The sequence below is a fragment of the Onychostoma macrolepis genome, chromosome 15 (genome assembly GCF_012432095.1).
Source record: "Onychostoma macrolepis isolate SWU-2019 chromosome 15, ASM1243209v1, whole genome shotgun sequence".
NCBI classification, from domain to species: domain Eukaryota; kingdom Metazoa; phylum Chordata; class Actinopteri; order Cypriniformes; family Cyprinidae; genus Onychostoma; species Onychostoma macrolepis.
Window position 1 is genome coordinate 11,656,180 of NC_081169.1, and position 60,948 is coordinate 11,717,127.

General features: G+C 35.7%; 2 protein-coding genes across 6 annotated transcripts; both read left to right on the forward strand.

Annotated features, from left to right (window-relative positions):
• The first annotated feature begins 6,313 nt into the window (after window positions 1-6,313).
• Window positions 6,314-18,762, forward strand: LOC131554024 (uncharacterized). 5 transcript variants are annotated; one of them, XM_058799036.1, is made up of 11 exons: window positions 6,314-6,654; window positions 8,161-8,285; window positions 8,926-8,978; window positions 9,134-9,253; window positions 9,385-13,613; window positions 14,144-14,167; window positions 14,250-14,362; window positions 14,483-14,514; window positions 17,111-17,173; window positions 17,685-17,795; window positions 17,905-18,762. In XM_058799036.1, exons 5-11 carry the CDS (start codon window positions 13,533-13,535, stop codon window positions 18,096-18,098), a joined length of 618 nt encoding a protein of 205 aa, XP_058655019.1. In that variant the 5' UTR covers window positions 6,314-6,654; window positions 8,161-8,285; window positions 8,926-8,978; window positions 9,134-9,253; window positions 9,385-13,532; the 3' UTR covers window positions 18,099-18,762. The 5 variants fall into 5 exon arrangements, 4 of the variants coding, with proteins under 4 accessions (XP_058655019.1, XP_058655017.1, XP_058655020.1 ...); XM_058799034.1 differs by having other exon boundaries at window positions 9,385-9,775; XR_009274312.1 differs by having other exon boundaries at window positions 9,385-14,167; window positions 17,124-17,173.
• A 16,157-nt stretch (window positions 18,763-34,919) lies between these two features.
• Window positions 34,920-58,458, forward strand: tada2a (transcriptional adaptor 2A). Its single transcript, XM_058744791.1, has 15 exons — window positions 34,920-35,156; window positions 36,163-36,269; window positions 36,372-36,431; window positions 36,710-36,801; window positions 42,483-42,646; window positions 43,175-43,263; window positions 43,359-43,431; window positions 45,174-45,237; window positions 47,552-47,595; window positions 53,263-53,373; window positions 53,674-53,745; window positions 54,143-54,275; window positions 55,435-55,478; window positions 57,704-57,777; window positions 57,884-58,458. Exons 1-15 carry the CDS (start codon window positions 35,132-35,134, stop codon window positions 58,067-58,069), a joined length of 1,338 nt encoding a protein of 445 aa, XP_058600774.1. The 5' UTR covers window positions 34,920-35,131; the 3' UTR covers window positions 58,070-58,458.
• Window positions 58,459-60,948: the final 2,490 nt, after the last annotated feature.

A 60,948-nucleotide genomic window follows, 5' to 3' on the forward strand; every position in this document is an offset into this window, starting at 1 on the left:
AAAGTAGTAAGGAAGAAACAGTAAGAAATACTTGTGCAGCATGCTGTGCCTTGTCAATGTCCTTGCTTGGTGGACTTCCACAGGAGGACTTACAGGCCTTACCTGAGCTGGTCTTCACACAAAGAAGGTTTCAGACAAGGACATTTAATATAAATGCATAATAGGCATTTAATGTAAATTTAATCTACAATACATTTTCATTTAATTGCAAATAACATCCAATTAAGTGTCCCAGAAACAACACATTCAGTTAATATTTAAGTATATTCTTTTAAAGTACATTCTTTCTCTAAAAAATTTATTCTTGTTCATAAGGGCTCTCCATAGATTTCTGCAGAATCTATGAAGAAGTGCACTATAAAAATTGTGGAACGTAATTGAGTACTTTGAGGTAAATCATGCAGTCTACATGGAAAAAGAGGAACAAACTACCATTTCACATGTTTTTATGCTACATTTACAATAAAATGGATCAGCGTTACAGTCCTGTTCCTCATGTACATACTTTGTACTCATTATAGTAATTACAATAACTAGGTAATAATAACTAGGTACTAACCCTGAACCTACCCTTAAACCAAAACCTAACTCATATAGTTACATTACATTACGAATACTTTCTTAGGTAATACATGCAAGTACATGTACTGTAAAATAAAGTGCAACCAAGTTTTTTTTTTTAAGTTAAACTAAATGATGGTACTGTCAAGTGTCACATTTTGACTGTCACACAAATATTGTCTTTGTGCTTCCCATAGAAAGGTATCACAAAAGGAAATAAAACCACACTACTTTATATTAGGTGTCCTTAACTACTATGTACTTACATTTAAATTAATCATTTGATACAATGCACTTGTTGTGTACATGCATGTTTTTACATTGTACTTATATTTTTAAAAATAACTATATGTAGTTACATCTGTAATTAATTTCTGTAAATACATTTATAATTACACTGTTGACCCATCCCTTAGACTTTAACCCACCCTTAAACCTACCCAAACCACCAAACCTGTCCCTAACCTTACCCGTACCCCACCTCAATAGCAGCAAAAGTGTTTTGCAATACAGTATGAACACAATAAGTACATTGTATTTATTTTTTATGTAAGTACATAGTAGTTAAGGCCACCTAATATAAGTGTGTGACAAACCACAATCAACCACAAAGTGAAAATATGACTGTTATGTCTCAGTATGTGCATAGAGTGCAAGCAACAATATGCCATAAGCAAACCCCGATGCCCCGAGAAAACACCAGTTCAGGAAGTGAGATCACTTGAGCCATGACACGTGGAAATGCAGAGTGAGAAGATATTTACTATTAAAAGTTAAAACCGAAACCTACACTATTGCAACAATCACCTTCCTTTATTGCCAAATGGTATATTTGTGGATTTTGACAATGTGTGAAAGCGTGTTAGCATTAGCCTGTGAGGCTAGGTCTTGTGGGCACACCGAAAGTTTGTGTTTTGGTTTTACAACCCTGATGTTACTGTTTGGTTAGTTTCATTGAAGGTTTCTGTTCAAGGACATTTGCCTAATCAAATATGTTTTAGATGGGATGGAGGACCGAAGGCAGCTACACGGAAACAGTATGGGCTTCTGGATTGTTTAGCATGAATTTTGGATTGCTAAGGTCATGCTTAGGAAATGTTTAGTAATTGAAATAATGATTGAGTCTAATAATATTTGGGTGTATAAGTTCTCCACCAGTTTGTTTTTTTAATCTTTATTTTTCAGTAACACTTTAGAATAGGGAACACTTATTCACTATTAACTATGACTTTTCCCTCAATAAATTCCTAATTTGCTGCTTATTAATAGTCAGTAAGGTAGTTGTTTAGTTTAGGTATTGGGTAGGATTAGGGATGTAGAATAAGGTCATGTAGAATAAGGCATTAATATGTGCTTAATTACTACTAATAAATGGCTAATATTCTAGTAATATGCATGCTAATAAGCAACTAGTTAAGAGACCCTAAAATAAAGTGTTACCATTTTTTCTTTTCAGGTCCCAGTCCAATGTGAAAACACTGTACGTTTGTTTTGGTATATTTAAATACAGAATAAAAAAATCTGCTTAAACGCTTGCAAACTACAATGTGTTGAAACTCTTTGCAGATTTCAGTTCAGTGTCAGGATGACCAGTTCGGGTTGGATGCTGAAGTGGTTTATGATGAAAAATCCTTTCCCTTACAGAAGTGCACTCCATTTGTGATTGGGTCATATCATGGGTAAACCTTTTGAAATGTATCTAATACACATTGTATTATACAGACATTCAGTTTTTAGCCTTTTGATTTTTTTGAAAATTATTTGTAGGGGAAGAGTTCCTGGGCAGAATCAGGATACTGGTATGTACATTTAATACTACAGTACACTCATTCGCTTGAAGGGTTCGCTCACTCAAAAATGAAAATTCAGTCATTATTTACTCAACAGTGTTCTGATGCAGTGTTGTAGAGGCATACTGTAGGGTTTCGCGAGGAAAACCAGAAAGGTCATTTATTATTTATTATTTACTACTTAGGCACACTATTGACCTCGGCCGTTAGGTTACTCTGTGCTCATTCCTGAAATTGCATGTAAGCAGCCGTTCACACATACAAAAATTCACTTTGTACACCATAACACAATTTTCACTTCAGGAGGATATTTACCTCAGGGAAGAGACTTTTTCTGGTTCATTTCTTGGTAGTCTTGGAAAAGTCAAACTAATTGCTGGTTGAAGCACCAGGACAAGCACACACACGTGCACCATTTTGAGAAATCAAACTCGAGAGAAATCAAGATTAGTCGAAATGTGACTCTTGTCTCTTCGCTGAGGTAAATATCCTCTTGAAGTGAATGTTGTTGTGTTGTAATGACAACAAGGCAAGTTTTTGTATGTCAGCCATAGATATGTAAAGGTAGATGGACTCCTATACATGAGCCATCCGCCATATTGGAATAGTCAAAGCCAGTCCATAAACACTTGAGAGCAAGTTGACTATATGTCTGCAAACCTATACACATGTATGAATATTTAATATTTCAGCAGATGCTTTTTCTAAACTAACACAATACAAGATGAAGCTGTTAGCTAACAAGGCATTTAAAAGGCACTTTAGTTTATTGGTAATATTGAGTTAATACACAAACCAACACATTCTTACCTGTGAAAGTTTATCCAGTTTGTTCAGAAAATTAAATTTAGGCAGTTTTTACAACCAGATGCTGCACAGCGTTGTTGCATCTTGAAACTCATTGATTTTTATTGTGAGTAACATATATATATATATATATATATATATATATATATATATAGACCATTCCAAAATGGCAGACGCATCAACAGGTCTGGAGCGGTCAAATGTGGTATCTACCTACACATATCAATGATGTCAGCACTTGCTCACACACAATCGCAAGAACTAGCACAGAGTAACGGCCGAACTCAACAGATGAACTAAATAATACATTTTTATGGTTTTCTCACCAAAAACTGTATGCTTTTATATATTCTCTTTAGTCTACTTTAATATGACAGATAGTTTGACACTGGTCGCTAATACACTGGCATTATATCTTCCATATAATGGATGCGGGCGGGACGTTTTTTTTTTTTTGAATTTCTCCTTTTGGGGTCTGAAATAGCAAGTTTATATCAATTGAAATGCTGCTATGTAGGCTATTAGTATTTCTAGAAATTAGTATATACTTAATAAATGCTATAAAACTATTAAGTATGCATTAACTATTGTTAACATTAATTGTAAAAAGTGTTACCATCATATTCGCTCCTCAATGCTTCCGCATCTTTTACTGTTTATTGTGTATATGTGTTTTTGTGGTAAACAGCTGCTGGTGAAGTGCAGGAGTCATTTGCTGTGAATGGACAAATAAGTGCAAATGCAGGCTTCTCCACAACCGCAGATGCTTTGGGTGCTGACAGCCTAACGTTCACAGATGGTTCGAAATGTCCAAAAAGTCCAAATTATCAAAATGCAACATAAAATACTTCAATCTTGATATTGTTTGTTTCAAGACTCAATAACAAAAAATCTAGGGGTGTCTCCAGGATTCATAGCGCCTGATGGCACGGGAGGCAACGGCCATGAGCTGATGAACAGAGATGAACGTTACGAAAAAGAGAAGTGTGCATCCAAAGGGAAAGAAGAAAAAAGTAAGGAGAGAGGAGCAACTTCTCACAACTTCACCATTAAAGAGAAAAAGCATCCAGTCAGCATCTGATTGTGGTGAAATGTGATTTGATTAGTAAGATAAATTACACTTATTTTCAGTTTATGTAGCCTATACTGAAAGCTTTATAAACTTCTATAACTCTAACGTTCTGTACTGCTTTATAAATTATAAACTTTCTGCACTGTACTGTTTAAATAAATAATACAAAATACAAAATGACAATACAAGTTGTCATTCATTACTGTAAATGCAAAAGACTATCGTCTTAGTTCACCTAAAAATTAAAATTCTGTCATCATTTACTCACCCTCATGTCATTCCAAATGTAAAACAGGGCACAATCTACTATGAAGGAATTTTCCGTATTTGTTTTTCACAGGTATTTTTATTTTTTTTTTACCTGCATTTTAAATTGTGCATTGTATTTTGTGTTTTTGGGTTACAACGGATAATGGATAACAGATATGTCCAGGAAAATTACTAGTACCTTTTCCATTTTTCCAGATATTTTTTTCTTACAGTGTACTAACTGATCAACAATTGCAGGTACAAGCTACTAACAAGGTGTATCATAAATGAACAATGATACATTGATTCAATGATTATTATTATTAAATTGAGCAATTGCAAAGAGCAGCTAACTTTATTCATGTTTTGCGTGTACTGCTAAACATCTTTGGTTTCCTCTTTTTGCGTAATTTAGCTGGAAAATCTGTCTCTTTTTATCGTTTGAGTCACTTATCAGAAGTTTCTAAACGTTGCCAAATAAATAAAGAAAAAATAGCTCAGTTTGTTGCTAGGTGCTTTTTAAAAAAAATAAAATAAAAAAAAAGTTGCTAGGGTAGTCTGAAAAGTGTGCTAAATTTAGCAACAAAATTGCTAAATTGGCAACACTGGATTGCTTCTCTCTCTGCTCAGCTCTGTAGTTGCTTTTTTTTAACTCTCACAATGACCTCTAGTGGCCAGGAGTAAAAACAAATAAGTCTACTGCATGGATCAAGCATTACAAGTTTCAGCAAACACATTTTCAGTCGTACTATGTTTCGCTTAAGATCACAGGCATTGTCTTCTGAATGTTTTTTTCAACAGTCATACAATTTTTGGTGTGTGGTGGATTTGTGAGCTCAGCTGTGGTTCATAATAATGTAGACCTCTGCTATGACTACATAGCCAAAGATATGAAGTCTTTTTTTGGTGGGCCACAAAAATTTGAATTCAGATGTATTTATTCTAAGTCAATTCCAAATGTATTCAAATGAACTGAATTTGGTGTATTCAAAATGCGCATGGATTTCAAATAGTTTTCAGAAAGGTTTTTTTCCTCCCACCAAAAAAAGAAGTGCTAGTTTCACTGATATGAGAAAATGTTGTGCACAAGATGTCTTAAGATTGAGAAACCTGATTTTATCACATGTTTGACTAGGTCAGATTGTTGGGGAGTTGGGTGGTGTTTGTGAAACTAACTAAAAGAACTAAGTGAGCAAAACTCACTCCAAGCTACACTAATTAAAGTTTTTAAAACATTATTTGAAGAATACAGATCTGTATTTTCAGAAATTATGTAAGGATATCTGGGTAACACTTTACAATAAGGTGTCATTTGTTAACATTAGTTAATGTATTAACTAACATAAACAATGAACAATGCATTTATTACACTATTTATTAATCTTTGTTAATGTTAGTTAATGAAAATACAGTTGTTCATTGTTTATTCATGTTAGTTCAAAGTGCATTAACTAATGTTAAACACAACTTGTGATTTTAATAATGCATTAGTAAATGCTGAAATTAACATTAACTAAGATTAATAAATGCTGTAGAAATATTGTTCATTCTTAGGTCATGTTTACTAATGTTGTTAACTAATGTGAACTAATGAACCTTATTGTAAAGTGTTACCGATATCTGTAATAGAGAAGAAATGTCTGTAGTAAATATGCAAAGATCTACACGGAGTGTGTTACAGATCAAAACAGGTCAGCTGTAACGCCTTAATTTCATTAGTCATAACCAAACCGTAAATGTAAAACTGGTCTTCTCAGAGGAACAAAAACAGGAACTGTAAGAGTCCCAGCTGTTTGATTTGCATCAGCTTTAGTGGGAAGCATTTGTTGTTTGCAGAAGTGACAGAGTACTGGGAACATTTCAAGCAGCACTGTTTCTTTTACGCTGGTTGGATATAAAGATTTAACATTATGGCTGATAAAGGAAATATTTTCTCCTGTATGTCAGAAAGGATGTATCAACAAATTCCAACCAAGAAGACCAGCTCAGAACAAACATCTATCCTGAATGGACACAATTTAAGTGAACTTTATAAAATCGAGTGAACTTGTAAGTTTACAAGAAAAAAAAAAAACATTATGTACAGGTATAAACTAAACTTTTAAACAGGAATGGAAGACCGTCCATATCCAGCTACAGTATGAGAACTTCCGGATATACGGCGTGATATAGAAGGTAGGAGAAAACTCAACAGCAAATACTTTTTGGGGAATTTTGTTTCACTTAATTTTGTTTCATTAGAATATGAGAAGATAACATGGACTTCCTTTGTGTTATAAAACAATGAATATAAATTATTAAAAAATCTGTAGACGTAAACAAAAAGTTAAATTTTGACGCCACAATACGGATTGACGTCTTGTTGCGTGGGAAGGAAATACTTTCAGTATTACAGACCGAATAAGAATGGCCTTTTCAAGTGACCTAAGCGAAAAGGTAAAATTTTACTACAAACATGTAGTCCTAAAAGTTTTTTGTTTTTCAAAATATAGGGAGGAAGAGTAGGCGTGTTGCAAATCTTTTCATGTATCAAATCAAATGCATGTATGGAAATGAACTCTTTTACCGCTGCTTTCAGTGTCTCGCATGGCGTACGCATGATCCTGTTTGTCAACATTTTGTTGATCATTGATCATTTTTAGTTCCTTTGTGATGATTAAAGTGATGACAGTTGCGTTATATGCTTGACTTCTCTACCGCTGCTTCTGGGGCCTGATTCATGGAGCCATTTTGTGTGTTAGTCAAGATGAAAGTCAGTCGTAAGAACTATATCAGTCATCTCTTTGTCATTTTGGATTTACAAAACCACCGTTATGACTGGAGATCCGCTCCACTGACCACCTGTATAAAATGCTAGTGAAAAATTATTATTAATAATTGTCAAACGTTCCATTTGGTTAATTTCTTTCTGTTTTTTTTTATTCTGTTGTAAAGTATCCCAGTGTACATACTTCAAAACATAGCATAAGCTACACGAATTGCGGAACGGACCAAAAGAAAGGGGGGTGCAAGGTGTGGGCGACTGGTGATGGTTTGGGGTGTGGTTGGCATTATAATGTATTACAATTGTACCAAATCCTTGTTAATGTACTACATAGAGTCTGTAAGATTGTACATGTTACATCCTACTCCACATATTAATATTAGAAACAGTACTAATAGTATTAGTTCGATGCCAGATATATTGTATTTTTTTAAGCTATGACTCTGGATATTTGATTTTTAGAATAAAGATCAGGGTTCTCCCACGATTCTGAAAACAAAATATTAGACAACCAAACAAAATAATACATAGGCTAATTCACTTAAAATGTTTAATTTAATGTTATAAATGAGTCTATTTATAAATGTCTAAGATGAAGAGAAACATGTTTTGTTTTTTGAAGTAGCTTTTGTGTGATCTGAGCATCATACATTGCTATATTATTAACAATAGACAAATGAACTTTTTTGCCTGCAAAATTTTGCAGATATTTCTTTAATGTGACTGTGACTTCCAAAGCCCAAGAGAACACATGTAACATTCATTTAATGACATATTTCTGTGTTTTCATTAGCTATTGCAGGTCAAAGTAAAATCCTTTCAATGTGTTACACAGTTATTACATAAGTACTGAAAAACAAATCCAAATTCCATAGGCTGTAAATTGAACGGCTTTGTGTGTTTGTGTTTTATTAAAGGTTTCCATTCAGTGTCAGGATAATCCGTATGGGTTTAATGGCATGGTGGTGTTTGGAGATGAAACCTATGGCATGACCCCAGGATGTATCTCAGATATGACTGGCTATAATCAATACCTAACTAGGTAGGTCTATAAAATTAAATGAAAGAAATGAATCTGATGCAGGCTACTCTACTAACCACCATAGTACCATCATTCATTGCAAACAGTTCTTTAAAGGAATGTTTCACATAAAAATGAAAATTTGCTGAGAACGTACTCATCCTCAGGTCATCAAATTTGCAGATGAGTTTGTTTCTTCATCATAACAGATTTGGACAAATTTAGCATTACATCACTTGCTCACCAGTGCATCCTCTGCAGTGATTGGGTGCTGCCTGAATGAGCAATGTTATGAATAGAGGATGCATATTTTAGCCGGTAGCAGTTTGAAGATAAAAACATCTTGATGGATTTGTTTCTTACAAACACACATGAATTTTCAATTCATAAGACATTAACTGATGGCCTGGAGTCGTGTGGATTATTGTGATGTTTTTATCAGTTGTTTGGACTGCCGGCACCCATTCACTGCAGAGGATCTATCTCCAAACTCATCTATATCTTGGATGGCCTTAAAGTGAGAACATTTTCAGCAAATTTTCACTTTTGGATGAACTATTCCTTTAAAGACTGCTAAGAAATTATTAGCTTTCTGAACATTTGATTTCCATATGGACTTTTTTTTTTTTTAATGGAACTTATTTTTTTTTATTTGCAACAGGTGTGGAAATGGCTTTAGTACTGGAGCCATTGACACAGACCATCGGAATAATGGTACAATTTTCATTTATTTATCTGTTCATTTTCTAATAACTTGAGAAACACCATCTAATAGCTCAATAACTTAGAAGTGTCATTTCAAGTGTATGTCTGTTCACTACTTATTTGTAATGAACACTTTGAAAACCACATTATCTGTTCTAAATCAGCTCGGGCATCTCGTCAAATGCTGCTAGTGAATGTTGCAGTGACTATGTCTGCTATATCGGCCCCGATGAACAATCACAACCAACTAGGAGATCGTCACATGGACCCACCTTCTACTGATGGTGAGATGTTAGACATATTGTTATTTCAGCAAAGTGATATAAGATTTAGGACCACCAAATGCAAAACTGCAGTATGGCACATTATCTAATGATGAAACAAATGCACTGATTGGTTCTCCTGGTTGCTGCAGGTTATGCATTAGCACCTATTTATGGAAGGGGAGGGAACGGGTCTCAGCTTTGGGATCGAGATGAAAAACCAGAGGAAGAGGAGAAGAATTCGCATCTGAAGGAGAAGAAGAAAAAAGCTAGAAGCAGGAAGAGGAAAAGATCCCGCCATTCCAGTCATTAAAGGGCTAAAGATCTGACCAACATGTGTCATAGCACACCTTTAATAAAATAATATCCATATGAATTTCTCTGTTTTGTTCTTCTTGGTTTACATATTTTAAGATGCAGTCACATTTACCATTTGGCAATTTTTTTTTGCAGGCAAAGTCCAGTCATTTCAATAGAAATCCACACAAAAGTTTTACCCATGCAGATTTTTGGTTCAAGTTGGTCAAGAAAATTCATTGCTTGGTATGAAAGTGACTTCTGAGTTGTGATTCAAACATTGCTACACTAATAAAAATGGACAATCTAGCTTTTTTGCCTGTAAAATTTCACTGATGTGACCCCAACTTTATTGTGTGTTCATTAACAAAATAAGTTTGTGTGTTTACTAACAAAATAAGTTGCTTTTTCATGGTACTGAACTAATCAGCTGCACTGTTAAAGGGATAATTCACCAAAAAATGAAAATCACCCCATGATTTACTCACCCTCAAGCCATCCTAAGTGTATATATAGGGCCTTTCGCACTGCTTTAGTTCCAGAACTAAAAGTACAGAACTAAAGTACTGAGACGATTTTGCACAAGCTATTTCCCAGTACCATTTAAAGGGTTGCATTCGCACCGACAGTGGGTACTAAGAAGTGGCGTCTTCTACTACGAAGCCATGCTGTTGTAATAGCTGCAGTATGTGGTTTTGCATTGTCCTGCTGAAATACACAAGGCCTTCCCTGAAATAGACGTCGTCTGGAGGGGAGCATATGTTGCTCTAAAACCTTTATATACCTTTCAGCATTCATAGTGCCTTCCAAAACATGCAAGCTGCCCATACCGTATGCACTTATGCACCCCCATACAATCAGAGATGCTGGCTTTTGAACTGAACGCTGATAACACACTGGAAGGTCTCCCTCCTCTTTAGCCCGGAGGAACACGGCGTCTGTGATTTCCAACAAGAATGTCAAATTTGGACTCATCTGACCATAGAACACTTTTCCACTTTGAAACAGTCCATTTTAAATGAGCCTTGGCCCACAGGACACAACGGTGCTTCTGGACCATGTTCACATAAGGCTTCCTTTTGGCATGATAGAGCTTTAGTTGGCATCTGCAGATGGCACGGCGGATTGTGTTTACCGACAGTCTGGAAGTATTCCTGAGCCCAATTAGTAATGTCAACGACAGAATCATGCCGATGAGTGATGCAGTGTCGTCTGAAGGCCTGAAGACCATGGGCATCCAACAAAGGTCTTCGGCCTTGTACCTTACGCACAGAGATTTCTCCAGTTTTTCTGAATCTTTTGAAGATGTGCACTGTATATGCACTGTAGATGCTGAGATTTGCAAAGGAACATAGTTTTTAAAGTATTCCACAATCGTTTTACGCACTCTTTCACAGTTTGGAGAGCCTCTGCTCATCTTTACTTCTGAGAGACTCTGCCTCTCTAAGACATCCCTTTTGTAGCTAATCATGTTACAGACCTGATGTCAATTAATTTAATTAGTTTCTAGATGTTCTCCCAGCTGAATCTTTTCAAAATTTCTTGCTTTTTCAGCCCTTTGTTGCCCCCGTGCCAACTTTTTTGAGACTTGTAGCAGGCATCAAATTTGAAATCAGCTCATTTAGTGGATAAAAGTGTAACATTTTTCAGTTTAAACATTTGTTATGTTCTCTATGTTATATATGAATAAAATATTGGCTCATGTGATTTGAAAATCGTTTAGTTTTCATTTTATTCAAATTTAAATAACGTCCCAACATTTCCGGAATTCGGGTTGTATATTTTGAATGTACTGATTTCCAATTTGATCATTACAAATGTGTGATTACAAATATATTTAAATACATAACATACAAGTCAATAATATTAATATATTTAAAAAATATTTTAGTTTACCACAAATTCTTGACAGCAGTACATTCGGCAGTACATTTTAACCATATATCAAAAATAACAGAAGTAATTATGAAATGACATATAACAGTATACTCACTCAAGTCCTATGTAACTATGTCTATAAAAGAACACTTCTACTAATTGCTTTTAATATAAATTTAAATTACAATACAATTTCATTTAATTGCAAATAACATCAAATGAAGTGTCCCAGAAATAACATATTCAGTTAATATTTAAGTATATTCTTTTAAAGAACATTATTTCTCTAATAAGTAGCCTACTATTTTTAAAAAGTATGCTAAAGTGCTCTTCTTGTTCATAAGGCAAGGCAAGGCAAGTTTATTTATATAGCACATTTCATACACAGTGGTAATTCAAAGTGCTTTACATAAAAGGAAGTGAAACAGTCATTAAAAAAATATTAATCATAACAATAAAAACAAGGAAATGATATAAAAATTGATTTAAAATTAATTTAAAACAGTTAAGAGTAGAAAATGATTATAATTAAAATACAGTGCAATTATTTCGGACATAGCACAGTGCTCATTCAACAAATGCACAGCTAAACAGATGAGTTTTGAATCTGGATTTAAATGTGGCTAATGTTTTGGCACATCTGATCTCTTCTGGAAGCTGGTTCCAACTGCGGGCGGCATAATAGCTAAAAGCAGACTCCCCTTGTTTTGTGTGAACTCTTGGTATTTTTTTTTCACCTCGATCCTAATGATCTGAGTGGTCTGTTAGGTTTATATTCAGTGAGCATATCTGCAATGTATTTAGGTCCTAGGCCATTGAGTGATTTATAAATGAGTAAATGTACTTTAAAATCAATCCTAAATGTAACTGGAAGCCAGTGTAAGGACCTACTGTAGTACTGATGTGATTTGCACAGATTTTCTGGTTGTAGTCAGAATCCTGGCAGCAGTGTTCTGGATGAGTTGCAGCTGTCTAATGGTCTTCTTTGGAAGGCCGGTGAGGAGACCATTACAATAATCCACCCTGCTGGTGATAAAGGCATGCCATGAACAAGTTTCTCCAAGTCTTGACTGGAAACAAAACATCTCATTCTTGCAATGTTTTTGAGATGATAGTATGCTGACTTAGTTACTGCTTTGACATGACTACTAAAACTACGGTCTGTCTCCAGAATCAGCCAAAGATATTTGACTTGATTTTTAGTTGTTTGACCCCTAGAGTCAAGGTATGCATTCACCTTGAGAACTTCATCTTTGTTTCCAAATGCAATGACTTCAGTTTTCTCCTTGTTTAACTGAAGAAAGTTCTGGCACATCCAACTGTTAATTTCATCAATGCATTGGCAGAGGGAGTCAATGGGGCTGTAGTCATTTGGAGATAAGGCTAGGTAAATCTGGGTATCATCAGCATAGCTGTGATAGGCAATTTGGTTCTTTCTCATTATTTGACTTAGTGGGAGCATATACAGGCTAAACAAGAGCGGTGCAAGAATTGAGCCTTGTGGGTCTCCGCATGTCATGGACGTCCACTTAGACTTATGCTCTCCTATACTCACATAATAACCTCTCCCTTCTAAGTATGACCTGAACCATTTGCATATCATCCCAGAAAGCCCGATCCAGTTTTCCAGTCTCTCTAGAAGTATGTTATGATCAACCGTATCAAACGCAGCACTAAGATCTAGTAGTACCAGAACTGATATTTTGCCAGAATCAGAATTAAAGCGAATATCATTTATTATCTTAATGAGTGCTGTCTCTATGCTGTGATGCGCTCGGAAACCAGATTGAAAATTGTCCAGGTATCTATTTGAGTTTAAGTAGTTGTCTATTTGAGTTTAAGTAGTTGTTAAAGAGGTAAATTGTGCAGTCTACATGAAAAACAGGAACAAACTACCATTTCACAATGTTTTTATGCGGCATTTCCTATAAAATGTATCAGTCTTATGCAAGTTTTTTTCCAACTAAATTAAATTATGCTAGTGTCGACTGTCTTACATTGACACGCAAATATTATCTTTGTGCTTCCCACAGAAAGGTATCACGAGAGGAAATGAAACCACAATCTTCAATAAAAGAGTAAAAAAAAGTCTCAGTATGAGTGTGCATAGAATACAAGCACCGATATGCAAAATGCAAACCGGATGCCACGTGACAACAACAGTTCAGGAGGTGACAGTTCAGCCATGACACGTGGAAGACGAAGGGTATTTAATATGCAATTTTATAAGCAAAAAATGCAAAATGAAAGGATATTTTCTATGAAAAGTTAAAACTGAAACCTACCATTGGTGTTGGTTTCGGTTTTGTACACAACCTGTATTGGTGGGTTTTGACTGTGTGAAAGTGTGTTAGCATTAGCCTGTGAGGCTAGGTCTTGTGGACAGGGCGGAAGTTTGTGTTTTGGTTTTAAAAACCTGATGTTATTATTATCATATTGAGAACAGTGGTGAAAAAGAGGATCAATGTTACTATTTGGTTAGTTTCATTGAAGGTTTCTGTTCAAGTTCTTTTGCCTAATCAAATATATTTTAGATGGGATGGAGGACCCTTGAAGGCACGTCGGATATACAAGGAAACAGTATGGGCTTCTGGATTGTTTAGCATGAATTTTGGATTGCTAAAGTCATGCTTAGGAAATGTTTAGTAATTGGAATAATTATTCAGTCTAATAATATTTTGCTGTGTAAGTTCTCCACTGGTTTGCTTTTTTAATCTTTTAATTTTTTCTTTTCAGGTCCCAGTCCAATGTGAAGACACAGTACGTTTGTTTTGGTTATTAAAATATAGAATAAAATATCTGCTTAAACACCTGCAAACTATAATGTGTTGAAACTCTGCAGATTTCAGTTCAGTGTCAGGATGACCAGTTCGGGTTGGATGCTGAAGTGGTTTATGATGACAAATCCTTTCCATTATGGAGATGCACTCCATTTATGGCTGGGTCATATCATGGGTAAGCCTTTTGAAATTTATCTTACATGTTGTATTATACAGATATTCAGTTTGTAGCCTTTTGATTTTTTGTATGATATGTTCAAGAAAAATTAGTAATGTTCCACAAAATCATTTGTAGGGGAAGAGTTCCTGGGCAGAATCAGGATACTGGTAGGTACATTTAAGCTTGTTTGTTTGAAGGGTTCGCTCACCCAAAAATGAAAATTCAGTCATTATTTACTCAACGGTGTTGTTCTAATGCTGTGTCGTAGAGGCATACTGTAGGGTATGCCTCGGCTGTTAGGTTACTCTGTACTCGTTTCTGAGATTGTGTGTAAGCAGCCGTTCACACATACAAGAATTCGCTTTGTACGCCATAATACAATTTTCAGTTCAAAAGGATATTTACCTCAGGGAAGAGGTTTTTCTGGATCATTTCTTGCAGTCTGTGAAAAATCAAACTTCTTTCGATGATGCCAAGTTTCACTGACTGTTGGTTGAAGCACACAGGACAAGCACACACTCATGCATCATTTCGCGAAATCAAGCTCAACAGAAATCAAGATTAGTCAAAATGTGACTCGAGGTAAATATCCTCTTGAAGTGAATGTTGTTGTGTTGTAATGACAATAAGGCAAGTTTTTGTATGTCAGCCATATGTACAGATGCCTTATTAGTGGCTGTTTATATGGGCCGCTATATGTAAGCCATCCGCCATATTGGAATAGTCAAAGCTAAAGCCATACAAAGTATGTCTGCAACCCTATACACATGTATGAATATTTGCAATAGACTTCAGCAGATGCTTTTTCTAAACTAACACAATACAAGAAGACGAAGCCGTTAGCTAACAAGGCATTTTAAAGGTACTTTAGTTTAACCTGTAATATTGAGTTAAAGGTATGGTAGGCGATTTCGGAAAGGCTTGCGATAGCAACAAGCTGATGACATATCATGTCTGCACAAACGGTGCACTACGGAAGTTCTAAGCGGCCATGCATTATTATTTTTTTCCTTCTTGTTTTCTCGTGATCTCGACATAACAAGTTGTTTTCTCGTGATCACGACTTATTTTTCTCGTGATCTCGACATAACAAATGTTGTTTTCTCGTTATCACGACTTAATTTTCTTGTGATTTCGACATTACTATTGCTATAGTAACTAATGCAACTTTGACAGGAACATTCTAAAATACTTAACCTGACTTAATGTGTTAATTGAGAGTGTTTTTAAAAGACCAAACTCAGTAAACACATCATTAATAAAGCATTCCATGTACAGATAAACAAATAAGTCTATAACAAGAACGCAATGTGTTTAACGCGTTAAGCGTTTACCCATAGAAAACAGTTAGGCTATAAGAAAAAACGCATTGCGTTCGACTCATCTGCTTGTCTGTACAGGCTATTAATTTATTAAAAATGTGTTTACTGAGTTTGGTCTTTTAAAAACACTCTCTTAACGCATTGAGCAACGTTAAGCATTTTGGAATGCCTCCTTTGAGGCGCAAATGATCGACAGATAACCGTGAGCTCGTATCTTGTGGATATAGAAATGATGTCTACAATAAAATATATAGGCTAATCAAACACTGCTGATTTTGTCCAAAGTTAAGCTACGCTAAACATTTTATTTGTGTAATTAACATGTTTAAATGGTCCAACAACAAAGCATTTAACGCTGCAAGCGCAGGTGGAGCGCCTTAGAAGAATGCAGAGAATAACTATTTTCCTCGTTCGTTTAAAATGATATATAATAAAATCAAATCAAATGTTTGTGATTTTTATTAGTCATGTAGGATATCATGTGCGTAACAAGCTTAATGCTGCTGCTGTGTGTGTGTGTTTTACAAACAAATGTAGAAAATGCAAAAGATTAGGTTACAACACTGTATAACATCACTGAACTAAATTATACACATATGTATATCTTATTACATTTATTAACAATAAAGATTAAAAATAAGAAAGATGCACATTAGAAATGGGCTACGTCGTTGTATATGAGAAACAGAGTCGTGCAGCAGTAACGTAACATTTAACATTTATAAGTTAATTAAATGTCAGTAATGAATGGCACAAATTATAGATAACCTAAGATCCTCTGCTCTGTCCCAAACGCGTACAGTATGCTGATACAACTCCCCAATCGTAGTTCTATACTGCCATCTGTTGGCGCAGTTGTGTAACTCGAGAACAACTCTAGTTATGTCGAGATCACGAGAAAAAATAAGTCGTGATAACGACAAAACAACTTTTGTTATGTCGAGATCACGAGAAAACAACTTTTGTTATGTCAAAATAACGAGAAAAATATGTCGTGATAACGACAAAACAACTTTTGTTAGAAAACAAGAAGGGAAAAAAATTATAATGCATGGCCGCTTAGAACTTCCGTAGTGCACAGAGGTATGTAAATACATATTTGACAGGCAGGCAGGACAGCCTATCATCTTGATTGGATAAACATTTTATGGTCCTACGCCTTCCACAGATGATATAAATACATATAAATAAATTTAGACCACTTACCTTAGTGATTGCTATTGGGATGTGAAGAGACTTTCAAACAGCATAACAAAAAAAATGTTTGAACCAAATCACCTACCCTGCCTTTAATACATATTTAAAACACAAAGCAGCACATTCTTATCTGTGAAAGTTTATCCAGTTTGTTCAAGAATTTAAATTTAGGTGTTTTTTTTTTACAACCAGATACTGCACAATGCTGTTGCATCTTGAAACTCATTGATTTTTTTTTTGTGAGTGATGACATATAGACCGTTCCAAGATGGCAGACGCGTCAACAGGTCTGGAGCGGTAGAATATGGTAACTACCTATTCATATCTATGATGTCAGCACTTGCTCACACACAATCTCAAGAACTAGGACAGAGTAACGGCCGAACTCAACAGATGGACTAAATAATACATTACCTTTTATGGTTTTCCTCACCAAATCCTACAGTATGCTTTTAGAACACACAGAGCACGTCTCGTATCATTCTGTGATACTTTTTTATCCTTTTATAAGTTTGACACTGGTCACTATACACTGGCATTATATCTTCCATTTAATGGATGCCGGTGGAACATTTTTCAGAATTTTTCCTTTTGGGGTCTGAAATAGCAAGTTCATTCATGCTGCAATACATTAGTATTTCTAGAAATTAGTATTAGCACTTAATACATGCTATAAAACTAATGCATTAACTACTGCTAACAAACTGTAAAGTGTTAGCATCATAATAGCTCTTCAATGCATCCAAATCTTTTACTGTATATTGTGTATATGTGTTTTTATGGTAAACATAGTTTATATCCGTTCCATGTTTTCTAAGCTGCTGGTCAAATGCAGGAGTCATTTGCTGTGAATGGACAAATAAGTGCAAATGCAGGCTTCTCCACAACCGCAGATGCTTTGGGTGCTGACAGCCTAACATTCACAGATGGTTAGAAATGTCTAAAAACTCTGAATTATCAAAATGCAACATGAAATACTTCTATCTTGATATTGTTTGTATCAAGACTCGATAACAAAAGGTCGCCTTCTTGATCTAGGGGTATCTCCAGGATTCATAGCGCCTGATGGCATGGGAGGCAACGGCAATGAATTGATGAACAGAGATGAACGTTATGAAGAGAAACGTGTGCATCCAAAGGGAAAGAAGAAAAAAAGTAAGAAAAGAGGGAGAACAGCTTCACCATTAAAGAGAAAAAGCATCCAGTCAGCATCTGATTATTGTGAAATGTGACTTTATTAATAAGATAAATAACACTTATTTTCTGTTTATGTAGCATATACTCTATTTCTGTAAGCTTAAAGGGACAGTTCACCCAAAAATGAAAATTCTGTCATTAATTACTCACCCTCATGCCATTCCAAATTCATTCATCTTCGGTACACAAATTAATACATTTTTGATGAAATCCGAGATCTCTCTGAAACTCGATTTACAGCAAAGGTAACTACCACGGTCAAGGCACAGAAAGGTAGTAAGGACATCGTTGGAACAGTCCATCAGTGGTTCAACCGTAATTTTACGAAGCTACGAGAATACTTTCTGCATAGACTTTATTCAACAATTCTTCTCCTCCTTGGCGTCACCCTAGGCGCCATTATCGCGAATACCACGATGTACATATCTTTCTGTGCCTGGGAACATTTCAGTTACATTGCTGTCTATGGAGGGTCAGAAAGCGCGTGGATTTCATCAAAAATATCTTAATTTGTGTTCCGAAGATGAACAAAGGTTTTACGGGTTTGGAACGATAGGAGGGTGAGTAATTAATGACAGAATTTTCATTTTTGGGTGCTGACAGCCTAACTCGTCATAACTCTAACTCTCTGTATTGCTTTATAAACTTCTATAACTCTAACTTTCTTTTCTGTACTCTTTAAATAAATCACACTTACAAAATGACAATACAAGTTGTCATTCATTATCGTAAATGCAAAAGACTATCATCAATACGGGTGCTAGCCTTTGCAAATAAACATACCACTATTAGTACAAGCATGCTATCTTTACAGAAAACATACTCGGTTTAAAGGTCACTCATATGATTGTACTGTGCACAATAAATTAACATTTATTATTACGGGGAGCACGTCGCGATAAAAATAATGACATAGCTGGTCTCATGGTGCCATTGCGCGCTATTACAAACTTTATAAGTCCCACTTGTGATTAATGATTATGAGCTCGGCAAATTCAAGCAGTCAACTTCACATTGCTTTCATACGCAACTTTTTACTACCACATTCTTATTTATGATCATTCTGGTAGTACGTGAAGGCAGTACCAGTGAAAACAGGCAGAGACAATAGTAGCTTTAGCAATTAGCCTTACAGAGTGCCAAGAAGCTCTTTCAGAAAGGCAATTTGGAAAACAAACACCTGATGCTTACTTTGTGTGGAGCTGACGTTCACGCACAAAGCTTTGATATCAACCCCTAAACATATAGGGGACTTTACCGATTTCCTTCGAAAATTAAATTTAACCACAGTGTCCTCAGCGGCTCAGATGGAGGGAGTCTATGAAGACTCTTATGTTCATTGGTGCATCCCAAAACACAACACTTCTAATGTCTCTTTGGTGCTGACATTGTATCCAGCAGCCACAGCAAGAAAACAGTAATGGCAGACTGCTGCTTCTCACTCGATGTATTTATTCTAATAGGGCAGAGCCAAATGGGCGGGACTTTTTCCCTACGGTGACGTGTCCGTAGAGAGAAATCTGGAATCGCTTGTTCTGAGAGACTATTTATGATGTAGTGGGATAGTAAAAAAAAATAAATGAGTGGCCGGATTTTTACCATTATTGGTTGTTTTCACTCACTGCGGGCACACAACTATGTTCAGACACCTTATAAAAAGTGATTTTTGCATAATAGGTCCCCTTTAAATCATACCTGAAAAGTTTCTGTCCCTCCAATGATAGTCCAGGTAAACAAAACATAAAAGTATCCAAAACGGTTATAAAGGTGTCCTAAAATGAAACCATGAGTCAGGAAGTTTAAGTCTAGTGGAGATATATAATTGCTTTATATGATGAACAGATTTAATTTAGGCTTTTATTCCTATATAAATACTAGATAAGAGTGGTAAATATGGAAGCTCATGTGCACAACAAATGCAAAAACAAACCTCATTGTTTTTTCATGCATCTCACACACAAACTTCTCTTCACAAGACATAAAAGTGATTAAATGATGACAGATTGACATTTTTGGGTGAACTGATGCAATACCATACAAAGCCTGCAAACTATAAAAATACACATGAAATTGAGTGGAGGTGATGAGTAGTGAATGAAGTTGGGGAAGAAAGCTTTCTGTTTTCATTCAGTTTCATCAGGTCTGTATTGCCATAGACATAATAAATACCTAGACGCCTCATTGGCCGCTCGACCGCACGTCAACGTCGCCGCCATATTGGTCCGGGCAACTCTCCATAACTCTCATATCGGGACAGAAGAAAAAATACCTGACTCGTCGGCAGTTTGGGGATCTACAGACCGTCCCACAATAATAAAAACAGATCTCGGTGTATTATCTTTCACAGGTAAGAATGAACAGTTGTTTCTGGAAGTTTTTTGGTCATTTTTAACATTATGTTGGCAGCTTAATTAGCCACCAGTGTCAGATGATTAATAGCTAGTGATATTGGTAATTAGCAAAAATAAAATGTCCTTGAGCTGCAGATTGATTCAGAGGATTTTATATCTATATCTATCTATCTATCTATATATATATATATATATATATATATATATATATATAATTCTCTGAGTCAATCTCAGCTCATATATTTTATGTGTTACTCAAGGAACACGTTAATTAAACACAATTTGGAATTGACAACCATACATTTTTGCCTGTCTTTAGTTGTGTCTTACTTTGTTAAATAATTATTACACAAATACTATTATAAAACTGTAGTTTTCACTATTATTTAATTTACTTAATAATTTACTATTAATTTATTCTTCATTATTGTCTATTCTGTATTATTCCACCTTTGATATTACATATTCTACTTGCTATTATTCATCTATTGTTATTCATTTATTATGGTATTATACACATAATTGTTGCTATTATAGATCTATTATATCACTAAATGGTATTGTGCTGTTGTACTCGCTATTTTATTATATTATTCACTTTACTACAACTTGTATAAATATACTTTTTTAATATTACATATCACTTTTACTACATTTTTACTGTGCACTGTATACATGCATAATATTTTACCACTGTAACTGTAAGTTTTACTGGATCCATAAAGGATTATCAGTTACATTTGTTAATGTTTGTTGTGGAGTTTATATCTGTAGAGTGCTATGAAAATAGGAAGCAGACTACCAGTCTGACACTTTTTGATTTATATTCACTGATTTTATTCCATTTTCTCTATTATGGTAAATTATTAGTACTTAAACATTCAAATTTTTTTCCAGTATTTCAAAGGGAATGAGCTGTGTTCTGACCTGAGGCACAAGAAAAGCTAAAATGTTGGGACTGAAGACAGAGAAAGCAATGAAAAAAACTTAATTTCATTTCATGTACATTAAAATTACATCACATGTATCACAGTTATACTACATTAATATTAGAATTGTTAACAGAAAAAAAAAATCAACACGAATATGAGCTTTCACAATTTCTTACGAAAATTAATCATTTTCCAAGCCTAACATAGGAGGCAGAGTTATTTTTAAGTCTATGTAGATCATAAAACACTGAAATCGGCTGATAAATGTAAACGTTATCGTGTTTTTATCCAGAAAAACCGCAGCTCCTCCGTTTACCTCCATTTGTTTTTAAAGCAGTCTTGCCCGGATAAATATGGCGGACCTGTTGAAGTATCGCAGCAACCATAGACATAATAAATACCTAGACGCCTCATTGGCCGCTCGACCGCACGTCAACGGCGCCGCCATATTGGTGCGGGCAACTCTCCATAAATCTCATACCGGGACAGAAGAAAACATACCTGACTCGTCGGCAGCTTGGGCATCTACAGACCGTCGCACATTAATAAAAATAGATCTCGGGGTATTATGTTTAACAGGTAAGACTGAACAGTTGTTTCTGGATGTTTTTTTGGTCATTTTTTAGCATTATGTTGACCGCTTAATTAGCCACCAGTGTCAGACTATTAATAGCTAGCGATATCGCTAGTAAGCAGTGGCTGAGACTTTATACGAAATCAAAGTTTAAATTAATTCTTATTAAGTTTTAACTTGTATTGTAGTTTATATCATACACTAAATTGTGTTATGAGCACAATATATACAGTGAGCACTTTGACAAGACGGTGTCAGACTGTCAGGACAGGGATGGAGCTAAAGCATCTCTCTTTAATTTCACTATTTGTTTACAAAGAGTAAGTTTATCATAACTTGATTATAAGGATTTCATAGCTTATCATAAAACTGTGTACTGATTATATATATATATATATATTTATATATATTTTTTTGTAGCCAACTGCAAACAGGACAAAGCAAGCCTTAAGGAAAGCTGAAGAAAGCATGTTCTCTACATTTCAAGAGACTAGGCTATACTTCACAGCCTAATGTTGTATTTGTACTCGTTAAAACCCAGAACAGCCCTGAATGAATGGCCAGAATGACCCTGATCATATTCAAACCACTCTCTCTCCCCGGAACAGACTTCCAGGAGCATTTTTTAACCTTTGTAAGGGTAACTTTTATAATAATATAATTACCTTATTAAATGTTTCTGTCGTTTTGTCAAATATTTAAAAATAACCAGTTTTTCAGTCAATCACAATACTATAGACTGCATTTTAAATTATTTACACAGGCTGTTTAATGCTGATCATGTACTGTATGTGCATTTACACAAAACTGCATAATGTAAATAGCCTAGAAATGAGGAACACAGGATCTCCTTAGTGAGTGAAGCTGCAATATCATGACAAAATCATTGTTTATTATTGCTATTTATGTTGTAATAATGATTATTAATTTTGATTTACAGGAAGGTTTTTGGGGGTAATATTCTGGTCTGTGTTAAACATAACTATACTTTGACATTTTGTTGTACAACGTAAACAGCACACTCACACCCCAAACATTCCTATGTAGTAACATATTGAAAAATAAATGACTGTTTCAGAATGTGTGTTTTCCGCATGGGTGTGTAATTTGCATTGTGGAGCAAAATGTCAAGCTTTGTCAAGTTGTTTACATTATTTTACTCATTCATTGAAAAACCTCATTAGAAAATATAGGAAAATCTTGAGGGAAGCAGTGGAGAATTAGTCTTTATTAGTCAGGTTTTTTCGTCACAACGAAATATATATAAAATACTCAAGGAGCTCATTAATTAAACACAATTTGGAATTCATGACCACAATTTTTTTTGCTTGTCATTAGTTGTGTCTTACTTTGTTTAATAATTATTACACAAATACCATTATAAAACTGTACTTTTCACGATTATTTAATTTACTTTATAATTTACTATTAATTTATTCTTCATTATTGTCTATTCTGTATTATTCCACCCTTGATATTACATATTCTACTTGCCATTATTCATCTATTGTTATTCATTTATTTATTATTGTATTACACATATAACTTGTGCTATTATAAATCTATTATATCAGTTATTGTGCTGTTATACTCGCTTTTATATTATTCACTTTACTACCACTTGTACTACGATACATTTTAATATTACATATCACATTTACTATATTTTTGCTATGCATCAGTGCATATTAGTTTACCACTATAAGTTTTACTGGATCCATAAAGGATTATCAGTTACATTTGTTATTGCTTGTTGTGGAGTTTTTATCTGTATAGTGTGCTATGAAAATAAAAAGCAGACTACCAGTGTGTCCCTTTTTTATTTGTATTTGCTGGTTTTATTCAATTTTCTCAATGATGGTAAATTATTAGTGCTTAAATGTGTATTATTTAGATTTTTCCTCAGTATCTCAAAGGGAGCGAGCTGTGTTTTACCTGAAGCACGAGAAAAGCTCAAATGTTGGGGTTGAAGACAGAGAAAGCAATGAAACAACTTAATTTCATTTAATGTACATTACAATTACATTACATGTATATGTCACAGTTATACTACATCAATATTAGAATTGTTAACCGAAAAAAAGCAGCCAAATCAACAGGAGTGTGACTGTGAGCTTTTACAATTTCTTAAGAAAATTATAAATTTTCCAAGCCTAACTGAATAACTGGAGGCAGAGTTATTTTTAACTCCATGTAGATCACAAACCACTGAAATTGGTTGATAAATGTAAACGTTATCGTGTTTTTATCCCGAAAAAACCGCAGGTCCCCCGTTTACCTCCATTTGTTTTTAAGGCAGTCTTGCCCTAACAAACATGGCGGACGTGTTGACGTATCGCAGCAACGGACCGAAGCGGCCAATGAGGCGTCTAGGTATTTATATATCTATGGCAGCAACGGCTCGAAGCAGCCAGTGAGGTGTCTAGAGCTGTGTCCGAAATCGCTCACTCGTTCACTCATTCACTAATCCCTATATAGTGTAAGGCAGTTGAGTGAACTATATTAGAAAGGAGTGAACGAAATGAAGTGAACGGATTCGGACGGTGACGTGTACACTGCGCGTGAGACTTGGCTGTTGCAAAAACATCTTTGATGTACTTTTATATTTCATGTACCTCATTTTAGAAAATAATGTTAATAGCAATAACACTTAAAATGACTATTGTAATCAGCTTTGTGGTTTCACTGATGGTATATTATTCATTTGTTCTGTAATATGGTCATAATCATTAAATACTATTAAAATATTGTCAACAAAAATAAACTCACATTAGCACACATTAATAATTGTATGTATTTATTGTTTGTAGTATCTTGAAACTCTCCCGAGCAGCGTTTTTGCACTCAAATAAGATGGCCGTAGAGCGCCCTCAGGCGACCGTTAATTTGACATCAGAATGAATACACCATAGACATATAAATACCTAGACGCCTCATTGGCCGCTTCGGTCCGTTGCTGCGATACGTCAACACGTCCGCCATGTTTGTTAGGGCAAGACTGCCTTAAAAACAAATGGAGGTAAACGGGGGACCTGCGGTTTTTTCGGGATAAAAACACGATAACGTTTACATTTATCAACCAATTTCAGTGGTTTGTGATCTACATGGAGTTAAAAATAACTCTGCCTCCAGTTATTCAGTTAGGCTTGGAAAATTTATAATTTTCTTAAGAAATTGTAAAAGCTCACAGTCACACTCCTGTTGATTTGGCTGCTTTTTTTCGGTTAACAATTCTAATATTGATGTAGTATAACTGTGACATATACATGTAATGTAATTGTAATGTACATTAAATGAAATTAAGTTGTTTCATTGCTTTCTCTGTCTTCAACCCCAACATTTGAGCTTTTCTCGTGCTTCAGGTAAAAACACAGCTCGTTCCCTTTGAGATACTGAGGGAAAAAATCTAAATAATACACATTTAAGCACTAATAATTTACCATCATTGAGAAAATTGAATAAAACCAGCAAATAAAAAAGGGACACACTGGTAGTCTGCTTTTTATTTTCATAGCACACTATACAGATAAAAACTCCACAACAACCAATAACAAATGTAACTGATAATCCTTTATGGATCCAGTAAAACTTATAGTGGTAAACTAATATGCACTGATGCATAGCAAAAATATAGTAAATGTGATATGTAATATTAAAATGTATACGTAGTACAAGTGGTAGTAAAGTGAATAATATAAAAAGCGAGTATAACAGCACAATAACTGATATAATAGATTTATAATAGCACAAGTTATATGTGTAATACAATAATAAATAAATGAATAACAATAGATGAATAATGGCAAGTAGAATATGTAATATCAAGGGTGGAATAATACAGAATAGACAATAATGAAGAATAAATTAATAGTAAATTATAAAGTAAATTAAATAATCGTGAAAAGTACAGTTTTATAATGGTATTTGTGTAATAATTATTAAACAAAGTAAGACACAACTAATGACAAGCAAAAAATTGTGGTCATGAATTCCAAATTGTGTTTAATTAATGAGCTCCTTGAGTATTTTATATATATTTCACAGACGAAAAACCTGACTAATAAAGACTAATTCTCCACTGCTTCCTCAAGATTTTCCTATATTTTCTAATGAGGTTTTTCAATGAATGAGTAAAATAATGTAAACAACTTGACAAAGCTTGACATTTTGCTCCACAATGCAAATTACACACCCATGGAAAACACACATTCTGAAACAGTCATTTATTTTTCAATATGTTACTACATAGGAATGTTTGGGGTGTGAGTGTGTGCTGTTTACGTTGTACAACAAAATGTCAAAGTATAGTTATGTTTAACACAGACCAGAATATTACACCCCAAAAACCTTCCTGTAAATCAAAATTAATAATCATTATTACAACATAAATAGCAATAATAAACAATGATTTTGTCATGATATTGCAGCTTCACTCACTAAGGAGATCCTGTGTTTCTCATTTCTAGGCTATTTACATTATGCAGTTTTTGTGTAAATGCACATACAGTACATGATCAGCATTAAACAGCCTGTGTAAATAATTTAAAATGCAGTCTATAGTATTGTGATTGACTGAAAAAACTGGTTATTTTTAAATATTTGACAAAAACGACAGAAACATTTAATAAGGTAATTATATTATTATAAAAGTTACCCTTACAAAGGTTAAAAAATGCTCCTGGAAGTCTGTTCCGGGGAGAGAGAGTGGTTTGAATATGATCAGGGTCATTCTGGCCATTCATTCAGGGCTGTTCTGGGTTTTAACGAGTACAAATACAACATTAGGCTGTGAAGTATAGCCTAGTCTCTTGGAAATGTAGAGAACATGCTTTCTTCAGCTTTCCTTAAGGCTTGCTTTGTCCTGTTTGCAGTTGGCTACAAAAATATATATAAATATATATATATATATATAATCAGTACACAGTTTTATGATAAGCTATGAAATCCTTATAATCAAGTTATGATAAACTTACTCTTTGTAAACAAATAGTGAAATTAAAGAGAGATGCTTTAGCTCCATCCCTGTCCTGACAGTCTGACACCGTCTTGTCAAAGTGCTCACTGTATATATTGTGCTCATAACACAATTTAGTGTATGATATAAACTACAATACAAGTTAAAACTTAATAAGAATTAATTTAAACTTTGATTTCGTATAAAGTCTCAGCTTTCACTGCTTACTAGCGATATCGCTAGCTATTAATAGTCTGACACTGGTGGCTAATTAAGCGGTCAACATAATGCTAAAAAATGACCAAAAAAACATCCAGAAACAACTGTTCAGTCTTACCTGTTAAACATAATACCCCGAGATCTGTTTTTATTAATGTGCGACGGTCTGTAGATGCCCAAGCTGCCGACGAGTCAGGTATGTTTTCTTCTGTCCCGGTATGAGATTTATGGAGAGTTGCCCGGACCAATATGGCGGCGCCGTTGACGTGCGGTCGAGCGGCCAATGAGGCGTCTAGGTATTTATTATGTCTATGGGTTGTACACTCGAAATCAGAATGCATTGTGGGTAAAAGTGAACGAATGTAGGGAATGAAGTCGTTCACTCAGAATTCGGACAGCACTACAAAATGGCTGACACCCGATATAGTGCACTATATAGTGGATAGGGAGCGGTTTCAGACACAGCTTAGGTATTTTATATGTCTTTTTGTATTGCTTCCTCTCTCCTCTCAGCTCTGAAAGTCAGCCTTTTTTAACCTCTCAACTAACTCTCACAATGACCTCTAGTGGTCAGGAGAGAAAACAAATAAGTCCTTTCCCCCCAAAAACAGATGTGCTAATGTGGCTGATATGTGGAAATGCTGTGCACAAGATGTCTTAAGTTTGAGAAACCTGATTCATCACCCGGTTGACTAGGTCAGATTGACTTGGAGCTGGGTGGCGTTGAAATCAAAGTGAAAAGAACAAAGAGAGCAAAACTCACTCCAAGCTACACTAATTAAAGTTTTTAAAACATTACTTAATGACTATAGATCTGTATTTTCAGAGAATATACAAGAATATCTGTAATAGAGAAGAAATATCTGTAATAAATGAGCAACTTTGCACGGAGTGTGTTACAGATCATAACAGGTCAGCTGTAACGCCTTAATTTCATTAGTCATAACCAAAACCATAAATGCAAAACTGGTTTTCTCAGAGGAACAAAAACAGAAACTGTAAGAGTCCCAGCCCTTTTATTTGCATCGGCTTCAGTGGAAACCATTTGTTGTTTGCAGAAGTGACAGACAACATGTTGAAAGTGTACTGGGAATATTTCAAGCAGCACTGTTTCTTTTACGCTGGTTGGATATAAAGATTTAACATTATGGCTGATAAAGGAAATATTTTCTCCTGTATGTCAGAAAGGATGTATCAACAAATTCCAACCAAGAAGACCAGCTCAGAACAAACATCTATCTTGAATGGACATAATTTAAGTGAATTTTATAAAAGTGAGTGTGCTTTTTATAAGTTCACAAGAGAAAAACAAATTCTGTTATGTACAGGTATAAACTAAACTTTTAAACAGGAATGGAAGACTGTCCATATCGTGACACAGAAGGTAGGAGAAAACTCAACGTCTAATACTTCTTTTTGAATTTTGTTTTATTAGAATATGAAAAGATATCATGGATTTATTTCGTGTTATAAAACATTGAATTTAAAGTCATCTAGAGATGGTAAGCAAAAAGTTCAATACGCCTCAATAAGTATGACGTAATGTTGTGCGTAAAGCAAATACTTCCGGATACACAGTGCAACATGTCCTTTTCAAGTGACCAAGACATAAAGGTAACATTTTAATACAACTGTGAAGTCCTGAAAGTAGTTTTTTTTTTTTTTCAAAATTGGAGGAGGAAGAGTACGCCTGTTGCAAATCTTTTCTTAAAGGCATGTTAGGAACTTAATCGTCTTTTACCGCTGCTTTCAGTATCTCACATGGCGTACGCATGATCCTGTTTGTCAAAATTTCTGTTCACCACACAGCTGAGTTGATCATTTTTAGTCTCTGTGTAATGATTAAAGTGATGACCATCGGCTTGTCTTCTCTACCGCTGCTTCTGGGGCCTGATTCATGGAGCTATTTTGTGTGTTAGTCAAGATGAACGTCATATTGCATTGACAATCAAATAGTGGTTTGAGTCAGTCGTAAGAACTATATTAGTCATTTCTTTGTCATTCTGGATTTACAAAACAACAGTTATGACTGGAGATCCACTGAGCACCTGTATAAAATGCTAGTGCAAAACTATAATAATTGTCAAAAAGATTATTCCATTCGGTTCGATTCTTTCTCTTTTTTTAATTCTGAAATAAAGTATCCCAATTTACAGATTTCAAAACATAGCATTAGCCATGGATTTCGTAACGGATCAAAGGAAAGGGGGGTGCAAGGTGTGGGCGACTGGTGATGGTTTGGGGTGTGGTTGGCATTAGAATGCGTTTTAATTGTACCAAATCCTTGTTTATGTATTATATAGAGTCTGTAAGATTGTACATGTTACATCCTAGTCTACATTGTATTATTAGAAACAGTACTGTCTGTAGTATTACGTGTTTTTAAGCTATGACTCTGGATAATTGATTTTTAGAATAAAGATCAGGGTTCTCCCACGATTCTGAAAACAAAACATTAGGCAACCAAACAAAATAATATGTAGGCTAATGTACTTGAGGTTCTGACAAAATGTTTTATTTAACGTTATAAATGAATCTATTTATAAATGTTATAAATGAGTCTATTTAAAAACATTTATTAATTTAAATGAATTCATTATGTAAAAAATTTGAAATGAATGAAGACTTTTTGAGGAAGAGGTTTTGAACATCTCTTGAATGAATGATTCAGACATCAAATACATTTTAACAATCACTGGTCTCCACCTGGCATAATGTAACATATATAATCTTTATTTGAAGCATAACATTAGATTTTAGTTTTATTATCCATTCCTTTATTTTTTGCTATGATGTCTTGGATGATGTCTGTAATAGCAGTATAGTTGTCATAATTCATAGAGCATTTAATATCTGCCTTTAATCAATCTTTTTAAATGTGTCTTTGTATTATTCATACATTATTATTTGTTGCAATTATATTCTTCATTTGCATTAGATTTACCATTGTTCTGCAAATGTTTGCAGGCAAAATCCAGTCATTCCAATAAGCATCTACGCAATAGCTAATTTTGTGCAGATTTCACAATGGATTAAAGTTGGTCATGTGAATTTGCTGTGCTGACCAACAGCAACCCGTTTTTTAAAGTTGTTTCTGTGTGATCTGTGCATCATACATTGCTATACTACTGACAATAGACAAATGAACTTTTTGCCTGCAAAATTTTGCAGATATTTCTTTGACTGTGACTACTAAAGTCCAAGAGAACACATGTAACAATAATTTAATGGCATAGTTCTGCGTTTTCATTAGCTATTGCTGGTCACAGTTATTACATAAGTACTGTGTGTTTTATTAAAGGTTTCCATTCAGTGTCAGGATAATCCGTATGGGTTTAATGGCATGGTGGTGTTTGGAGATGAAACCTATGGCATGACCCCAGGATGTATCTCAGATATGACTGGCTATAATCAATACCGGTAGGTCTTTAAAATTAAATGAAAGAAATGAATCTGATGCAGGCTACTCTAACCACCATAGTACCATCATTCATTGCAAACAGTTCTCATTTGTATAAAGGAATATTTCACCTTAAATTTTAAATTTGCTGATAATTTACTCATCCTTTGGTCATTGAATTTGTAGATGAGTTTTTTTCTTCATCAGAACAGGTTTTAAAAAATTTACCATTGCATCACTTGCTCACCAGTGGATCCTCTGCAGTGATTGGGTGCCGTCAGAATGAACAATGTTATGAATAGAAGACACATATTTGAGCCGGAAGCTGTTTGAAGATAAAAATATCTTGATGGATATGTTTCTTACAAACACACAGCTTTTCACTTGATAAGACATTAACTGCTGTGTGTGTGCACTTGGATGGGTTAAATGCAGAGCACTAATTTCGAGTATGGGTCACCATACTTGACAATACGTCACTAACTTAACTTAACTTAACTGATTATTGTGGTGCTTTGTGATGATCAGCTGTTGGACTGACATTCACTGCAGAGGATCCATTTGTGAGCACATTATGTAATGCAAACAAACATTTTCAGCAAATTTTCATTTTTGGATGAACTATTCCTTTACAGGCTAGAAAGCTAAGTTTGCAGTCTATGCTAATTGCTAATTATTTGTTTTCTGAACATTTGTTTTCCATAGAATGGACTTTTTTTTGAGTGAACTTATTTTTCTCTATTTGCAACAGATGTGGAAATGGCTTTATTGCTGGAGTCATTTATGCAGACCACTGGAATAATGGTAATGGTTTCTAATAACTTGAGAAACACCATCTAATGAGCTCTTAGAAGTGTTATTTCAAGTGTATGTCTGTTTACTATTTATTGTAATGAACACTTTTAAAACCACATTATCTGTTCTAAATCAGCTCGGGCATCTCGTCAAATGCTGTCAGTGAATGTTGCAGTGACTATGTCTGCTATATCGGCCCCGATGAACAATCACAACCAACTAGGAGGTCGTCACTTGGACCCACCTTCTACTGATGGTGAGACGTTAGACGTATTAGTATTTCTGCAAAGTGACATAAGATTTAGGACCACCAAATGCAAAACTGCAGTATGGCACATTATCTAATGATGAAACAAATGCACTGATTGGTTCTCCTGGTTGCTGCAGGTTATGGATTACAACCCGTTTATGGATGGGGAGGGAACGGGTCTCAGCTTTGGGATCGAGATGAACAACCCGAGGAAGAGGAGAAGAATTTGGGTCTGAAGGAGAAGAAGAAAAAAGCTGGACGCAGGAAGAGGAAAAGATCCCACCATGCTGGTCATTAGAAGGGCTAAAGATCTGACCAACATGTTGTTTTTAACAACAAAGTGTTTTTTAACAAAATAAGCTGCTTTTTCATGATATTGTACTAATCCCTAACTTCAGTGTTAGTTGCTGTTCACACCAAGAATGAAAACTGTAATGATAACTACTAATTATGTGAGAAGAGAGAAGATCGCAACTGGTAGACCATCTGGGAACCTTTGGGATAGGTCTACTTGTTTAAACTTAACATAATACAATTTGGGATATGTACACTAATTCTTATTTAGAATATGATTTAAGACATATCATATAGTATGTAAATTGAGATAACAGGATGCTGAAAGAGTTATCATTATTGTCATCTTTGTGTTTGTTCTTGGTGTGACCGGGTCTTTAGTAGGAATGCGCATTTAGTATAGTGTTTAAATCAGTACAGTATCCTCAATGCAAACTTGGATTAATTTCACATTTGTGTTGTTAATTGAATTTGAGGATTACTCATTATTAATAAATATTAACACCATGGATGATTGTCCTTTAAGTCAATGTTGTATTTTTTCAGAGACAGAATAATTCAAGTTTAAAGGGTTCATCGGATGCAAAATTCACTTTACAAGTTGTTTGAACATAAATGTGTGTTGGAAGTGTGTGTACACATCCATCCTATAATGATAAAAATCCACCCAGTGTTTTTTTTTTTTTGAACCCCTATTTTAAAATCCCCTTTCTCAAATCAGGCTGTTCTGAGATTCCTGTCAGAATGGTGTAGTTCTGCACAGGCCCCTCCCACGATAGTTGATTGACGAGGCCGTCTTACCTTAGACCCGCCCTGAGTGAGCCGAGAGCTATCCGCCATTGTGTCGACTCCGGTGCAGGGGAGGACAAGTATGTCTCCGATTAAGCGATTGAGGCGTTTTGTTGTTGGATGTAATAATGAATATAGCAGTTGTCATTTACTCCTGACATCTGAGCCGCTGAAGACGCAGAGGATTAAAGTTACTTTCGCTTTGAAGTGAATGCGCCGATCCCCGATCTGCCTAAATGCGTCTATGTTTGCGCGAATCATTCGTGATCCAGCTTCACCTCCAGAAGAAGTGAGTCTAAGGGTTTTTTAATGAATCTTTGCAAATCGCCTTTCCTAATAATGTGCTAGTTAACCAGTTTTGCGGCTGAAGTTTAAAGACTGCTCTTCAGATCTCAGCGAAAGAGAGGGGCGGGGTCAGCAGAGCTCATTAGCATTTAAAGCAACATGGCTTGATGAAAACAGAGGTGATTTTGACAGGGTAAAAAAGTTGTTTTTTACACTACCATTGAGAAATTTTAACCAAAGTATGTTATAGACTTTTCATTAAGACCCTAAAGAATCATATCAACTTGTGGAAAGTGGGCATCCGATGACCCCTTTTTGATATTTGACTAAAGCCAACTGATTTAAAGCTAAATGCATGCAGATATAAGTAAGTTTAAAGATTGAAAGATTGGATCAGCCTGCTGCTGAACATATACATCATCATTAGGGTCATTCTACAGAAACGTCCACTTTTGGTATGGCAAGATGTATTAAAATGTATTTCTTTTTCTAACATTTAAACTTAGACCACATTATTAGATTACCTTTTGATACATTTACATTGATACATTTACATTTAGCAGACGCTTTTATCCAAAGCGACTTACAGTGCATTCAGGCTATACATTTTTTGTTTTATCAGTTTTGACTTTATGAATGCATATAAATGACAGCTTAATTTATTTATTTTTTTTTTAGCTTTTTTTGTGCAATTATTTCAAGACCAAATGTACTATTTTTTGTCATTGGTGTTACCTTCTTTAGCAGTGTTAAAAAAAATGTTTCCAGCACATGTAGTCAGAGTTACAGAAAAATAATGAAAATGCACAAAAAAAGTAGATTGTGTTTTATTTATTTAATGTGACAGACAAAAACAGTACAGTAACACCAGTGACACAATGAATCACCAGTGACATACATCAGACCTGATATACTGATCTTCTCTGGTGTTATCAATAAGGAAGGTAACATCAGTGACAGTTTTCATGAAAAATGCATTTTACAAAATGTCTGCTGCAAGGTATCGAACCACATGTTGTCAATCATGGTATACTCACTAAATTAAGTAGTTTAATCCATTTGTTTTTTTCTTTCTACAATTCCCTAACAATAAATAGGTCATGACGTCAACTAAAAGCTTATATGAAATCATGAGATAAATTAGATAAATTTCTCATAACTGAAAAGAGACAGCGGACCTCAGTGTGATTTTTATTTCAAAATAAAAGACTTTTGTTAAGCTGTAACACCAGTGACACAACTCCAGCGGACCACTGTTTTCATTATATATTTTAAAATATTTATTCTGCATTTTGTTTTATTATGCCATTTATATCATATATTTGATAGTTATGAATACATTATTGTATTTTAAATGGTAGAAAATCCTGTTTTTGACCTCAAAATAAAGCACTTTCCCTCTGTACATGGCTGTGGGGACGAGCAGTTTTGTAGTGCTTGGAATTCTTTATAATTAATTAAAAAACAAATATTGCCACATTGACGGCTCAAGAAGGTGTAATTGTTCAAATAACATATTGTTTCATTTTAAAATATAAAGAAATTGTAACCCTAAAGTGTTTTTCAAGTGTAATATTTCTGTAAAGGTTAGGGACAGAAACATGGACATTTCCATAGAATGACCCATTAGCAATAAATCCCATTAAAATAAATGACCCATTAAAATAATTTTTTTTAGCAATAAAAAAAAAAGTACTTACGATGATGATCTGGTGGGATAGTGATGAAACTGAAAGATCTGGGCAGTAACCCTAAAGGCTGTACTAGGGCACAATATTTGTTATTATACACTTAAGGGGACAGTAGCCTATGCACGGCACTGTATATATATATAAAAATGTATAAATTTTTTGTAAAAAAAAAAAATTTTTTGATAAAAATTAATTACACTGTCGATGAGGTCTTGACTCATCTGAAATTGACATGAACTACATGTGTTGGTCTGATAATCTACCATGCAGGTGCCGCTAGGGGCGCTGTTACAAAATGTCACTTCCCCTCCTCATGGGCTTTCATTGAACTGCACGGATCGACACAGTGTGTTTACATTCTCAGTTGTGTGCTAAATTCAACGTAACATTTACTCCTTTTAACGATGAGGCTTAAGCCGCGTAACCGTTAATATTTCCTTCATCAAAAAGCTGCAATAATATCAACTGCATTCAAAACGATCGCAGAGAAGAGGACGGTTTTACATTTTTCCTGATCACATCCTCATCTACAGCATGGATCGCCTGGCGTCTTTTGGAAGTAAGTACACTGTTTAACAAATCACAGATCTGCTATTCGAGGGCAGGTAACTACCTAAATGAGAAAAAGAAACGGCTCTGACATTAGTTACAGAATTTTACCATAGTAACTGGGCACTAACAAAAATTACTCTGGTTCTACCGTAGGTCCTGTTCATTTTTCTTTTTCTTTTCTGACGACTACCATACCTTAATTTACAGAAGACACTCACTAAAATGTCATTCAGTGTAACAATAATTCAAGTTACAAAAATCTTGTCAGTCATATTTAGAAGAAGAATCATTAGATGACATTACTAATTCACTGTCATTTTAAATTTTTATCAATCTTTGCCACTATCCTTCAAACCACTGGGTTTTACCCATTTGTCAGCAAGGCAAAAATTTGAATGATTTAAATTTTAAACTATTATACAAATTAGAATGACCACTTTTTCTTTTTTGTTTTTAATAAGCACATTTCAGAATAAGTGTGTTGTTTCAGTTTTACATAAATATATCTGTTACACTCAATTATGATTAAAAATTATTCTACCCATATTTTGACATTTTGTTTTCACAGAAGTTATTAGAAACATTAAAGTAGGCAAAGTATTACCAAAGTATCTGATACCATCATTGTACTATGGTGCCACCCCATTATTTTCAGAACTTGGAACATTGCAATAAAAAAATAAAAATTTTATATGATAGTAGTGATACATTTATATAGTAAAAAACTTTTAACTGTCAGAATAATATACTTATATTTTTCATTAATTATGTTTTTCATTAATGTTATCGTTCAATAATAACTTTACAGCTATAATGTAAATCTCTAAATTTATTCCGTATCGTCTGTGTTAAGCAGATAACGTGACCATTTTTAAATATTTTAATCAGCCAAATTCAATAAAATGGTTCTGTCGTAACTGTGATATGAAGCTGGAAACTGTTAGCATGTTTTTGGTACAAGATATATGTCTGTTGAAATGATAACTCTTGTAAATAAACCTCTGTCTCTTCAGATGATCCTTTCGATAAGCCTCCCTGTCGAGCATGTTCCTCATATCTAGTGGAGCCTTACATTAAATGTGCTGAATGTGGACCGTCACCTTTCCTCCTGTGTCTGCAGGTGAGGCGCTGGTTTGAGGGTCTCATTACTCTCTGACTGCACAAAACATATACTGTCACTGTTAATTTAATGTGTACTATATGATTTAATCTTCTGTTGCAGTGCTTTACTAGAGGATACGAGTATAAAAAGCACCAGAGTGACCACAAGTATGAAATCATGGTAAAGAGAGCAGTTTGTATTTAAAAATTAAAGTGTTTTTTATATGCAGACTGAATATTTAGATGTAAGATTTAAATTTATAGTTGTTTTTAAACATTACTTAAACCAGAAATGTGCAAAATTGAAACATGTTTTTGTTATTATTTACATAATTAAAAAAAAAAAATGTTTATTTGGATAAAATTGTGCAAGGTTTTTTTTTTTTTTTATGTGCCCCATAACTTGTATCCTGTCCAATATTGTGCCCATAAATGACACATTGATCTACTTTCTTCTAGACATCAGATTTTCCCGTGTTAGAGCCTGGCTGGACTGCGCAGGAGGAGATGGCTCTGTTAGAGGCCGTCATGGACTGTGGATTTGGTAACTGGTCAGTGTATTTCTTTACATCATATTTGCAACTCTACTTCTGCTGGTCTCAAAATCGTTTTGTATCAGTAGAAAGTCTTAAGTTCATAATTTCATGGCATTAAATGTTGCATGCATTGTTAAAAATAAAAATCTTTCTCAATTATTTTTGTTATATTTTCCAATACAAATAAACATCCTTAAATTAAGAAATATTCATTTGAAATGCAAAATAAAAATATGACATTTGTTTTGTTTGAAATCGAACAAAATTCAGTTTGAGTTTATGCTTATCTGTCAACTGAGTATTAAAACGGAAGTTTCTAATGAAGTTCCACTCGTGCAGTGGTTAAAACATGCCATATTTTTCGGTACACATGTGTACCAAACCAAAAGACCTGTACTGAACATTTTCGGTATGAATACATGTACTATTACACCCCTAGTAGTAACAAGAGGTTTTTTTTTTTGTTCGTGTCTGGTTACTATGGTAAATTTCTGCAACAAATGTCAAAGCTGTTTCTTTTTCACGTTTATGTTGTTAGACGCTCTCCAGCGGATCTGTGATTTGCTAAACAGTGTACTTACTTCCAGAACAAATAATTCAATTATCCAAAACTATTTTAATAGTTTTAGTTAACAATAACAACACTGGTCACATATTTTATCCTAATACAGGGTTTCTGCAAGTTTTTAATTCCTAAATCAAGATACACTTAACTCTCAAGCAAAATGACAAAAGAAATTATGCTTTCTATGAAATTAATCAAAATGAAGTGAGTTTGATTAAAACAACAACAAATATCTGCCAATGGGCTCAGAAAAATCAACATAATTTAAAAGGAAAACAAGTTTTATATATTGTTACTTTTGATAAGAAAGTCTTATCTTTCAAATTATGTCAGTTTTTTTCAGGAAATTCAAACAATAAATTCTGCTTTTAACGCTCTTTGATTTGATGTGACAGATCGCTGTATAAACGCCTCAGTTTAAACAGCAGCATGGAGCTCGGCGAGTGAGCATGATCATCCCTTCCTCTTTACTACTTGTTTTAATGCGAAATAAACATGAATGAACATCTCATGCCTGATGTAATGGCACAATCAATGTTTTAACAGTGGATAGACGGCAATTAAAACAGCTTGTAAACAAAATGTCATGTTGCATTTCATTTACCTCACGCAAGTCATCAGCAGGGATTAAAGTTCTCCGTCGCTACAACGGATTTCCGTTAATTGCAGCTAGTCTACGACGGATTTCCGTTAATTGCAGCGAGTCTACGACGGATTTCCGTTAATTGCAGCGAGTCTACGACGGATTATTACGACTGTCTTTAATGTCTTAAATGCACTTTTCATTATTTTAAGGCCGTAAATAGGCTTACATTTCTCAAATAGTGTAATAAATGTCTTAATTTTAGTTTGAATAGGTCTTAAATTAAGGAAGTCGAGGTGTATTCAGCCTGCTGAAGGAGATGTGATCAAAGCCTGGAGTGGAGTGAAAGCACGTTCCTCTCTCCGCTCTAAGCGCTCTGTATTCACTCCGCCGTGCATCCACTCCGGGCTTTGTGCTCCCGCTCACTGAAAAACTGCTGCACGTTCACTCCATTAGTTATTAGGGATAAATGAGGGGAAAAGAAACGTAGCGCATTGTTGTTGTTCTGCCGGCACACCAAAAATCATCCCCGCCACGGCTGCAGCTTCTCACTGACAACAGTAACGCCGCTCGCATCATTCACAGTCGGGTTATTATCAGAGAACAGAGCAGAACTTGAATTTCGGCGCAGGACTGCGGCTATTAATAATCATTCCTGCAGGTACCGACGGAATGTATCACATTTGCACCTGCTTTTGAGTTTTGAGAACTCACTCGCGCGCTCTGATTTTCTGTGCACAGATAAGGAGAGTGACAGCTTTTAATAATTATTAAGGGAGTTTGCAAATGTGATATTGATTTAATACAACAGATCAATAAACAAGTACTGCATGATTTTGCTCTATATCATCAACGAAAATAGTTCCAAATAAAGTAACAGCTGAGCTCATCTCTAAAAGCAAACACAGGGGTTACTGTATAATTTCAGTTATTTAAATCATTTAATAGTTCTGTATTCAAAATTGTATATTTAAAACATTAATCTCCACATGAATTTATGAATTTAATTGCACTCATGCCACCTCTGAGCCTCATTAAACGTCTGAAAACAAGCCACTTTTGTGTTCTGTGCCACCTCTGTAGTACAAATTAATTTCTTATTAATACTAATTTCATATAATTGGTAGCTTATTTGTCTTATTCTGCTACTTATTAATATATTTTTTTAAATAGAAATTTTAAATAGCTTATAAACGTAATTTTTAAAATTTGACACAGATGAAAATGATGCCATTGCAAAAAAGAAAATGCCCTGTAAGTCACTTTAAGGAGTCAAATGTCACCTCGAATTAGGAAGGCTAATTTTTTATCAGAATTTTTGATTATTGATCAGAAGCTGCTCCTAATTAAATGAAGAGGACAAAGCTCCTAAAAAGAAAAGAAAGCATAGAGCCATGTGTAACACATTAGATCCATGCATGAGGTCTTAAAGAGACAGCAGCCTAAATAAACCTGCTGCTGTCTTTCATTATACAGTGAAGACTATCCAGTGTTATTTTACAGTTGAATAGATTATATTGTTAGACCTAACTGAAAAAAGTGAAGTACTGATCATTTAATTTGTATCTTGTTATTATTTTTGTTTGTGCTATTGATTGTCATTAATTTATTTGTTCTTATTTTATTATTTACTAAATTATTCAAAGACATACTACTTTTTTTAGTTAAAATAAATTTGATTCTGAGTGCAGGTGATTCTTGGGTGGGGAGGGGACGTGGTCCATGGGAAATAGTCCTGCCACCACAGCTGGAAAAAATCCTAGAGGAAACACTGCATACATTTAATAAAATTAGAAAAATGCATTTACAAAAGTAAAAAGAAAATGCCCCTGTAAATCACTTTGTCAAATGTCACCTCGTATTAAGAAGGCTATTTTTTGATCAGAATTTTTTTATTATTGATTAGAAGGTGCTCCTAAATTTATTTTTAATTAGGAGGTCAAGCGCTCCTAATTACAAGAAGAAAAACACGGCTCTTAAACTGGGTGTGTGACAGGTATGGCTGTGGATCGGGGTTTGGCCGAGAAAAAATTTTCAGTCAACAGATTATTTTTTGCTTTAACCCCTGCATCAGTGTCCACAACTCATTGAATGAAGCTAGAGAAATGAAGTCTAGAGAAGAGCATTTTGCGAAATATTAGACTATACAGTGGGGAAATGTTTTTTTTTTTTTTTTTGATCCCCTGCTGATTTTATACGTTTGCCCACTAACAAAGAAATGATCAGTCTATAATTTTAATGGTAGGTTTATTTGAACAGTGAGAGACAGAATAACAACAAAAAAATCCAGAAAAATGCATTTGAAAAAAGTTATAAATTGATTTGCATTTTAATGAGTCAAATAAGTATTTGACCCCTTCGCAAAACATGACTTAGTACTTGCTGGCAATCACAGAGGTCAGACGTTTCTTGTATTTGGCCACCAGGTTTGCAAACATCTCAAGAGGGATTTTGTCCCACTCCTCTTTGCAGATCCTCTCCAAGTCATTAAGGTTTCGAAGCTGACATTTGGCAACTCGAACCTTCAGCTCCCTCATTAGATTTTCTATGGGATTAAGGTCTGGAGACTGGCTAGGCCACTCCAGGACCTTAATGTGCTTCTTCTTGAGCCACTCCTTTGCTGCCTTGGCCGTGTTTTTTGGGTCATTGTCATGCTGGAATACCCATCCACGACCCATTTTCAATGCCCTGGCCCTGATGGTACATGGCCCCGTCCATCATTTGATGCGGTGCAGTTGTCCTGTCCCCTTAACAGAAAAACACCTCCAAAGCATAATGTTTCCACCTCCATGTTTGACGGTGGGGATGGTGTTCTTGGGGTCATAGGCAGCATTCCTCCTCCTCCAAACACGGCGAGTTGAGTTGATGCCAAACACTTTCACCCAGTTCTCCTCTGAATCACTGGCAAACTTCAGAGGGCCTGTACATGTGCTTTCTTGAGCAGGGGGACCTTGCGGGCGCTGCAGGATTTAAGTCCTTCACGGCGTAGTGTATTACCAATTGTTTTCTTGGTGACTATGGTCCCAGCGGCCTTGAGATCCTCCCGTGTAGTTCTGGGCTGATTCCTCACCGTTCTCATGATCATTGAAACTCCACGAGGTGAAATCTTGCATGGAGCCCCAGACCGAGGGAGATTGACAGTTATTTTGTGTTTCTTCCATTTGCGAAAAATCGCACCAACTGTTGTTACCTTCTCACCAAGCTGCTTGGCGATGGTTTTGTAGCCCATTCCAGCCTTGTGTAGGTCTACAATCTTGTCCCTGACATCCTTGGATAGCTCTTTGGTCTTGGCCATGGTGGAGAGTTTGGAATCTGATTGATTGATTGCTTCTGTGGACAGGAGTCTTTTATACAGGTCACAAGCTGAGATAAAGGGAATGCTCCTAATCTCAGCTCCTTACCTGTATAAAAGACACCTGGGAGCCGGAAATCTTGCTGATTGATAGAGGATCAAATACTTATTTGACTCATTAAAATGCAAATCAATTTATAACTTTTTTGAAATGCGTTTTTCTTTTTGTTATTCTGTCTCTCACTGTTCAAATAAACCTACCATTAAAATTATAGACTGATCGTTTCTTTGTCAGTGGGTAAAATCAGCAGGGGATCAAATAATTTTTTTCCCCACTGTATACTCATTATATTTAGCTTTTTCCGTTTTAGTGATGTCTTAATTATTTAATGTATGTTCAAATAAATCTGTTATGAAACTAGTTATGACAGCCACTGTGTAAATAAATATATTTCAACAAAAAATATAAATTTTGTAATTTAGAAGTTCGTTTAAAAATGGCATTGTGTGCAATGTATATGCTTGTATACCATTTTATTGTCCTTTTAATTATTATATTTATAAATAAATAATAATTAAAATGGCTATAAATGAAAACCTTCTAGTACTTTTAAAGGGCTTCTTATAGTTTAGAGCAGAAACTGAGGTAGATTTTTATTTTTAAGAAAATTGTAATTATAATTTAATTTATTTAAAGAAAGACCAATTTAAATAAAAAATGTAGTTTTTCGCCCTGCTGTACAGAAACCATACCGATCCTTGATGTTAAAACCGAGGTACGTACTGAACCATCATTTTTGTGTACCGTTACAGCCCTAGTTACTACCATAGTTGTTAATACATGCCCAAACCAAGGTATTTTCATGGTAGTTGTAGCATGATATTTTTTAAATACCGTGAAGTATAATGAATTTAGTAATCATAATTTTATAAAATGTGTGACTAGTGTTGTTATTGTAAACTAAAACTATGAAAAAAAAAGTTTTTGTTAATTGAAATAAAGCTGTAATAAAAAAAAATACTAATATTACATGAAAATGTAAAAAGCTTACGTTCAAGCTGAACTACAAAAATGACTAAGAATGAAATAAAAATCAATTAAAGCTGGCTATAAATATTTAACAAAAAAACCTATTAAACATGACAAAAGCACAATAAAATTAAAACTAAAATTATGCTAGTTCAAAAACATTAATAAATGCTATATACATAATCATAAACAACACTGCTAATGGAATATCTGGGTGTTTCTTCAGGCAGGACGTGGCTTACCAGATGCGCACCAAGACCAAAGAGGAGTGTGAAGGGCACTACATGAAGAACTTCATCAACAATCCTCTGTTCTCCTCCACTCTGCTCAGTCTCAGACAAATGGAAGATCATCTGTCCCGGACGGCAGACACAGCCATTCCCTTTAAGCGTAAGTGAGCTCCAGAAACAAGCTACTGTTCTGTTCATTCAACTCTAAATATATACACACACAAGGTTTGAACAAATTTCAAGTGTAATCATTCTAATAAAATGGCATTAAAATTGATACCGACAACTTTTTATGCTGTTTTTTTAATGTAATAATTACTCTCTTCAATGTCATCCTTCTTTAATGAACACTGTGCAGTTGCCTCTGGCTGTGAGCTGTGATTAGTTGTTATCAGTCAGACCATCGTTTCTGCAGGAAATCTGTTTTTGTTCTAATCTGTTGTTCTTTCAGTGTGGCCGTTTGTGTTTGGGTTCAACAGCCCCTGCAGGTGCTGATTTATCACACTTTGGCCAGACAGATAAACAGCGTGAACACTTGATGTGATTGTCTGATTTATTTAGTTTTTAAGGCAAATAAAGCCACAGACACCATTCTACGATATTGAAACTGTGACGATTGATGTTTGTTTATGGTATATAAATATCTTTCTAGGCAGTAGTCATGGATTGTGTCTTGTGTCTCTTTCAGCCACTGATGATCCACCAAGGCCTTCATTCGACTCTCAGCTGTCCAGAGATATGGCTGGATACATGCCGGCTCGAGCAGACTTCATGGAGGTGAGTGATATAATGGGCTGTCTGTTGAAAACAAATTCGTTTCTACATTATTCAGATCGATCCCCCTCTCTCTTTTTGTCTCCATGTAAAATTAGGAGTTTGATAATTATGCTGAATGGGATTTGAAAGATATCGACTTTGTTGACGATGACTCTGATATTCTTCACTGTAAGTATATATAAGAAAATTTTGTACATTTTAAAGTTAAATTCATCTATGTGGTGCACTTTGAGAGTTCAAAATTAAGAGCTCCAACACAGGTTCAGTGTGCAAACTTAAAAAAAAAAAAGCTGGTGAATTGACTTGCACTTGAGGTTTAAAGGGGGACTCAATCCTCTTTTTAGTTGTGATATAGTGTCTCAGCCTAAATTACACTCACACCGGTGAATTTGGAAGCCAAACAAATTAGAAAATAATAATAATAATAATGTTATATTATTATTCCTGTGACAATAGTAGCCATATATTGGAAAAAAGATTACACTGTAAAATAGAAAATGAATATTTCACAGGTATGTTATATACCTTATTCTACAGTAGGGAAATTACAATACTTTTGTCCTAATTTCTGCACTTGCAAACAGAGCCTAAAACTAACTTTTTGCCACATCTGCCATTTCACGATACAAACAAAATTTTCTGGTGACTTGAGAAAATTTACCAGCCACAAATATTTTTTCCTGGCTGTTAAACTGTTTTTCCAGTTGCTGCTACTACAACTACTAAACATATTTAATAATTAAAAGAAAAAAAAAAAGCCATTTGAAATTAAAACCAACCACTGCATTTTAATCACGATACAAACAATGATGCTACATGTAGATGTAGCATGAGAAGTGTTTTTTTTTTTATATATATATTTTGAAATACACATACACAGCCGCTCAAAAGTTTGGGATCAGTAAGATTTTTAATATTTTTTAAGGGAGTCTCTTCTGCTCATCAAGGCTGTATTTATCCAATCAAAAATACAGGAAAAAACAGTAATATTGTGAAATCTTATTGCAATTTCTAATATCGGTTTCCTATTTTAATATAGAATTTATTTCTGTGATGCAGCGCTGAATTTTCAGCATCATTACGCCAGTCTTCAGTGTCACATGATTCTTCAGAAATCATTCTAATATGCTGATTCATTATGAGTGTTGAAATTGTTGTGCTGCTTAATATTGTTTTTTTGGAATGTGATACTTTTTTCTTTGATGAATACAAAGTTAAAAAGAGCAGCATTTGTTCAAAATAGAAATCTTTTCTAACAATAGAAGTCTTTACTATGACTTTTTATTCATTTAACACATCCCTACTGAATAAAAGTATTAATTTCTTAAAAAAAAAAAAAAAAAAAAAGAAAGAAAAAAAAAATGTACTGACCCCAAACTTTTGAATAGCATTGTATATTGTAGCACAACATTTCTTTTTTAAATAAATGCTGTTCTTTTGAACTTTTTATTAATCGGAGAATCCTAAAAAAAATACAAATGGATAAAATATCACAGGTCCCAAGAAAAATATGAAGCACGGTTTCCAACATTGATTGTAAATCAGCTTATTAGAATGATTTCTGAAGGATCATGTGACACTGAAGACTGGAGTAATGATTCTGAAAATTCAGCTTTGATGGGTTTTTTTCTGTAATTTTGATCAAATAGATACAGCCTTGATGAGCAGAAGAAACGTCTTTAAAAAAACATAAAAAATCTTACTGATCCCAAACTTTTGAGCGGTAGTGTGTGTGTGTGTGTGTGTATGTATGTGTATATATATATAGCTTTAGTGACAGAAGCTACTACTTTCAAAAACATTTTGAAAATTCATTTATAGATAGATTGTAATACATAATTCAGTAAATTGAGGGAATTTGAATGAATGCTGACTTGTTGTTAACCTCTCTTCACCATACATTTTTTCAGCACTGAAGGTTGCAGTAGTTGACATATATCACTCCAGACTTAAAGAGAGACAGCGGAGAAAAAAGTAAGTAGGAAAACACATTGTACTGCCATAGAACAACCACTCGAGGGCCTCATTTGACTATTAAATTAAACCTAAAATTGCAGCATTGATTTTGTTTCCTTTTAAAAATGTTTCTTGATAAACAAAATACATACTATACTGTTAAAATAAGTACTAATTGAAGAATCAAATCAAATGATCACATGCACATGCAACCCACTGAAATGCATTACTGAGTTCATCATCTGGTCTGCAAAAATGTAACCTAATCCATAGCAACTGATCAGCCAGCCTGATTTTCACCAGCACAAACACAAACAGCTCAAGTGGTAACAGTAACAGTGTGTAAATCAGTATTAATGAGCCCTGGCTGCCCTGTAAAGGACTAGTGGTATGTGTGTGAGCTTGACCTCAGCTCTGTGCTGAAGTAGAGCCGCAGCTGTCGTCTGAGATCTCCTGCAGAGCGCAAACAGACCCTCTGCTTCCACACAACATCTGAGAGCAGCACACTCTCCTCGAACACACACCACACATGAGATGCTTTTAATAAAACATTGCCCTCAGCTCATAATGCCAAGCGTGGTCAAATGTAGCAGGAAACCAAGGCTGTGTATTACGGTTAAGTCACATTTATTGTCTTCCTGAAGCAATTCTCTAAATGCTTCAAAGAATAGACGGTACATGATGGACAATTTAAAACAATAACATACATTGAATTTACCATTGTTTCAGGCATAAGGCGTGATGTGAAGTCATTGTAATGCACAGCCTCAGCCTTTAATAAAATGGTGTTAAAACCAGTATGGTAGTCACAAAATTAACATTTAAGAAGTTGCATTTAGTAGTAAAAATCACAATAAACAGTTTTTCAATATATGAAGAGTTCATTTGCAAAAACAAAAATCTGTGTATATATATATATATATATATCAGTGCTGTCAAAATTAGCGCGTTAACGCAGGCGATTAATTTTTCAAATTATTTAACACCGTTAATGCAGGGGCAGGGCCTAGGGTTGGTTACTCCACTCATAACTGCTAATTCAGTCTCTTTTTTTCTTGACAAGTAGTGCATTTATTCAGTCACGGAACGTCTTTACGATCACATCAATCCAGAGACGTTTCAGATGCGCTTCAACTTCACTTCAGCGTCAGACGCGAGACAGACGAACGTGGAAACTGTACTGTGCTCGCAGCACGTGCTCTTCAATACACGTACAAAGGTGCCAGCGTGCGTATAGCCTGTATCATTTCATATCAAATCGCGAAAGAAACTACGAGCATGCAATGTCGTGATCAGTTAAGTCAAGAAGTTACTAAAAAGGCGATTAAAGCTGCTATAAAACTGTGCATGCATGTAAAATGTTATATATGAGTTACATTAAGAACATATCTCTGAAATGGTTTTCAAAACTGTCCTGGAGCATCCTAGCATTGTCTCCTCTAACACACCCGATTCAACTCGTCAGGTCATTAGAAGTGTCTGAAATGGGTCAGAAAAGGTAGAGTTGAGAGAAAATACCATGCGTGTCAGATCCGCGTCATGTTTAGCAGCGACAGCTCTTCAAGAAATAGGAGCCAAAACAACCTAATAACCAGCTGCTGTGATGTCTGTTCATCAAGAACAAAAGAAAAAAAGAGGAAACCAATAATTTTTATAGTTTTAAGGATTCATCTGTATTTAGTTTAGAATTTAGTGTTTGATAACTGTATTCAATTTCTGTATATTTCTGCTGAAGGGCACAGGTCGATAAATATGACATTTATTATAATGGGTTTATGTGAAGATTGTTTTAAGTTATCTTAAATTAGAAGTTATTTTTAAAGTCTAATAAATGTTAAAATTGATAGCTCTTAATTATAATGTAAAGTTGAATGGCTATAGTCAATGGTTAAATATTAGGGGGAAACATTTGTATAAGGAAATCAGTGTTAATTGGTATCAGTGATACTGGCCTTCAGTCATAAAAAAGATGCCATTAAACAAATATTAAAAATATACTGTCTTTGTTGTTTGTACATTCATTTGAAGGTTGAATGTGAAATTATTGCAATATAAAAGTATATTTAAAAAATTGAATGTTAGTTGGGATTAATCGCGATTAATTTCAGAAAAATGTGCGATTAATTAGTTCATTTATTTTAATCGATCGACAGCACTTTTTATATATATATATGAAACCCTAACATAGTATCATGTACACTTGGATATATTTAGAGCCAGATCTGTTTTATAATAGTCTATTTAAGGCTTATTAGTCATGCTTAAGATCACTTTGAGTTTGATTTGCTTCTCACAGAATACAGTTTGAAATGTGGCAATTGTTGTCTTTCAGGATAATTCGAGACCACGGCCTCATCAACCTACGCAAGTTTCAGAGTAAGACAACCTCTTTTTTTAAATCCTGGTGTTGTGCCTCATATTAGCCAAGTGCTCTTGCCATCTCTTGCACTCCATTGTGTATGTGAGGTTGTAAAGTGTGTTCCTCATGCAGGTATTTGCAGGTTGCTTTCAATGCACAGACCAGAAGTTACTGCCACAAGATAACCCACCCTGACCTCCAATAACACGAGCCATCTGTGCCAAATGTTTACAATGAGCGCCGGAATACAGCGATCCCAGATCAACACTGATCCCAGAGCTGTTTTCGCCAGCTGTGATTGCTCCCCAATGAATAGTTTGGCATGAAATGAACATTTCGACTGTAATGACAAAGGAGATTGCATCTTTACGAGCTTTTATTGATCCGCGCCCTCTGGGCACCATGTTGCTTCTCTCAGTAAATAGAAACCCATCCCTGTCTATTTCCCCCTGGGCATTTCGGTTGGCCAGCCGGTTTCGATAGGAATACGCTTATCCAATTATTTCCTCTTTGCATGGAAGCAGGGAAATCCAATCAGGTTTGCGTGTTTTCCTGAGACGTATTGAGTGTTTGTGATGCGAGGAGGGCTTTAAGTCGTTTTTATTTATCTATCGGCTCCCAGCCACCCTCCTCGTCTCTCTGCACTCTCAAGACAAAAGCAAGGCGATAGTTACCGTGGAACTGCAGCCTTGTTGTCATGGAGACTGCGAGAAAGTGTGTGTGTGTTGTGAGTGATAATGGAAGCAGTGGCCAAGACCTGATGGCTCGCAGCGGTGTTGGTTTATCCCCAATTCAAGAGAGCAAGACAGCTTGACCTGGCTGTGCACACACTAGCCGGTCTCGTATCCCATAAGCCACTGCTGCACGGAGGGCACTGATTTTGTAGTTTGATACATCTTGACTGATGTGTGTATGTATATATGTGTATATATATGATTTTTATAAAATGACAGGGAGAGGTGTGTGTTTCTGGGTAAAATCTCGGCAAGCTAGCTGAGGCAGAATATCACACCTCACGCTCACCCACATAGCAGCTTTCTCTTTCTAACTCTCTCGCTCGGTAGCAGCAGGGCTGATTGCTGATAGTGCCGCTCGCTCAACCCTTCCAAGCGAGCCGAGCTTCAGTGGTGGGTGAAGAACCATCAGGGAGACTTTCACAGGGCCACTCGGCACAGCTGGACTCTTGATACATTGCTACTGGCATTTGCTTTTCAAACAAAGCCAATCAAATGCAACTTTTCTGATGTAGCAGGTTAGCTGTGTTCCAAAACCTTGTAAGCTCCCTACCTTGACATCATTTTAGGGCCCCAAACATATCCTTAAAGTGTAACTTGGTAAATTTTCAACCCGCTTTGTATTGTTTCAGTGTAAGTGGTATATGTAAATGAACAATGTTTAGTTATTCTCTGTGTTACATGGGTAGAGACATTTATGTTAATTTGTTAGCAAAACTTTCATGAAGACTACAGATTTTACTTGCGCATTTTTGTATGCCCGCTCACAGAGAGTCGGATGGACTGCAGATTCTTTGTTTTTTCCCCTGCCTTTCGCATTTAAAACTGTGTCTTAGTCATCTATGTGAGAATATGAACACAAACTTCATCTCCAGAGATGCTCTGAGAATCACCTCATGAGCATTTTACCATGTTATTGGAGAAAAACTGTTGTCGTATCATATATATATATATATATATATATACACACACACACACACACACACACACACACACAGTGGGTACGGAAAGTATTCAGACCCCCTTAAATTTTTCACTCTTTGTTATTTTGCAGCCATTTGCTAAAATCATTTGTTCATTTTTTCCTCATTAATGTACACACAGCACCCCATATTGACAGAAAAACACAGAATTGTTGACATTTTGCAGATTTATTAAAAAAGAAAAACTGAAATATCACATGGTCCTAAGTATTCAGACCCTTTGCTGTGACACTCATATATTTAACTCAGGTGCTGTCCATTTCTTCTGATCATCCTTGAGATGGTTCTAGACCTTCATTTGAGTCCAGCTGTGTTTGATTATACTGATTGGACTTGATTAGGAAAGCCACACACCTGTCTATATAAGACCTTACAGCTCACAGTGCATGTCAGAGCGAATGAGAATCATGAGGTCAAAGGAACGGCCTGAAGAGCTCAGAGACAGAATTGTGGCAAGGCACAGATCTGGCCAAGGTTACAAAAAAATTTCTGCTGCACTTAAGGTTCCTAAGAGCACAGTGGCCTCCATAATCCTTAAATGGAAGACGTTTGGGACGACCAGAACCCTTCCTAGAACTGAGCTATTGGGGGAGAAGAGCCTGGGTGAGAGAGGTAAAGAAGAACCCAAAGATCACTGTGGCTGAGCTCCAGAGATGCAGTCGGGAGATGGGAGAAAGTTGTAGAAAGTCAACCATCACTGCAGCCCTCCACCAGTCGGGGCTTTATGGCAGAGTGGCCCGACGGAAGCCTCTCCTCAGTGCAAGACACATGAAAGCCCGCATGGAGTTTGCTAAAAAACACCTGAATAAGATTCTCTGGTCTGATGAGACCAAGATAGAACTTTTTGGCCTTAATTCTAAGCGGTATGTGTGGAGAAAACCAGGCACTGCTCATCACCTGTCCAATACAGTCCCAACAGTGAAGCATGGTGGTGGCAGCATCATGCTGTGGGGGTGTTTTTCAGCCGCAGGGACAGGACGACTGGTTGCAATCGAGGGAAAGATGAATGCGGCCAAGTACAGGGATATCCTGGACGAAAACCTTCTCCAGAGTGCTCAGGACCTCAGACTGGGCCGAAGGTTCACCTTCCAACAAGACAATGACCCTAAGCACACAGCTAAAATAACGAAGGAGTGGCTTCACAACAACTCCGTGACTGTTCATGAAAGGCTCAGCCAGAGCCCTGACTTAAACCCAATTGAGCATCTCTGGAGAGACCTAAAAATGGCTGTCCACCAACGTTTACCATCCAACCTGACAGAACTGGAGAGGATCTGCAAGGAGGAATGGCAGAGGATCCCCAAATCCAGGTGTGAAAAACTTGTTGCATCTTTCCCAAAAAGACTCATGGCTGTATTAGATCAAAAGGGTGCTTCTACTAAATACTGAGCAAAGGGTCTGAATACTTAGGACCATGTGATATTTCAGTGTTTCTTTTTTAATAAATCTGCAAAAATGTCAACAATTCTGTTTTTTTCTGTCAATTTCTGGGTGCTGTGTGTACATTGAGGAATAAAAAAAAGAACTTAAATGATTTTAGCAAATGGCTGCAATATAACAAAGAGTGAAAAATTTAAGGGGGTCTGAATACTTTCCGTACCCACTATATATATATATATACACACTCAAACTTAAAGGTCTTCATGGCAACCTGTCAAAATAAAACCTCACTCCTGTTAAACGGATTTGACTCTGGTCATGCCTATCCAATAGAAGCAGACTGGGAGTGGCCTTAAATGACAGTGTTCCCAGTGCATTATGGGTGTTGAAGGTTTCCTACCTATTTGGCAAAATGGAAGACAACAGCCTTTTTTCTCAGTTTTCTCTAGTCAGGTAGCACAGAGAAAAAAATTTGCCTTACTACTAAATAGGCAGTCTAGTTTTCTTGAAAGCCCTTTTTGCCAGCAGTGCTCCTTTAAAGAAATGGTGTGTTCAAGATATGTCAGAAATATATTTACGAGATGAATGCACATAAACGTCACCACAAAGTCACAAATTATTATATATTTTTTTTAATTTGCAATAGTTATGTACAAAATACCATAGTATTGTACAAAAATGATACAATATATAATTTAATTTACATAACTTTTATAAGTTGAATAAAACCATAAAAAAGCAAAATCGTCAGCGCCAATAGCCTCGTGGTCAGTGCGGCGACATATAGCGCCATTGCGCTTCGGGCGTCCCGAGTTCAAGTCCCAGCTCGCAGACCTTTCCCGGTCCTGTTCCCACCCTCTCTCATCCACTTCGCTTCCTTCGCTTCCCAAAAAGTAAAAATTCACCCAACGCGCATTATATTTCATCGTACTGTAGATGTACAGTTAAAAAAATCGTGTTTAATTTTATGCAGAAAAGGTACAATGCCATTGTTTAGACAAATGTATTCTTTCCAACTTGTAAATACACATGTATTTTTCCCAACTCGTAAATTGAACTCAGTTGTTATTAGGGCTGCACGATATATCGTTTCAGCATCAATATCGCGATGTGCGCATCCGCGATAGTCACATCGCAGTATGTGCGATGAAAAACCGATCGTTTTCTTTGCTCACACACAGACACCGCGTCTACACCGGTCGCGACAGCTGTACAGAGATATCCATTTTTAAATAAAATTAGTAGCAGAGCTACTGCAAGCGATTTTCAGTGCAGGAAATCCGTTTATCCTTTGTTGAAACTTCCGTGTCATCGAGGAGAGCGCAGGTCACGGTTGCTTAGCAATGACAGACGCCACGAAAGTGCAAGCTCCCGAGCGCTTTGGAAAGAAGGAGAAAGCAGTGGGTCACGCAGCTGCGTCCAACGTAGACACGGTGAGAGCCACGCAGATGCACTTGAACACTGAATTCCATTCATTTCCGCTATATTTGTGCCTGAAATGACACATATGTGCGAAACTATGTCAAAATGCATGTCTCTGCAAGTATCCTTGTAAAAAAAAGTCTTAGGTGAAGGTAAACAATTGAGAAAAAAAGAGGATAACAATATCAGCAGTTTAATATCCCTGTTGCTTCCTGTGTCATGTTAATCAAACAACAAAACACATAGAGAAAAATCACTTTTGTAGCTTTAACAGATTTATTAGATTTAATTTATGCAGTGAAGACTATGCAGTGTTATTTTACAATTTCTGTACCTGAATACTGTTAGACTTGCCTTAAAAATACAAAGCACCGTTTATTTCATTTGTATCTTTGTTCTTTTATATTTATCTATGCTTTCATTTATTTCCTATGTTAATTTACTCACCTACAAAAACAACTTTTTCCAAATAGAGCTATTCAAGTCATCTGGTTATTTATTATTATTTTTTACGCAATATATATCGTTGGAAAACAAAATATCGCAATGTGAGATTTTTCCAATATCGTGCAGCCCTAGTTGTTATGTTCTTGAACGCAGTTGTAATGTGTTAAGGTCCTTATTTTTTTTATGACAGACGAATGTTTTGGAGGCAGTGTGTAAATGTGATTGACACAACGTGAGGTCGTATTTGTTTTTTAACGTGCAAAACTTCAAATGCCAAATGTCAAAAAAAGCTCAAAATATACTTCAGTTTTGACACAAATGCTTTGTGTTCAGCTGAGCGCATAGCCTTTCAAAGTATACTTCATTTTATAGCATGCTTTTATTTGTTTCATTCAATATTGAAAAATATCAAGTTAAAGGTACAAATTTGACCAAATATGTATGTATGCTCTGTTTTGTGATTCTAAGAGTGCTATTAGCTTAGCTACATGCTAATATCAAACTATTGGAAACAATTGTGATTTGAGTTTCCTGTGCTCTTTGCATGAGGGCGCTGTTTACCAAATCAGTCACTTATAAGGTTTCATTTCATATAGGATGCTGACTTAGAAGGTAGCTGCCTATGTAGCCAAGAAGGTTGTCAAGAAGGATTTAGAACAGAGCCATTGTGTTTTATTTACTTCATCAAATTGATTGTGCGCTTCTGTTGTGTTGTCAGTTCTGGAGAGGCGTTATCCCAAGGAAGTGCAGGACCTTTATGACGTCATGAGGCGCTTTGCACGTGTGGTGGGCCCCATAGAGCACGACAAGTTCATCGAGAGTCACGCCTGTGAGTATTTAACTCTCTTTTCGCACACTTGATGTATAGGATATCAAAATTTTGGTCTATATATACTAGATTCTCTAGATTTCTTCCTCCGCTGACCCAGGATCAGTCTAGCCCTGTGTTTTGGGGTTTAATGAGTGTGTGCAGGACAGTTCGGGTTAGATGAACAAGCCCCCATGTCACCCGCCAGTGCTAAGTCTGAGTTCAGTCTGTCCGCCCCAGTAGTTTGAATCAGTCAGGGTGAAAAGTTCACCACTCCATCTGCTCTGTTTCTCTCTCTTTCTCTCACGCACTCGTTCACAGTGGAGTTTGAGCTGAGGAGGGAGATCTGCAGACTGCAGGAGTACAGGAGCGAGGGAATACAGTCCTTCTGTGGTAAGATGCACCCTCAGGAATGTATCATGGGAGGTAGCCTAAATCAAAATTAGGTTAAAGGGATAGTTCACCCAAAAATGAAAATTTTCTGTTAATTTACTCACTCTCGGGCCTTCCAAGATGTTCAGCTAAAAAAATTTCTTTAGCGTTCTACTGAAGAAAAAAGGCACCTACATCCTGGGTGGCCTGAGGGTTGGTAAATTAACGGCAAATTTTTGGGTGTACTATCCCTTTAAATTAACACAGTCAGCAATTGAGTATTTCACTACAAAAATGACATCCAACTGAATATGGTCCATACTAGCATCTATCGTCAGCTTTTTGTTATTGTTAATAAGACGTCACATTTTGAGAGCTTTGCTCACAGCTGGTCTGACATCTGTCATCTGGCCTGCAGGTGCTAAAGTGTACGAGAGAGTGAAACGCATACGAGAGGATGAGCGCAGGAAGAGGAACATGCTGTGTGACATCCTGCAGTACATTCACGACGCTCGTGCGTGCCAGCAGTGGCTCCACAAACAAGCTGCCATGTAAGAGCTCTTCATTAATGCCACCATACTCACTCTCTATACTACTTCTTACTACAATACTTCATTACAGTTTAATGTAACTAATTCAACTCAAAATGATCTTACTGCAGGAAATAAGAAATGATCTAAAACTACTATGGTGTTGAATATTATAATAAAAATATACATAATGAACAAATAATGTTAAATAGCGTAATATATTTTATATTAATATTTCATATTAGTATAAATTAAATATTTAAGCTGGTCATCTAATTATTCAATTAAACGGTCTGCAAAAAATTATAGGCCTAGGCCTGTAATATTTTGAAATGTTATTACAGTTAAAATAATTGTTTTCTATTTGAACATATATTTTAAAATATAGTTTATTCCTGTGATGATAAAACTGAATTTTCAGCATGATTATTCTAGTCTTTAGTGTCACATGATCCTTCAAAATCATTCTAATGTGCTGATTTGGTGTAAAAGAAACATTGAAAATTAGTATCAATGCTGAAAACAGCTGTGCTGCTTAAAATGCTTGCAAAAGTTTCGTTGAAATGTTGCATTTTTCAGGATTCTTTGAATAGAAAGTTCAAAAAACAGCATAACAGCATTTATTTGAAATAGAAATCTTTTGTTTGTCCTTGCTGAATAAAAGTATTCTTTAAAAAAAAAAAAATGAACAGTAGTGTATAATAATAGATGTATTAAAAAAGACACTGTTTGTAAACTTACTCTTATTTACTCTTACTCCAGCATGGCATGAACACTCCATAACTCATAGTTACAATGTTATTGTAATATTGATTTCTACTATTATTTTTAATATTTCATTCCTGCCATGAAAGCACTTCTGTTTCTTTCTAGTGTACTTTCATATGCTGTTTATTAGTATCACATTGACTAGATTCAGGTTTCTTTCTGCCTTCAGGTCCACAGTGTATTCTCATTCAAAGAACTTGTGGTTATTTGGCTGTCAGTTTGTTAGCTCACAAAATTTGTTGTTGGTATTCAGCAAAAGTGAATGATGAATCAGTCTCTCTATTTATATTTTATTTTGCTGAGAACCCCAAGAGCCCCAGCCAGTCTTTCAGAGATGTTTCAGGAGAGTTTGTGTGAATAATGTTTTGCTTCGCTGAAGCGGCTGTTGACTGACTGTGTTTCTCTCTCGCAGTGATGCTGGAATCACCCCTGTGGTCACCACTATCACTACCTCAGGTACAGTGCTGCTTATTTCCTCCATTTTTCACGCTATGTCTCCTCTCCTCCACTCAAGTCTCCTTTTGCAATCTTTGTGATGTCCTCTTCAGCCGTTAAGCCGCAGGCTCAAACACATTAATCTATTCTCTGAGATGCACCGCTGTAAATAAAAAGAAGCCACTCACATCTCTTTGTGTTTCTCTCGTACTTTCACATTTTCTCTTTTTGTCACTTCACTGCACAACTAGGACATATTTGAATGCATATGAATCTGATCAGACTCTGGCTTCATGCGAACATTCAAGCGATTTTGGATTTTGCTGATACTGTTAAATAAGTTGGGAGAGTAGTTATTTTGAAATCATATTTTAAATAAATTTATTGAAATCCCCATTTCTCATTACCGTTTACACTAGTCAACATTTGAAGTGGATCAAAACTTTTCATCAAAGTTGTCCTAAAACATAAAACCAAAATGCTTTCTTGTCTTAGGACAACTTTGATGAACTGTTTTGATCCACTTCAAATGTTGACTATATATATATTAACCAGTAATGAGAAATTGCAATGCAAAAATCTGTTTTTAGGCATGAATTGCACATTTTCTTTAATGATGATTTAAGGCTCTTATAATAATAATATTAATATAATAGTAAGTAGCATTATTAGTATTAGTATTTATTAAGTACCTTAATGGGAAATTAATTTTTAAATGTAACATTTTTTATTTATGCATGAAATGCCATTTATACATTAAATGCCAACAATTATTTATTTGTTGGCATTTTGTAATCATAAATTTGTTACGATTATAATAACATAATAGAAAGTAATATTATTATTATTATTATTATTAATAATAATAATAATACTTTATTGTTGTTAGTAGTAAGAAGAACAACAATAAATGTATTTGGTAACAATTTATTATTAACTATTTACTATTAACTATGACTGTTTTTGTGATTATTAAATGTACTCTGACATTTTCATGACAATTCTACATATAATATATCATGTAATATATGCATTATATATTTTTATATAATATATTTTATTATGATATATAATTTATATATAAATATAACTTATATTATAAAATTGCATTGTATAATATGCAATTATTATTTTGTAGTGCTGTCAAGCGATTAATCGCGATTAATAATAATAATATAATAATATATAAACGTAACATATTTTTCTTAAATATATACATGCATATGTTTTGTTTATATATATATATATATATATATATATATATATATATATATACATAATAAATATACACACTACACATATATATTATCTAAACAAAACTTTTATTTTGGATGCGATTAATCGCGATTAATCATTTGACAGTACTAATATATTGTTATTGTATTATTATATTGTAAAATATACAACAGGCAGTATTTACTGTACTTCCTTTATTAATAAAATTGGAAAATTGTTTTTACAGTAATAAGAGTAAAAAGAATTACAAAACCCAAAAGTAAAATGACTGTACTCATTACATTACCTGCATACAAAAATATTGGGGGTAAATTGTCATGAAAATAATTTAAAAATTCAGAAATAATTTGATTAAATAAGTAGCTTCAATTTTCATCATGCAAAGTGCAATATCTTATTTTGATTTTGATTTTGAGGTGAAATATGATCCAGACGGGTTTTGTGAGACTCCCCTTTTATGTCTGCAGAATATGTTGTATTACAACCAATCTTCAGTTATTAATGCAAAATTACTAAATATGTTTTTATGTAACAGTTGTGTCAGGCCTACTATAATAATAATAACAATAACTTTATTGGTAGTAGTAGTAGTAAGGACAACAATAATAAATGTATTTGGTCACAATTTATTAACTATTTACTACTAACTAAGACTTTGGCCTCAATAAACCCCTAATTTTGTGCTTATTAATAGTAAGGTAGTTGATCCGCTTAGGTATGGGGTAGAATTAAAGGATTTAGAATATAATCATGCAGAATGTGCTTTATAAGAACTAATAAACAGCCAATATATGCCAGTAATACGCATGCTATAAACAGCTAGTTAATAGTGAGGACTGGTCCCTAAGCTTAAGTGTTACCATGTATTTTTATTGAATGCAGCACAACTGTGGTAAAATCACTGTAATGCACAGTCCTGTAGCTTATTGCTTTGCTCAGTTATTTGTTACTAACTTGCTGACTGCTTTTGATGAGGAGAATCTGAATGATCTCAGTCGTCTGATCCACAGGCAGAAGAAGCGCACCTCCTCTCAACCTAACAGGACTGCCTGGCACCGAGAAACTCAACGAGAGAGAAAAAGAGGTTTGGAAATCTTGATTTTGCTTCTGGCACGAGCTCGTTTCGAAGACATCTGCCTCATTGATGTGATATAATGGATCCTAAACGATTCTCTCATCATCTCCCTCAGTTATGTCAGGTGGTTCGTCTGGTGCCTGGGGCGTATCTGGAGTACAAACAGGCCCTGCTGAACGAGTGCCGGCGGCAGGGGGGTCTACGGCTGGCACAGGCCCGATCACTCATCAAGATAGATGTCAACAAGACACGCAAAATCTACGATTTCCTTATCAAAGAGGGCTACATCAATAAGGCTTAGTGTTGATTGAACTGCTGCAGGGACATCTGATAGATGAGGACTCATTCTCGTTGTGGATCATTCGTGTTGAGAATGAGCAATGAGAGATGACAGGTTAAGTGTACTGGTTTGATGTACTTTATTTAAAGTCATTCATTCCTTACAGATCTGCACCTGTTTGTTTTTGAAAGACTGACGGGGTGCTCTTATAAAGCTGTGTTTAGGACTATGTAGGTTAATAGTTGTGTATAAATAGGTTAAAAGACTGCTGCTGTTTGTAACGGTGAGAATCTCTCACTGTAATATTAAGTCATTTTATTTGTCTACATGCCCTTAAAATTGTTGATTAATTTTTGAACTCTGTAATTGTTAATGAATATCACAAGGTCTTTGAAGAACATTTAAATCACAAAATCAACATAAATAAGAATTTTTCTCAAAGACAATGAAGCCTGTTTTTTGTTTGTTTTTATTGCTGTTGTTTGTGATTATTCATGTACTGTGACATTTTCATGACAATTTTGCATATAATAATTTTTTTTCTGTGGAAAAAATATAACTTATATTATAAAATTGCATTTTATAGTATGCAATTATTATATTGTGATTATATAATTAATTTTAATTTATTATTAAAATCGAAAAATAGTTTTCACAGTTCTAAGAGTAACCCAACACCCAAAAGTAAAATTACTGTACTCATTACATCAGTGAAAAATTGGGGGAAATAGTCAAATAAATTTATTAAATAAGTTGCTTCATTTTCATCATGCAAAGTTCCATATGTTATTTAGATTTTTATTTTGAGGTAAAATATGATCCAGGGCCGAGGCAGATTTCGTGAGGCTCACCCATTTATGTCTGCAGAATATGTTGTATTACAACTAGGGTTGTAACGATACGTGACATTTTTTGATATGGGTCTTTCGGTTTGGTACACATGTGTAAATACAGCATTGTTTTAACCACTGAACGGGAACTCATGCTGTGTGGGAACACTTTGGGAACACCCCCGCGTGACCACGCTCTGAATCACATGTGAAAGTGATGAGACGCGAACGACGGATGCCTCCCTCACCAGCTGGGGAGCGGTCATGAGTGGCAGCTCTGCCCAAGGTCTGTGGAGCTGCCACCATCTCACGTGGCACATCAACTGTCTGGAAATACTGGCCGTTTTGTGCGCTAAAACACTTCCTCCCGGACCTAAGAGGCCATCGTGTGCTTGCTCGCACCAACAACACATCGGTGGTCTCATATATCAACCACAAGGGGGTCTGCGGTCGTGCCCCGTATACAAGGCTGGCGCACCAGATCCTCCTGTGGGCCCAGGGGAAACTCCTCTCCCTGAGAGCAGTTCACATCCCTGGGCACCTCAACCAGGGAGCAGACTTCCTGTCGAGACAGGGGCTGAGGCCCAGGCAATGGAGGCTCCAGATTTGGAGAATGGAAGTGGATCTCTTTGCGTCACAAGATACGGCACACTGTCTGCTTTGGTTCTCCCTCACTCATCCAGCTCCGATTGGACTGGAAGCTATGGTACAGACATGGCCGAGGCTTCGTCTGTATGCCATTCCCCCGATCGTTCTGCTCCCGGGAGTTCTGGAGAGAGTGCGCCCGGGATGGGGTTCGTCTTCTACTAGTAGCCCCATTCTGGCCGGGCCGAGTATGGTTCTCGGACCTGGTGGCCCTCCTTGACGGCTCTCCATGGGAGATTCCTGTCAGGAGGGACCTCCTCTCTCAGGCGGGGGGTTCCATCTGTCACCCTCGCCTGGAGCTGTGGAAACTGAGGGGGCACACCTCATAGCTTCCGGTCTCTCAGATGAGGTTGTTGAGACCATACTCCAGTCCAGAGCTCCCTCTATGAGAAAACTGTACACTCTGAAGTGGAAGATTTTCACTTCTTGGTGCGGCAACTGTCAGCTGGACCCAGTTAACTGCCTGGTTGGTTCAGTACTGGAGTTCTCCGCAGGGTTATCGCCCTCCACCTTGAAGGTATATGTGGCGGCCATAGCTGCTTACCACGCGTCTCTTGGTGGTCAGTCATTGGGAAGGAACCCGTTTGTTACACGTTTCCTCTGTGGTGCACTGAGGCTGAAGCCCCCGGCATTCTCCAGAATCCCGCCATGGAATTTGGCCGTGGTTTTGGAGGCACTCTGCAAACCTCCTTTTGAGCCTTTGGAGGAGGTTCCAGACAGATTCCTTACAAATAAGACTGTCTTCCTTTTGGTCATCTGTTTCCTGAAGAGGGTCGGCGACCTTCAGGCCCTTTCTGTGGCTCCTTCATATCTTGAGTTTGCACCTGGTATGGCTAAAGCTTTTCTGTACCCGAGACCTGGGTATATTCCTAAAGTGCCTCCTCCGTTCCACGGCCAGTTGTGCTGCAGGTCTTCTGTCCTCCTTCCTTTCCGGGACCCCGACCAGCAGAAGCTTTATTGTATGTGTCCAATGCGAGCACTGGACTCATACATCCACAAAACTGCCCTGTGGAGGAAGTAAGGACCAGTTATTCATTTGTCATGGTCCTCCTAAGAAGAGTCTTTCTGCTAATAAACAGACCCTTAGCAGGTGGATTGTGGATGCAATTTCCTCAGCCTACGAGTCCTCGGACCTCCCTTCTCCTCTTGGGGTCAGGGCTCCTTTTTTTTTTTTTGTAATTTTTTCAGGAAATTCAAACAAATGCTGTTTTGATACTCTTTGATGTGGCGAGACAGATCGTTGTATAAACGGCTCAGTTTGAACGGCAGCACAGAGTGCAAGTAAGAGCAATCATCCCTTCCTCTTTACAATATAAATGTAAATGTCTCATGCCTCATGTAATTGCTCAATTAGTGTTTCAACCGGCAGAAAGACGTCAAAACAAAATGTCACAAACAAATGATTTCATTTACCTCAGAAAAGTC

Coding starts and splice junctions, on each gene's coding strand:
- LOC131554024 (XM_058799034.1), top strand. CDS start 9,647: ATGCAGTCACATTTACCATTTGGCAATTTTTTTTTGCAGGCAAAGTCC. Junction 14,515..17,110: donor TGGGCAGAATCAGGATACTG/GTAGGTACATTT, acceptor TTTTTTTGTGAG/TGATGACATATAGACCGTTC. Junction 17,174..17,684: donor GTCTGGAGCGGTAGAATATG/GTAACTACCTAT, acceptor ATGTTTTCTAAG/CTGCTGGTCAAATGCAGGAG.
- tada2a (XM_058744791.1), top strand. CDS start 35,132: ATGGATCGCCTGGCGTCTTTTGGAA. Junction 43,264..43,358: donor CTCGAGCAGACTTCATGGAG/GTGAGTGATATA, acceptor ATGTAAAATTAG/GAGTTTGATAATTATGCTGA. Junction 47,596..53,262: donor CAACCTACGCAAGTTTCAGA/GTAAGACAACCT, acceptor TTGTGTTGTCAG/TTCTGGAGAGGCGTTATCCC.